Genomic DNA, 72,089 nt, shown 5'->3' on the forward strand with positions numbered 1-72,089 from the left:
GCCCCTTCTCCAAATTGGTAGCCGGCCTAGGACATGAGAGGGGACCGAGTCTTTCAGAGACCCTTAGGTCATTGATATTCGAGCTTACATGGATGAGATTGTCTCAACGTTGCTTTAGAAAATCTCGATAGTCGCGAAAGACGGTTTTCGATCCTTCCACTAATTCTGTAAGGAGGTGTCTTCCTCCACTTCTCTTGCTTTGGGTCGAAGCAGCTGGGTTGAGAGAAGTCTCATGTTGATCAATGTTATGATAATTAGCTCACTCATCATCAGGGATACCCATGTCGAAGAAAGGTGACCCTCCGTGTTGGGGGGCACCTAGATGATGGTTGATGTCTACAAGGGTAATGAGCTTGCGTGTTTGAGTATGCCTAGTTTCGTGGAACGTCTCAAAGAGCTTCTCATACTGCTACTGGAGGACCTCATTCTTCATTGTTATCTTGTTGTTCTGAGCTTCTAGCTCATCAACTTAGCTTGAAGAGCAACCCTCTTTCATTCATTCTTTCTTTGCCTCACACCAAGTGCAAGAGAGGTGTCATTATGTGTGGTGTGGTTTCCTTCGCTCCCCATGTTGGAGAGGGATGCCTGGTCAAAAGAGAGTGTACGAATGGTGGAAACCAGCTTGGCAAAGCTAAAGAAAGTGGGAATAAGTGTCGTTCCCACAAATGTTGATGCACAAAATCAGTGGGGACTTTGGTACAACAGAAAGTGTTAAGTTTGTGACCTTCACTAGATTGCTCCGGTTACTAGTGTGGATAAGTATGTAAATGGATAGAGACAGGAAAGCAAACACAAGATGTACGTGGTTCACCCAGATTGGCTACGTCCACGGAGTAGAGGAGTTCTCATTAATTGTGAAGGGTTAACACAAGTGCATATGTTCAAGCTCTCTTTTAGTGAGTACTAGTGAATGATTTAGTACAAATGACATTAGAAAATATTGTAAGAGAATGATTTCTATTTATAAAAGAGAGTTTCTAGTTTCATTCTGACATTGACACGTGTCGTGTTGTGATTGGCTTCTGATGTTGACATGTGTCGCGCTATGATTGGCTTCTGATGTTGACACGTGTCGCGCTATGATTGGCTTCTGATGTTGACACGTGTCGCGCTATGATTGGCTTCTGATGTCGACACATGTCGCGCTGTGATTGGCCTCCTGGTTAGAGGGAAACTCTTCTGGGTCATTGACGGTATAACGTTGACCAGTGCTCAATAGTTTCGGGATTGATCAAGTATGGTACAAACAGTAGTCTTTACAATTTTAAAATTATATGATTTAGTTACAATGTCTACAATAATTACGGTTGAGTAGGAATCTATAGCCTATTTAAACACCACTTTTATCTTAGTTCACCCAACCTCGAACTTGAGATAGTCTTTCTTTTTACACCTTACAAACCCTAAATCTAAGATGGAAACCAACAATCATGGCCACACGCATCGCGCATCCTCTTTCTCTAAACTTTGAGACGAAAAATTAGCTATCCAGCTTTCATAAACGTGAGTGTTATCATCATCAGGCTTCAGAAAGCTTCGAAACTTATCAATACAAATAAAGGCATAGAGACGAACTTGGAGAGCTGGAGCAGCAAGTGTATGATAAACAGCAACTGGGTTTAGGTCGGGTTCAATCTGACCCGTTAAGTTAATGGGTCATCCGAACTCAACCCATTAAGCTAACAGGTCATCCCTTTCAGCCATTAACAATTATTATTATTATTATTTTGCATAAAGTTTATTTTTTGTTGTTAAGACTTTACTGAAATTACTAAAACATTATCAACTAACAGGTGCTAACAGGTTGATCCAAAATGATCCGTTATTTAATGGGTTCACCCGTTAACGACCAAACCTATTAAGTATCAATCCAATACTAATATTAACATGTCGAATCAGATCAGATTAACGGATCGTGTCCAAAATGACAGGTCTAGCAGAAAGTATTCTTTTGGGCTTGTGGATGAAGCACATTGTACATATATTAAAAGAAAAATTAATAAAAATGACTTGAAAACTTTGAGTTTTAATGATAAGGACAAAATAAATGGTAAAATGAATAGTACCAGGATTGACTTTTTAGTATAAACATGTGATTTTTCATTAAAATGAACAATACCGGAGTTTTTCGTTAAAGTTTTTTATATTAAAACCGGGTTCTCCTTACATTGTTTTTCACTGTTCATAAACAGTGAAATGACGGTGATGCCCTTATTTGCTTCCCTGTTCTCCGTGTTTTCGTCCTTGCACAGTGGATTTACTTATTTGTCCACGCGTCGATCATCGTCGACTGCTCCGCTTCCACTACGTACATAGAGCTGGGCTTTTCATTTGCTTCCGGTTGTCCTCCATTTGCTGCACGAACTCCAGTTCTCTCACCTTATTTTGCACGAACCAGAACATATGCTGTCTATCCCGTTCCGATTCGAAGAAATTCTTAAGGACATACCCAGGAAAGCTTGGCTCCCGTTCTGATTTGAAGAAATTTTAAACCCAGAAAGCTTGGGTTTCTTGGTGAGTTCTCGGACATATTTGTTTTGGGTTTGGTTTTTGGTTTTCCTTTCTTTGTTCAAATTTTTGTGATTTTAATTTTAAAAATCTGGATATTTTTGTTCAATGGTTTTATCCATCTTATTAGCTTTCTCACCAGAGATCTCTGCTATCACTGTTCCACCAAACTCGAGCGTCCGCTCTTTCGAACCTGGTACGTCTTTCACTTTCTGTTTGTTTCCCGGAAATTTTAGGGCTCGAAAGTGAAAGTGGGTAGAGTTGTAGAAGTAAAAAAAAAAAAGTCTCAATCTTTATGTTGTCCTGTACACAAAGAATTTGAATTTTTATTGTGTTTCGGCATTCCCATACTGGAATTTTGTGATTTGGAAATTATAGAAGTTAGTACCCAGTTAAAATTTCAGATTGGGGTTTTGAACATTGTTCTAGGTTATGGATTAGAACAAAAAGTTACCTTCTAGAAAAGACGTGAAGATATGTAGTTTTCAGTGTATAAATTGGCTTTTAAACATTGTTCTGGGTTATGGGTTATTACAAAGATTCACCTTGAAGCAAAATTACAAAGATTCACCTTGAAGCAAAATTACATTTGATTTACAAGCGGAGATCTTTGAAAATGAGGTCTCAGCGGGCCATGATTCATCGTTATTTTAGAAGAATGGACGCGCTGACATATTTCTTAAACAATAATGCGTGACTTTTAAGTGGACAATTTCACTTTTTGTTTTCATGTCAAACCAACTTGCCTCTCATATATGGTTCCGTTGTTAACATATATGGTTGGGTTAATTACACTTTAGCAGATGCCTTTTTGGACTTAATATCAATTACTTGACGTTTATCATAGGCCCTATGTCCACTGAAGCTTTTTATTTTTTATATTGATGCTTTAGCAGTTCCCGTTGTCTACTCTATTGATGTATAAATTGTATCTATACTTTCAAAATACATGTTTTTCATGACAATGTATGATATTTATAAAATACTTTATGTTAGAGTCTAATTCTTTTTCCCTTCCCTTCACTGCAGTCCTGGCAAAAGTACCTGGAGACTTGCAGGATATGCAAACTCTGTACATAACTAAAACTGTTTACTATCAGGTCTTTCTTGGTTAGTGATTCTGGTATAGCTGATTAATGTGAATATCAATTGTGTGTTTTGTGCTCCCGGGTTTATGCTTAGAGCATTGTTTTTCTATATATAATTTTTTTCCTTCAGTTCTATGTGCATGTAGTTTATCCCTTTTTTGTCTCAAGTATTTGGTTGGTTTTATTTAACAATTTTTTTCGAATATAGAGAATCTTTGCACCAATATATTTTTCTTGGATTTCCTGATGATTTGAAAATGAAATGTTTGCCAACAGTGTCACATGGGTATCATGGATTGCTCAAAAAAGTCTCAAAGACGTGGAGAGATTCGTTACATAGCTCCGACTCTGCGAACTATGAAGCTAGAAAACAATGGTGCAGAAATTGCTGTTTGTTCTTGCTAAGGTTTGTAATCCGATGACTAATAAGTATGTTCCCATATTCGGCACTTCAAATATGTCTAGAAATAATGTTATTTTTACGTAAGTTAGGTTTTCCATTTTTCACTTCTTGCTATGTTATTTCTTTTTGAGCAAACGACTTTAATCACCCTTCCAAGTTTGGAAATTCTTGAGCTGTGCAAATTGTACATTAGAGGGGATCCGTTGATATATATTAGTTGGTTCTTACTATAATTCGTGCAAAATGTTTTCGTTATGTTGAAGTAAAAACCTTTTTAAAGAAACATATGAGACACCATAAGTAATCTGCACAAGATAAGTTTGACTTTCATATGCATTTGCTTTGTCAGCAGTCTGTTTAATATGCCGTTTCTTTAAATAATTACATCTGGAAAATAAATAAATAAATATTGGGAGTAGTTGTTTTTGTCAGGTGGCTTTAATTGATTTTGGTCATGATATATCAAACTGATAGGCGAACTTCAATATTTTTTACAAATTGAAGACTATTCGTGAAGAATAGATATCCCTACTAGTTTTCACGAAAATTGTTAGGATAAAAGGACAGTTACTCTGTCACATCCCGGCCCGGATTCTTACCACATCCTAGGCTTGACTTCACTGTAGCACGATATTGTCCACTTTGGGCCTCGACCATGCATTCACGGTTTTGTTTTTGAGAAAACACACGAGGATTTCCTAGTGGGTCACCCATCCTGATATTGCTCTCGCTCGAATTTGCTTAATTTCGAAGTTCCGATGGAATCCGAAGCTAGTGAGCATCCAAAAGGTCTCGTGCTAGGTAAAGATGAGAATATATATATAAGGCTTACATGATCCTCATCCTTGGACGATATAGGATCTTACAATCTACCCCCCTTAGGGGCTCGATGTCCTCGTCGGCACACTTCCGGTTAGGGATTGGCTATGATACCAAATTGTCACATTCCGGTTCGAGGCCATCACATCTCAGGCTCTACTCCGCCCGATATTGTCTGCTTTAGGCTCCGACCACGTCCTCACAGTTTTGTTTTTCTGAATTCACACGAGAATTTTCCAGTGGATCACCCATCTTGGGATTTCTTTCGCGTGAATTCGTTTAACTTCAGAGTTCCGATGAAACCCGAAGCCAGTGAGCTTCCAAAAGATCTCGTGCTAGATAAATATGGGAATATACATATAAGGCTTACATGATCCTCACCCTTGGACGTTGTGGGATCTGACATACTCTTCATGAGTAATCTTTAACTTGAACAAAATAAGGAATTTGTTATTTATTTATTCCTTTATATTACCTTTTATAGAGTTCTAGAGTTGATTACTATTGAAAACACACTTTTTTTTCTTTTTATACATCCCCGTTTAATTTAGAGTATTGTTTCCGATTAATTTATTTGATCGTATGACTAGAAATACAAAATTTTATATGAAAATTTGCACCCTCGACCTTTATTTTTAACACAAAAATAAGATCAGAAACTTAAAAACAAAATAATTTTCAAAGTAACATTACAATAAGGGTAATGATAGGGAGATTAAATTTGTAGACAAATTTTGTAAACTAAAGATGTGTCACCAATTGAAATGAGCACATTTATCAACATTTAAATAATAATCGAAACATCAACTTGTATATCATTTGATTTACAAAATTTTATCTATTAAATCTAGTCACCCTAGCATTACCCTACAATAAATTTATGCAATAGTTTATCAAGTGGTAGCAAACTGTTGATTAGTTGTATTACAATGACTTTTCAAACTTTTCTGACGCATCAGAACACGTCATCGTTACCAGCTACCGTAGACTTTTCCATTAGTATTTTATTATTGCCTTTGGGTTATCGAGTGTAGGTGTAGCCAGCAAACTGCATATATAAATAACTACTCCCACGGTACCATCCACATACCCGTAACCAGTTAAAGAGCAAGCGAGAGAGATGGCAGCTGCAGTGGAGGATTCCAGTAATGTTTCTGAAGCCTACCCAATGACAGGCGGAGATGGCCCCAACAGCTATGCCAAGAACTCGATACGCCAGGTTCTGCTCATGTAGCCTTTACTAATATATATTAGGAGATTCTCACGATGCTTTTTTTTCATGAGTTCAAGTAGTGAAGTTGCAAATTAAACTTTTCATTGATGATAATGTTTTTCCATTCCTTTTTGTGCTTTTGTAGAAAGTAGTTGTTGATGCTGCCAAAGAACTTCTAACCAAGACTATTAAACAAAATCTTGATCTGGACATCTGCTTACCTTGCGACACCTTCCATATTGCAGATTTGGGTTGCTCGGTTGGGCCTAATACTTTTTTATCGGTTGAAAACATACTTGAAGCTGTGAAATTCGAGTATCAAAGCCGAGGGCTAAGTTCCCAAATCCCCGAATTTCAAGCTTTTTTCAATGATCACACCCTAAATGATTTTAACATGCTCTTCAAATCCCTCCCTCGGAACAGGAACTACTATGCAGCGGGTGTGCCAGGTTCCTTCTACGGTCGCTTATTTCCTAAGGCTTCCATTCACTTTTTTCACTCGTCGTTAGCCGTTCATTGGCTCTCTAGAGTACCAAAAGATGTAACGGAGAAAACCAGTCGAGCTTGGAATAAAGGAAGAATCCACTACTCAAATTCCGGAGACGAAGTGATCAGGGCTTATCAAGCCCAATATTCTGAGGACATGGAGTGTTTCCTCCATGCCAGGGCGCTAGAGACTGTGCATCGAGGATTGGTAGTGCTTACCCTTTTAGGACGCCACAATGATGATTCTCACTCTCTAGGAAATGTGGCTGTTGACATTTTAGGATCTTGCCTCATGGACATGGCTAGGAAGGTAACCAATACTCATACATCACTACTATGTTTGATATTGTAGTTAAATTAACTACATCACAATAATATATCATACTTTGTTATGTAAACTCTAATTATTTATCTGTTATAATGGGAAGAACAAATTTAGTTAATTTGTGCTAACTAAACTGATATGTATCTTAATTCTATATAGATGGCTGTATAATTAAGATTGTGTTTTTATTTTGTTACATTGGGGGGCATTTGGGCTATAATATGGTGTTGTTCCTTCAAACAGGGAGTAGTTAGTGAAGAGAAGGTAGATTCATTTAACATCCCTTCATACTGCGTTTCTCCTCAAGAACTGGAAGTCATTGTAGAACGAAATGGATGCTTCAGCATAGAGGCTTTGGAAACCCTAGTTCATCATGTCCCGGAACATGGCGCTAAACGTAGTGCATCTACGATGAGAGCTGCCACAGAGGGACTCATCAAGCAACAATTTGGAGAAGAAATCTTAGATGAACTCTTCAGCTTGTATCAGCAAAAAATTGAAGAGCAAATCTCAATATTTGAGTCAAAGAAGTCGGTTATCTTTTTTGTTGTGCTTAAACGCAAGACGAATTGATTTGAACATGCATTGTTAGCGTTCACAAAATTATCCTGTTAAACTCCCTAATGTTAGTTTGGAAGTGTGTTTCCCTTTGTATAAGAACACAAATGTTGGCTACCTAAAATACGCAGGAGCGGGGAGCCATAACTAGAACTCCTAGCCTGTGTTGTATCGTTTCAGATTGGAGGTTTCATTTTATATTTACTTGGGTTTGATTACATGAACTGTGGTATCAGCCCAATACGTGGTTAGTTATTTACCCAACAAAAAAAATTAAGGTGGCTAATCCGAAGATAAAAAGTTAAGGCTTGTTTTAACGACAGTAGAATCAAATCTCAGACTGCCCTTCAAGTGTTGTTTACACACACGCCAACAAATTAATAAGTATTTTAGTGAGTACTTCTTAAGCAAGGAAAATTCACTGAGAAAATAATCAACCGTCGCAAAATATGAGCAGACCCCCTAACAAACAGTGAGAAAATTAAATCATCAATGACGATATGTCCTCACATATGTTTAGAGGAAATTCATTTTTCTTGTTAAAAAACTTTTGTTTCCTCCTATATTCTCATTTCCTCCACATTACCAACAAAAAAAGTAAAGAACTAGCCTAACCTGATAGGCAAGCAACACAAATCCTTATCTTACAAGAAAAATTGAAGACATAAAATACCAAAAATACCCGTACGCTACAATAATGCAGATTTGAAAGATTTGATGAAAGTTTCAAGTTCTTCCAACCCTTCCTTGGGAGATTTAGCTTCGGCAAACACCTTTACAATGGCACCACCAACAATAACACCAGCAGCTCCCACTCAGCTACTTTCTTCACATGTTCAGGCCTTGACAGCCCAAAGATAATGCCACAGGCTTGTTTGTTGCCTCTCTAATTTCCTTAGTAGGTTTGGAACTTGTTCATTCACCGATTCACATGCACCAGTAACACCGATGGAGCTTACAAGGTATACAAACCCTTCTGAAGCTTCAACAATGTCCTTCATTCTATTGGTTGGAGTAGTAGGTGTAGTTATGACACATAGGAAGTTGTAAGAAAAGGGATCACGAACAGTCTCCCTTGAAAGAACTCTGGAATTCCAGTAGCTATGAGAGAAACTCTCATTTCAGAATTGGTATTGTTTGTACCATACTTGACCAATCCTGAAACTACTGAGCACCAGTCAATGTTATACTGTCAAGGACTTAGAAGAGTTTCCCTCCAATTAGGAGGCCAATCACAGCGCGGCACGTGTCGACATCAGAAGCCAATCATAGCACGACACGTGTCAACATCAGAAGTCAATTACAACACGACACGGGTTAATATCAGAATGAAACTAGAAACTATCTTCTATAAATAGAGATCATTTTCTCACAATATTTCCTAATGTCATTTGTACTAAATCATTCACTAGTACTCACTAAAGGAGAGCTTGAACCTATGTACTTGTGTAAACCCTTCACAATTAATGAGAACTCCTCTACTCCGTGGACGTAGCCAATCTGGGTGAACCACATACATCTTGTGTTTGCTTCTCTGTCTCTATCCATTTACATACTTATCCACACTAGTGACTGGAGCAATCTAGCGAAGGTCACAAACTTAACACTTTTTGTTGTACCAAAGTCCTCACTGATTTTGTGCATCAACATTTGGCACCGTCTGTGGGAACGACACTTATTCCCACTCTCTTCAGCTTTGCCAAGTTGGTTTCCACCATTCGCACACTTTCTTTTGACCAGGCATCCTTCTCCAACATGGGGAGCGAAGGAAACCACAACACACAGAATGACATCCCTCTTGCACCTAGTGCGAAGCAAAGAAAGAACGAAGGAAAAATGGTTGCTCTTCAAGCTAAAATCGATGAGCTAAAAGCTCAGAACAACAAGATAGCAATGAAGAATGAGGTCATCCAGGAGCAGTGTGAGAAGCTCTTTGAGACGCTCCATGAAACTAGGCGTACTCAAACACGCGAGCTTGTTGCCCCTATGGACATCAACCATCATCTGCGTACCCCCCAACACGGAGGGTCACCTCCTTTTGACATGGGTATCCCTGATGAGGAGCGAGCTAATCATCAAAACATTGATCAACATGAGATTTCTCTCAACCCAGATGCTTCGACCCGAAGCAGGAGAAATGGAGGAAGACACCTCATTGCAGAAGAGTTGGAAGGATCGAAAGTCGTTTATCGTGACTGCCAAGACTTCCTAAAGCAACGTCGAGAGAATCCCTTCCACATATGCTCGAAGATCAATGACCCAAGGGTTTCTGAAAGACTCGGTCCCCTTCCACGACCCAGGCCCTCTACCAATCTAAGGAATGAACAACAGGTGCCAGAGGAACATGAAGGTACATGGGACTCTGAGGTATTCTGATAGACTCGCCTAGAAGTCAGTACGGCAAGTCCAAGAAAAAACCACACGCCCTTGCTCAAACTTTCCTACTTCCAAGAGGCGATAGAGACTTATGAAAGAAAATTCCAGTGGTACATGGCTCCACTCAGGACCTCTTTGTCCTACAGCTCCTTGAAGAAGTAAACAAGTTGAAGGCTGAACGTCAGGCCAATATACCTGACTGGAACCAACCCAGGCCTGGCCTTCTCACAAGGAGGATCCTCGACACCCCCCATTAAGCGAAGACAAAACAAAAGCTTGGTTTACAACTATATACTGGAAGGGATGACCCAATTGAACACCTTAACCTCTTTGAGTCCACCATGGCATATAAAATGCACACTGATGAAGAACGATGTCTTCTCTTCCCCTTCACCCTCTCTGGCGGAGCTCTAAACTGGTATTGTCGTCTTCCACCTGAGATAGTAGACTCATTTGAGGAACTAAGGAAACTGTTTGTTTCTTAACACATCTTCTAGACCGATCGCTTGCATTATACAGATGACTTGTACACAATTTGCCAGAAGCCGGACGAGTTACTACAAGAGTATGCCAATTGCTTCAACCATGAGTATTCTTGTTGTGCTGAGGCAGATGACAAGACCGCCCTCAAGGCCTTCACGGCAGGCCTACGTGATTGTTTCTTCAAGTACATGATCAATGCCAACGCTTGGAAGACTTACTCTGAGGTGATGGCACATGCTTACAACCATGCCTCCGCCGAAGCAAGGACATACCAAGGGAACCCCCATATAGTTAACCCCTATCAACAAGTTGGAAGTGGAAGTCAAATTATACCAAGTGAGGAGATATTGGCCATTCAGACACCCATTGCGTTCCTAGCATTGGAACACTTAGTCTACGCTGACCTACCCTTATACTCCAACTCAGAGCTTCAACATGCATACTTTGACACAAATTATGTGATACTAAGTGTTACAACCAATATGGTTCACATATCAAAAGCATGGATCCCTTCATGCATAGCAAAACATTCATAGCAAAACATTCATAAGCATCACTCATATCAATCAACATAAACATCATACATTCCAACACATTTATACATAAACATTATACATTCCAACACATTCATACATAAACATCATACATTCCAACACATTCATACATAAGCCAACTGTGCTTCGAAAGAGTTCACCATACTTTGTGTTTTCGACACTTACTACAATGTGCCTCGACACCTTGCCCTTATTCTCACCAACCAAGTGATGAAATGTGAAGAATGAACTCATCTTTATGCCACCAACCAGGTGATGAAATGTACAACCCGTACTCTCCTTCATGCCACCAACCAGGTGATGAAATGTATAACCCGTACTCTAATATCATTTGGCAACTTGCCACTCATGCCACTAACCAGGTGAAGAATGAACGCATCTTCATGCCACCAACCATGTGATGAAATGTACAACCTGTACTCTCCTTCATGTCACCAATCAAGTGATGAAATGTACAACCTCTACTCTAATATCATTTGGCAACTTGCCACTCATGCCACCAACTAGGTGAAGAAGGAACTCATCTTCGTGCCACCAACCAGGTGATGAAATGTACAACTCGTACTCTAATATCATTTGGCAACTTGCCACTCATGCCACCAACCAAGTGAAGAATGAACTCATCTTCATGCCATCAACCAGGTGATGAAATGTACAACCCGTACTCTCCTTGAGGCCACCAACCAGGTGATGAAATGTACAACCTGTACTCTAATATCATTTGGCAACTTGCCACTTATGCCACCAACCAGGTGAAGAATGAACTCATCTTCGTGCCACCAACCAGGTGATGAAATGTACAACCAGTACTCTAATATCATTTGGCAACTTGCCACTCATGCCACTAACCAAGTGAAGAAGGAACTCATCTTCATGCCACCAACCAGGTGATGAAATGTACAACTCATACTCTACTTCATGCTGCCAACCAGGTGATGTAATGTACAACCAGTAATCTAATATCATTTGGCAACTTGCCATTCATGCCACCAACCAGGTGAAGAAGGAACTCATCTTCGTACCACCAACCAAGTGATGAAAGTAACTCACCATTCATTCCACCTACTAGAAGACGAGTAGTACAACTTTTACATGTGAACTCCTAGCATTCACAAATAATCAAAAACCCTTAAGCTTGACAACTCAACTAGGGGAGCACTTATGCCCAACAAGAGTTATAGTCACCAACAAAGTCTTATTGCAAGCCAACAACAACTTTAGTGCATGGCATACGAAGATCAAGCTGTTTAGCCCTCTTGCATCTGCTTCAGACATTTCCCCTCTGTAACAATGCAAACACTATAACTCGTAGAAAGCTTCACACACTCTTGATCAAGACAGTGTGAAGCAAAACCAATTTATGGTGCCAACAAAAGCTTCATCGAAAGAGTTCAACCATAATTCTCAAAAGTTTCACACATTCTTGATCAAGACAGTGTGAAACAAAACCAATTTATGGTACCAACAAGAGCTTCATCAATAGAGGGTAACCACAATTCTCAAAAGCTTTACACATTCTTGATCAAGACAGTGTGAAGCAAAACCAATTTATGGTGCCAACAAGAGCTTCATCAAAGGAGTTCAACCACAATTCTCAAAATCTTCACACACTTTTTATCAAGACAGTATGAAGCAAAACAAATTTATGGTGCCAACAAGAGCTTCATCAATGGAGGGCAACCACAATTCTCAAAAGCTTCACACATTCTTGATCAAGACAGTGTGAAGCAAAACCAATTTATGGTGCCAACAAAAGCTTCATCAAAGGAGTTCAACCACAATTCTCAAAAGCTTCACACACTTTTGATCAAGACAGTGTGAAGCAAAACCAATTTATGGTGCCAACAAAAGCTTCATCAAAGGAGTTCAACCATAATTCTCAAAAGCTTCACACACTCTTGATCAAGATAGTGTGAAGCAAAACCAATTTATGGTGCCAACAAGAGCTTCATCAATGGAGGGCAACCATAATTCTCAAAAGCTTCACACACTCTTGATCAAGACAGTGTGAAGCAAAACCAATTTATGGTGCCAACAAGAGCTTCATCAATGGAGGGCAACCACAATTCTCAAAAGCTTCACACACTCTTGATCAAGACAGTGTGAAGCAAAACCAATTTATGGTGCCAATAAAAGCTTCATCAAAGAAGTTCAACCACAATTCTCAAAAGCTTCAAACACTCTTGATCAAGACAATGTGAAGCAAAACCAATTTATGGTGCCAACAAAAGCTTCATCAATGGAGGGCAACCACAATTCTCAAACTTTCGAAGCAAATTCAAGATTGTTCGAAGCAAATTCAATTTATATGGTTCATCCACACCTTCGACTACTACAAGGTGTGACTTGCATCACAATCTCTTACTCAACAGTGTGGAAGCAAAATTTGTATATGTTGTCTCTCCCACATTTTCAAATTTCTAGTTTCCCAAAAAAAAAAAAAAAAAAAAAGAAGGAAATTCAACAAAGCTTCATCAATGGATGACAACTACAAATTCTCAAAAACTTCACACTATCTTAATCAAGATAGTGTGAAGCAAAATCAATTCGTGGTACCCAACAAAGCTTCACCCACAAAAGCTTCACCAACAAAAGCTTCACCCACAAAAGCTTCCCCCACCACAAAAGCTTCATCTACAAAAGCTTAACCCATAAAAACTTCACCAACAAAAGCTTCACCCACAAAAGCTTCCCCTACAAAAGCTTCCCCTACAAAAGCTTCCCCCACCATAAAAGCTTCACCAACAAAAGCTTCACCCACCACAAAAACTTCACCTATAAAGCTTCAACACAAAAGCTTCACACTATCTTGATCAAGATAGTTGGAAGCAAAATCAATTCATGGTACCCAACAAAGCTTTAACCTCAAAGCTTCACTTATAAAGCTTCAACACCAAAGCTTCACCTACAAAGCTTTAATATATATATATATATATATATATATGTTTTTTTTCGAAAATTTGGAAATTCGAAAATTCGAAAAAAAAAATTTGGAAAAAAAAAATTGCCTAGGCCTCCTCTTCTTTGGGCCTAACAACTTTCATAACAAATATTTATGAAGAAGGAGTTTTGGGCTACCACTTAGAAAGGAAATGCCTTATTCGTCAACTCCCTCGACCAGAGACTTGGGGGACTCCTACCATATGCTACTGCACCTTGATACTCGGAAGTCTCACGACCACTCAGTGACTTGGATTTTTCAAGCCTCCAAACGAGAAGATTTCCTCACTCGGGAAATTAAGGGAGCACTACCTCAACCTACATGCTTCACTCACAAAGCTTCAACAAAAGGAAAAATTCAAATAACTTAGTGAAGAATGCCTTGGTGGATTTAACACAATACGTTGAAATGAAGCAAAGCTTGTTTATTGATATCTTCGATAAGTTACAAATATGTACATATACATGAATCAAAATAAACAAACAAGAGGGAGCCTTTACAAAGGTTGCTCAGGAGAAGTCTCAGCAGTCGGCAGAGCCCTAGAAAGAGGAGGCACCAAAGGGTGATTATTCGGAGCCTCAGTACTAGGCATAACCCCAGAAGAAGGAGGCACCGAAGGTTGATCATTTGGAGCTTCATTACACTGTACAGCCCCAGAAGACGAAGGTAATAAATGCCTTTGGAACAAACCCACAGACCTCTGATGATCAAGTAAAATCTGACCATCAGATTCTTGCAGCTGGTCGAGCTTCCTCTTCATGTTTGTAGCATAGTCATGTGCGAGCCTGTGCAAGTGTTTATTCTCATGCTTGAGCCCTCTGATCTCCTGTTTAAGACTTATCACTTCAGCCGCCAATGATTCAACTTGGCGGGTTCGAGCAAATAGGCGTTGGGCCATATTAGACACAGAACCTGCACACTGAACACTGAGAGCCAGAGAATCCTTAACAGCCAACTCGTTAGACCGTTTGGAAAGTAGTCTGTTTTCTTTGGGAGTGAGAAGGTTCCTGGCCACCACCACAGCGGTCATATCATTCTTCATCACAGAGTCCCCAACGGTAAGAGAAGCAGTAGGGGATAAGAAAGATGGGTGCCATATGTTGTCTTGAGAAGGTATGGCTGCCTCTTCACCAAAGTTCAAGTCAAAATGACGGTCTGATGGCCTAGACATTCTCAGAAATGATGAAGGAGAAATGAGGTGCAATAAATCTCTGAAGTAAGGGGAAAATTCCTACAAGCAATAACTCTCTGAATGTAATTCTTGCACACAATTGGTGCACTTATAAAAGAAAAGACAATAGGGCCGTTGGTTCAAAAATTGAAGAGGCACCACTCTCCGGATTCCAAAGAGGCACCACTCTCCGGATTTCGAAGAGGCACCACTTTCCACACGCAACATTAGCTCTTCGGGTACCACAGATAATTTTGCCAAAGATCTCTAACAAAGGTTAGACACATATATTTTGAAGGTCCAGCTACCCTACTATTACCCACAAGGGTAAAGGAACAACACCACTGCTTGATAACTAGAAAGTCCCAATGTGTGTCAACCTCCATGCTCTGTGGCAAGGCAGACTGGCAAAAATCCCCAACCTTTACTCACATTTGAGAAAACACTCCCAACAGGATTACTTTCTCAAAAATTGAAGAGACACTGCTCTCCGAATCTTAAGAGTCAGACTCCCAACAAGATTGCTTTCTCAAAAATCGAAGAGGCACCGCTTTCCGAATCTCGAGAGTCAAACTCCGAACATAATCACGTGCTCAAAAATCAAAGAGGCACCACCCTCTGAATCTCGAGAGCCAGACTCCAAATAAGATTACTTTCTCAAAAATCGAAGAGACACTGCTATCCGAATCTCAAGAGTCAGACTCCCAACAAAATTGCTTTCTCAAAAATCGAAGAGACACCGTTCTCTGAATCTCGATAGCCAGATCCCCAACAAGATTGCTTGTTCGAAAATCAAAGAGGCACCGCTCTTCGAACTTCGAGAGCCAGATTTCCTTGGATAAAGCTTGTCTGCAATCTTCACACGCAACATCAGCTTTCCAGATACCACATACCACTTTTTCAAAATGCTCTAACAATGTTAAAACATGTGAAGCTTGCAACTCCCACTACATTGCTATGACCAAGAAGGGTAAAGGAATAGCACTACTACTTGTTGTTAGGGAGACTCCTACATATGTCGACCTCCATCCTCCACAGCCAGGTAGACCTACAAATAAAAAAAAATGCTCAACTTTTCTTCACATCCGAGAAGGCACTCTTAACAGAATCTCTCGAAATACTCAGCTTCTTTTCCTTCCGATAATACCTCTGCAAACAAGCCACACCAAAGCAAGAGTATCTCATATCATTAGGGTTAAAAGCAAGAGTATCCCATATCATGTTTTTTTCCCTATCTTTTCCTTTGGCCTTGTTCTTACCTGTAAGACAATGAGAAAGAGAGCAATCAGTCAACACTTGGAATCAAGCTTCCAGTCAGGAACTGACTGCCTAGAACCCCTTGCCTGATTACTTACCTGTCATTGCTCTCGAGTACTTATCTTCAACATGTGGAGACAAGCGTAACAGAACACGTGCCGATACATCCACTACTTTGTCAACAGCAAAAGTATCTCATATCATCAGGGTCGAACGTACTCTAGATTTGATGGATTTGTTTTCACCCTCAAATTCTTGAGTCGGCCTTATACTCTGGAGGAAACCAGAAAACCCTCAAGCCTAGTTCAAGAATAAGCTTGTGGAAAGTTACTTCTTCAAAAGCAAAAGTATCTCATATCATCTCTTCTCCATTTGCTTCTCCTTATCCTTGTTGCTGTTTATGATACAAGGAGAATGAGAACAATCAACCGGAAGCTGGAGTTGAACCTCCGATCCAGGTTGCTTGCTTGGAAGTCTAATTGCTTACCTTGTCTGTTACCTCATTCGGCAAATCTCCTAACTCGGCGACTTGGGGGACTTCTACTATAGGGTTTGTATCGCACTTGACCAAGCCCAAAACTATAAGTAAGCTTCAAGTGAAATTGATACATTACCTTGTGTATCTTCATTGGTTAAAGATACCACCTCTGGATGGAGGAAAAGTACTTCCAGAAAAGATGTCACATCTACATATGAGACAGATAAGGTAAGTGAAAATGATACCACATTTCGGTACTTAGAAGTTTCGTGATTACTCAATGGCTTGGATCTTGCAAGTCCCCAACCGAGGAGCTTCCCTCACTCGGGAACTTAGGGGAGCACTGTTTGTACCATACTTGACCAATCCTGAAACTATTGAGCACCGATCAACGTTATACTGTCAAGGACCTAGAAGAGTTTCCCTCCAATTAGGAGGCCAATCACAGCGCGACACATGTCGACTTCAGAAGCCAATCATAGCACGACACGTGTCAACATCAGAAGTCAATCACAACACGACACGTGTCAATATCATAATGAAACTAGAAACTCTCTTCTATAAATAGAGATCGTTTTCTCACAATATTTCCTAATGTCATTTGTACTAAATCATTCACTAGTACTCACTAAAGGAGAGCTTGAACCTATGTACTTGTGTAAACCCTTCACAATTAATGAGAACTCCTTTACTCCGTGGACGTAGCCAATCTGGGTGAACCACGTACATCTTATGTTTACTTCCCTGTCTCTATCCATTTACATATTTATCCACACTAGTGACCGGAGCAAACTAGCGAAGGTCACAAACTTAACACTTTTTGTTGTACCAAAGTCCTCATTGATTTTGTGCATCAACATGTATTGATTCAAAAAAAAAAAATATTCCATTACAAAGCAAATGAACAGATTATAAAGACTTGTTTCAAGAAAATGAAAAGACAAGCAACAATAAATCCTCATTGATGAGGAAAGACCCTCTAAATGACTAGGGATTTTTCTAAACTGTTCGCATCATCAAGCAGTTTTTGTATGCCTACGTCAGTCTCCTTGAAAAGAACTCGTCCTCGAGTGATCAGGACATAACGAAATGTCATCAGGATGGAAAGGATGCAGATCAGCAACATTGAAAGTACTAGAAATCCCCATGGACGTCGGCAAATCCACCACATAGGCATTGTCATTGATTTTGTGCACAATCTTGTACAGGCCAAACTTACGAGGTTGGAGCTTACTGTATTGACCAACATGAAAATGCACTTTTCGAAGGGACACCATGATTGAATCACCAACTTGAAAAATCTTGGAGCGTTGGTGTTTATCAGTAGCAGCCTTGTTTTTGGCATTCGTTCGAGCAAATTTCTCGGCAACTTCGTTCTTCACTGCTTAACCTTTTCAGCCATATGTTCAGCTGTAACACTCACTCCTGGGCCACGAGGAAGCCTTATAAGATCCACCATATGACAATTGAAAACGGTGACTTGCCGGTTGCGGTATGTACCCCACTATTGTAAGCAAATTCAACTTGAGCAAGCACCAAATCCCATTGCTTGGGTTTATCGCCACAGACACAACGAATCATATTACCCAAAGTCCGATTGGTCACCTCAATTTGCCTATCCGTTTGAGGGTAAGCCGTTCTACTCCGATTCAATGTCATTCCAAAGATCTTCCACAAAGTCATCTAGAAGTAACTAAGAAACTTGGAATCCCGATCAGAAGTAATTGACTGAGGAACGCCATGAAGACGTACCACCTCTCGAAAGAACAATTGAGCAATATGAGATGCATCAGATATCTTACGACAAGCAACAAAGTGTGCCATTTTCGAATATCGGTCGACCACCACAAATACTGAATCGACTCCACGTTGAGTTCAGGGAAGACCCAACATGAAATCCATAGATAAATCCAATCAAATATCAATAGGGACAGGTAATGGCATGTACAAACCCGTGTTTTGGGACTAACCTTTGGAAGATTGACAAACAAAGCACTTGCAAACTATGTTGCCAACGTCCTTCTTGAGTTGTGGCCAGTAGTATCGCTCCGCCAAGCTTGCAATGGTTTTATCATGCCCAAGATGACAGCTTAAACCACCACCATGCAGGTCTCGAATGAGGTTCTCTCGCAATGAACATCGTGGAATGCACAAGTTATGCCTCTTGAAAAGAAACCCATCAATAACGTGAAAGTCAAAAGGAAAATGGGAGCAGAGACACTTTGCCTAAATGTCTTTAAAGTCGTCATCCTCCTCATAAAGCTCCTTCAAGAAATCAAACCCCACACAATCTCATGACTCAAAGTCACCAATAATTAGGCTCTCATGCTCAACGTATCAGCTACGCGATTAAACGTATCGGATTGGTGCTTGATGACAAAAGGAAATTTTTGGAGATAAGTCACCCATCTCATATACATCTTGTCAACACTTTTCTAATTAGTGACCCACTTCAGTGCTTGATGGTCATTGTATAGGAAAAATTCATTCTGAACAAGGTAGTGCTCCCATTGGCGTAAAGGACGAATGACAGCATAAAACTCTTGAGCATATGTACTCCATTTTTGCCTTGCTTCGCTGAGCTTCTCGCTGAAAAATGCAATGGGACGTTTTTCTTGAGATAAAACAACTTCAATACCCACTCCGCTTGCATCACATTCAACTTCAAAAACCTTATCAAAGTTGGGTAAGTTAAGGACGAGAGCAGAGCATAATTTTTCTTTAATTAAAGCAAAACTACTGTCCTATTTATCACCCCAAATAAAGTTGCCCTTCTTCAAACATTCTGTCATTGGCGCCACAATGGTGCTAAAGTTCCTTACGAACCGTCGATAAAATGTTGCAAGGCCATGGAAACTTCGCAGTTCAGACACATTTTTGGGAGCTGGCCAATCCTGAATGGCTCTTACCTTCTCTTCGTCTACATGGATGCCATCTGAGCTCACGACATACCCCAGGAATAATAGGCGATCTGTGAAGAAACTGCATTTCTTGAAGTTAATGTACATTTTGTTTTCCTAAAGTACGCGAAATACTTGTCTCAAATGCTCGAAATGGTCTTGCTCAGATTTGCTATAAATCAAAATATCATCAAAGTATACGACAACAAATAATCCGATAAATGGACGAAGCACCTAGTTCATTAGTCGCATGAATATGCTAGGAGCATTGGAAAGACCGAACAGCATCACCAACCATTCATATAAGCCATATTTACTCTTGAATGCAGTCTTCCATTCGTCTCTTGGGAGGATCCGAATTTGATGATACCCACTTCGTAAATCAATCTTAGAAAATATTATGGAGCCGACTAACTCATCCAACATGTCGTCCAATCAGGGAATGGGAAAACAATATTTGATAGTGATCTTGTTGATGGATCGGCTATCAACACACATCCTCCATGTCTTGTCTTTCTTGGGCACAAGAAGAACCGGCACTGCACATGGGCTAAGGCTTTCACGAATGAAACCCATTTTTAACAACTTCTTAATTTTCTCCTGTAGAATCTCACTTTCTTTCGGACTCATCCTGTAGTGTGGCAGATTTGGCAAGCTTGCCCTTGGAATGAAGTCGATTTGATGTTGTATATTCCGCATAGGAGGTAACTCATTTGGTATATCATCACTCACCAATTCCTTAAAATCTCATAGGATTGCTTGAACCTTGTCCGGATCCTGCAACCTTTAGTCTTGTGCCATTAGGAGGCCTTTCATAACCAAAGCACAAACTACTTTGATCTATTTTGCTTCGGCTGTAACATTGCGCTCGGATGTGATCAAGGTAAGGAACTTATTCGGATTATCAACTTTTATGGCAGCTTCAGTTGATTTTCCATTAGGGAACATAGTGATGCGATGCGATTCCTAAGTGAACTTATATACATTATCGCGACCCTTGTGCATGACATCTCTATCCCAAAGCCATGGTCTACCGAGCAATACATGAGTCACGTCCATGTCCACTACATCACAAACAACTTCCTCCTTGTAAAACTTCCCAATGGAGATGGGAACCTTACAAGTTTCAATCACCTTTTCCGTCGAGCCCTTCTTAATCCACCCAACTGAATATGGGTACGAATATTTCTCAGTTTGAAGATGAAAGTGCTCCACGACCTTTCTCGCAACGAATTTTTCACAACTACCTCCATCTATTACCAACTAACAAATTTTGCCCCGAATAGTGCACTTAGAGCGAAAGATTTGATGACGTTGATTGTCATCGCTGCGTTTGGAACAAAGCACTCACTGTAAGACTAACACCAACTCCTCTCCTTCTTCCTCAGCCATATCCTCGTCACAATCGTCCTCTGTGTCTTCATCTTCATCTCCTTCAACTAAATTCACTGTCTTACCGCCCCTACAGGTGCTTGTGGGATGCCCATGGCTGCCATATTTGTAACACATATTTCCGCGAGGCTTGGCATACGGATTAGTTTGCTCCCAGAAGTTGTTGTTTTGAAAACGAGGGGTGTTATGAGGACGGGGACTATTCTTCGCTCCTGGTAATCAACTTTATTTTCAACCTTCTTTTCTGGATCCTTGGAAATCTGTTGCTGCTACACCATTCCTTTGTTTCTTGAGAAATTGTTGAAAGCTTGAGATTAGGGCTTGGTTCGGTTTTTTGCCAAAACCGAAACCAAACCGAAATTTCGGTTCGATTCGGTTCAGTCCATTTTTTTTTCATTTTTTTTTGTTCGGTTTTTTTCGATTCGGTTTCGGTTTTTTTTCGGTTCTTCATTGTTGCCTTGAATGGTTGTGGATATGATGTATCGGTCAGATCCATATCGTCTACAACTAGAGCAGAAATTTCCTGCACAACACATAAAGTTAAAGACTTTGAAGTAAACAAATTTACCACAAAATATATGGAATTCGCCATTAATGCCACCAGAAACATGCAAACACACACCACGGATCACCAAAAAAACCCAAAAGCTTCATGAAACGAAATCCCTAAAAGATCACCCAAAACATTCACAGGTCGGTAGCACATGATGCAAGTGCGATGCAGATTGAAAACTTCCGAATTTAACCCAAATTACACAAAACCTTCCGACTTTAATCGAACCCAGTTGATTCACATCACTGTGATCTGAGCTAAAACTGGAAATACCCTAACAAAAACCTTGAATTTGAAGAACCCAAGCTCATACCAAAATCCAGATCAGAGAGAGAGAAAGAGAGAGAGAGAGAGAGAGATTGAGGAAGCAAAGGCAGAGAGAAAGCAGTAGAGGGGGGAGAGAGAGAGAGAGAGAGAGATTGAGGAAGCAAAGGCAGAGAGAAAACAATAGAGGGGGGGAGAGAGAGAGTGTTTGAGAAAAGGTGAAAGTTGAAATTGGAGTGAGACGGCTAGGGTTTGTAGAGTTAAGAAATTTTATATGGCATTAAATATTAGAAACTATAAATAAGTTGCAGGTACAATTATAACAACACAAAGCTTGCAGTCAAGTTGGCTTGAAGCAACTACACCCAACTCTAGGTCAGGGGTTCAAACCTTAATGCCAGTATGTTTTTTATTATTTATATATGATTTTTTTTTCGGTTATTTATATATGATTTTTTTTTATGGTTCGATTCGGTCCGGTTCGGTTTTCGAACCTTAAAAATCAAAACCGAACCAACCAAATTCAGTTCAGTTCAGTTAGGTTTGGTAGTTTCGGTTTGATTTTTTCAGCTTCGATTCGGTTTGGTTTTTGGTTTTTTTCGGTTTTCGATTTTCGATTTTCGATTTTTTGAACCCACCCTTACTTGAGATGACTCTCCCCACTGCTTTCTAAAACCATAGCTTTGGTTGCTGCGATTTTTCTCCAGTAATTCGGCACTAATAGCCAACTCTTCTGCTTCTGAGAGGGAGTTAACATGCTGTAATCCAATTTTGTCACGAATAGAAGATCTTAATCCAAACAAATACCGTGCAGTTTGTTGTGCAAGGGACTCTGTGAGACGATTTCTTGTAGCAAGGTTGAAAAACTCCTACGAATACTCATGCACAGTTCGACTTCCTTGTACGCAACCATGGTATTTTTCAAACAACACCTGCTAATAATTCCGGGGAAGGAATCCAGCCAGAAGCATGCTCTGCATTTTGCGCCAAGTTTGGGCACGATTCTTTCCTTTCTGCACCCTGGACTCTTGTTGCTCATCCCCCCAAACGGCAGTGCTCCCCTTTAGCCTCCATGCCATAACTTTAACTTGTCTCGCTTCAGCTATCTCTGCATATTCGAAGAACTTCTCGCACTCTACAAGCCAATCTAAGAACTCTTCGATCGATAAATTTCCACTAAAAGTGGAAATTTGATTTTTTTTTTTTTTTTGTTTCTTCTCGTGGGTTTTCAAGGATGGCAGGGATAACGTCATCTTCAGAATCTGAATCACCATTAGGGAAAACTCTGACTTGTTCGTGTGCTGCAACTAGTTTGTGAGCATGAACAACACGTTGAGCGCCGCCTACTGCCAGGCCTGCAATCATTTCTCTAATTTCAGCAAGAGAATTTTGCATTGTATGATTGATGCGACCCTTCATAGCCACAAGCTCTCGACTCACGTCTGCGAAACTTGTGATATTAGGATTGGTTCTTGCTTCGTCTTCATCCATCGAATTAGAAAACCGGGCTCCAATGCCAACTGACACAGCGGAAGTTGTAAGAAAAGGGATCACGAACGGTCTCCCTTGAAAGAACTCTAGAATTCCAGTAGCTGTGAGAGAAACTCTCGTTTCAGAATTGGTATTGATTAAAACAAATTGTCCATTACAAAGCAAATGAATAGATTATAAAGACTTGTTTCAAGAAAATGAAAAGACAAGCAACAATAAATCCTCATTGATCAGGAAAGACCCTCTAAATGACTAGGGATTTTTCTAAACTGTTCGCATCATCAAGCAGTTTTTGTATGCCTACGTCAAGTTATTAGTGCCAATTCGATCTTATTTTTCACAGCTTCGTTTCTCAAACTTTTTGTTGCTTCAAATGGAGCGTCTGGAACCACAAGCCCATGCACCCCAACGTCCATACATGAACTTGTCAACACCATGCTTAAGAATCGGGTTGAGGTACGAAAATAGAACAATGGGACAAGCAACTGTGGCACCACCTCCTTCAACATTGACATAATTGCGTTGAAATTCGTCCCCCTTGCAAAGGAACGACTGAACGAGTAGCTGAAGCCTCAATAACTGGACCATCGGGTACTGGATCCGAGTATGGCACACCTAATTCAATCATGTTTGATCCACACGAATCGAGCATCACACCTACGAATCGAGCATCTTCAAAGCCTGAGCCGTGGTTGAAAGATCAGGATCACCGGCGGTGATGTAGGGAATGAATGCCACTTTGCCTTGGTCCTTGAGTTTTCTAAATGTGTGTGAGATGTCGGTGGTAGGGGTAAGTAATGGTGAGAGTAGCCATTGGGGTTACAAGTCTTTTTTGGGTTGAGAGGGTACATGTATGAGGATGAGAACGGAGATGGAATGCGTTTTGAGGATTCTTAAGTTGGAAGCCAGTAACAGCAGTAGTTTACTGAGTGAAGTAGCCATTGATTGAATAGCTCGTTTGAATGCGCTTTTCAAAGAGTTAAAAAGCTTCAAAAAATTGATTATATAGCTCGTTTGAATGTACTTTACAAAGAGTTAAAAACACTTCTTTATGAAGTAAAAAACACTTCAGTTTCGACAAAAATTGTTTGTTGACAAAATTTAAAAAACAAAAATACTTTGGATTGAAAGTAGAGCCACTTGACATTGTCCTTGGTTGAAAAGTGACTCTTCCAGTATTATTTCTGCTCTTCAATGGACTGATTTTGGTCTTCCTTGGCCTCTTTGTGCGCAATGATTCATTTGTTTGGACTGTATTCGGAAGATGACTTTCTAAACCTCTCACATATCTTGCGAAGGAAATGTTGATGCAGATAAGTTTGCTAATATGGGCTTGTCTTCTCCAACTTTGGTATGACATAATTCTCCTCTGTTGGTGGCTCAGCTTTGTTTTCAGAGTATGTTGTCTTTCATGGTTTATGCTTCTCAATTAATGTGCATCTTGCCATACAGGTTTGTCTCACTTTCTTTTTTTTCTTAATCATGTGATGTTGTTTGATCTGTTTTGCAAGTTCAAACCTTTAGGTTTTTGCTATAAAGGGGTTAGGTTCCATGGCACCCCTCTTTTCCTTGGATCTTTATTGTTTTTCCTTTATAGAAGGGTAAAGTTTATGTCCCCTTCTTTTTTTATGTATGTTTAAAATCATTTTTTCTTGTATTATGAGGAATTAAGTTTATGTGTTTATGTCATCCATGACTAGTGTAACTTCTTTTATTTTATCGATAAAATTTCCTTCCATTGAACTTTATTTGAATAGTTTTAAGTAATAATCATATCACCCACATAAACAATTACTTTTGTGCATCAGTGAATGCGTCATGTGTGTATTTCCTAGTTGCCATGGAGACGAGAGAGAACAAGGCCACATAACGAATGCCACAAGCTACTCCCCTGGTTCCACGTGCAATCCGCGACATCCCTACGCACTCAAATCTGATCCGAAATCCCGCCTCCTTATCATCCAAAAAGAAATAAAAAAAATCAAACTCATTTCTTCCACAAACTATTACTCAAAACAGAAATTTCCTAAATTAAATTGCAAATACATGCAAAAAAAATGTATAAAATATCTCAGAAGTGTTATCTTGTATATGCTTATAATTTTTATATTTGATGTCAATATTTTAAAGACGAGTAATCATTAGTACAATAATATATTTACGTTGTCCCCTGAACTATGCTATATAATTAACATTTCATAATAATATGATCTGAAATAATTACAAGAGGTGCAAAATACAATTATAATATAGTACAAATGATACATTTTTTTTGTTGACTAAAGCGATCTAAAATTAAATTTTAATCGTTGAATAGGTCAAAATCAATTATCCACAACGTATTGATCAATATCAATTAAATACTGACAACAAATATAAACCACAAACTAAAAAATATCAGTTCAGCAACTATGAACTGAAAAGAAATAGCTTGCCAAATTTGAGGGGAAAAGACAAAAAAATAATAATATCAGAAATGGGAAAGTAGTGGTAGTGTAACGGTGTTAAATTCTTCACCCGCTTTGTTGTTTTTGGAGGCAAACTGCTTTGTACGTAAATTGTGCCACCACCTTTTTACAATTCACCTTCTGCCGACTTCACGATACTCTCTCACAAAGAACCCAGTTTCAAAGCAGAGCATCACAGATTCGTCGATCGCTTTCTGGGTTTTGCTCATCATACGCTCGATTTCAATCTGGTAATTATTACAGATCATTCAAATAATGGCATTGGTACAATTCATTTACCAGCAATATTGGTTAGTTTCTGATCGATTTCTTGAAATTTTTTTTATGCTCTGTTCTACTTGTTCTTCAACGACTTTGCCGTACTTTTGATAATTTCTGCGCTGAAATAGGTTATAAATCACATTTGATTTGGATTTTGAGTGTTATGCTGTAAAATTTTAATGGGTTTTGGTTATTTTGACTTTTTGGTAATGGGGTAATTAATCACTCACGATTTACCAGGTAAAAATGCAAGCGTCAACCCATGGTTCAGTAAATGGGAAGTTGGGGTTTGACGTGCAAAACCAAAAAAGGGTATTGGGTTTTGGAGAATTGAGGAACCGAACAAGTACAGGGCGGAGGAATCTATGCATTGCAGAGAGGAGAACTTGCTGTGGTGGATTGAGCCTCCGTTCTGCGGCGCAGGTGACGGGAGCCAAGCTTGCAGGTCCTAGAATGGGGTCTGATGGGATTTCCATGGCCACTTTGAAAGCCAGATCAGTCCAGGCTCAGGCTTCTGGTTTGTCAATCATGCTTATTCGTTTTCTCTTTTATGTGCATTGTTTTTACTTTTGATCACCATTTTAGAGTATATGCTACCTTTTAGGCCAACTCTAACTCATGGCCTAAAACCTGTAATTCCTTTTCTATTACCCCTAAGACATCTTCAACCTTTGGCCTAAAACCTAAAATTTTTAACCCAGAAAATTTAGATTTTAACCCAGAAATAACTTTTCTATTCCAACCATCCTGGTCTAAAATTTTAACCCCAGATTATTAAAGAATAAATTTAGACTAATTTTTTTTCTTAAAGTAACTTTTTAAAAATAAAAAAAATTATGTAGACTATCCTAATTTAGTTTTATGAACATTTTAATCTAAAAATATTTAGATTCTAACAAATACTGAAAAATCACTAACCGACACCATGACACTCATTAAAAACTATGAAAAAATATGAAACAAATAAAAGATTTTTTTAATTACTTTAGCCGTTAGATTTAAATTTGGACTGTTAAATTTTTTTTTTACCGCTGAATCTCATCAAATTAGATCTTAACCGTTGGATTTAATTAATTTATAAATATAAAACGAAATAAAATATAAATATATGGTGGGCCAGCCCCACTAATCCTGGGCTAAATTTAGCTTCCTTTTGAGTTTTAGGTTTTAGGCCACATTTTAGCCTTGGGTTGGGTTGGGTTTTGGGGGGAGAATAGAAGTGAAAATTTGAGTTTTAGCCTAGGGTTGGAGAAGGCCTAATCCATTCCAACCCAAGTTCTAATTTGGACCTAAAACCTAAAACCTGAAAAAATGTCAGATTTAGGCTAGGATTTAGATCAAGATTAGTGGTGGAGCCCCCACCCACATAGGTGTGTCTTCCACTTGTCTGCTAATAAAATTGAGCCCAATGACTCTTTTGGTTGATTAACGGTTCACATTCAAATAGGATGTTGGTTATCCAACGGTTCACATTTAATTTAGTTAATATTTTTGTTTTATATTTATAAATTTATTAAATCCAACGATTGAGATCGAATATGATCAAATCTAACGGTAAAAAAAGATCTAATGGCCCAAATTTAAATTGAATGGTTAAAATAATTATAAAAAATTATTTAACTCAAAATTCACCCAAAAACTCTATAAATACCTATATATTTGTTGAAACATCCACACAAAACTCACTTTTCTCCTACAATTTTTCCAATTTTTCTTTCTACCATCTTCCAAAACCATGTGTTTGCTCACGTGTCTTGTGTTTATACATCTCTATCATGTGTTTCATATTCTTCTATAGTGTTTCATGAGTTTCATGTGTTGGTTTCGTGATTTTTCAATGTTTATCGGAATTTAAATATTTTTAGGTTAAAACGTTCATAAAATTAATTTAGGATAGTCTACATAATTTTTTTTAAAGTTAATTAAAAACCAATTAGCCTAAATTCATTCTTCAATAATCTGGAAATAAAATTTTAGGCCAGAAGGGTTGGAGCAGCTATTTTTGGGTTAAAACCTAAATTTTATGGGCTAAAAATTTTAGATTTTAGGCCAAGTGTTGGAGATTGTCTGATAATAACTTTTGATCACTTTTTTTATTTTCAAGCGAGATCTCAGAATTGGTATTGTTGCCTCTGTCATTAGTAACTGCTTAGACCATCTCCAATGGTTGGGCTAAAAACCAAATATTTTAGCCCAGAAAATTTAGCTTTTAGCCCAGAAACAGTTTTTCTACTCCAACCGTTCTGGCCTAACATTTTAGTTGGGATTATTAAAGAATGAACTTAGACTATTTTTTTTTGTTAAATTAAATTTAAAAAAAATAATAAATATGTAAACTATCGTAAATTAATTTTATGAACATTTAATCTAAAAAAATTTAAATTCCGATAAATATTGAAAAATCACTAAATTTTCCACAAAGCAAGCCTTCAACTTTCACCAATCTTTCAACCCTGGGTGAATTTTGAGTTAAATATTTTTTTTTAATTATTTTAGCCATTGGATTTAAATTTGGGCCGTTAGATTTTTTTTTTACCATTAGATTTGATTATATTCGATCTCAATCGTTGGATTCAATAATATATAAATATAAAAACAAAAAAAAATGAATCTAGGCCATTGGATTAACCAACGGCCTGTAGATCATGACCGTTGGATGGAACTAGCCGTTGGAGGTGCTATGGAACATGGCCGATAGGCCCACATGGGCGGGGCACTCACTGTCTGAGGCGTCGCGCGTCACGTGAGTTGGGCGAGTGGGTGGGCTGCGTTTGGCGCATAAACGCTCCTTTTCACTCTGTTCGATGGAGCCCACTCCAATTTCTGGGTTAAATTTTGGGGAGAATCTGGCCTTGGTTTAGCAGTTAGCATTTAGCCCAAATTTTCTCCTTGGGTTGGATTGGGTTTGGAGCGTAATTTGGCTTTTAGCCCACCATTGGAGTTGGTCTTAGTAATGTATATAACTTTCTTGGTTAGCTTAAACTGTAGCCTCATTTTATTGTTTGACTGGTAGGAGGAGGATATCATTCATTAGAACTGTTACATTCTTTACAAAAGGATGCGTAGGCTGTAACAGCCGTTTTTTTTGACAATTTTGGCAACTTGGGTTAATATATTTACGTGGGATTGGTCTACTAAAGTTTTATCGAAAAAACTGAGTACTAAATCTGTAGTTCTATTGCTTATGCTCATTTGACGAAAAATTCATTTTCCACATCATAGAACTGTCTCTATGTAACTAATATTTTTAGTCAATCTGGATGCTTCTTTGATGATGTTTAATTAGGATTTTTAGCATTATCCCTGGAATGTATCAGTTTTCTAGGGGTCAATAACCAGATCCAATACCTAACCCGGGCATTATGCTTTGAAATTTGATTTATATTGTTCTTACTAGTATTATAAAATGCAGATGGGGACGTTGAGAATCTTATACCCTCCAAGCCTCAGGGGAAGTCTTCTGGAACAGTATTGCCGTATGTTGGTGTTGCTTGTCTTGGAGCTATTTTGTTTGGTTATCATCTGGGGTACGGTTTAACTTGATTACTCAAAGACATGTTCCTTGATTTGTTCTGGATTTCTCTATACTTAATGAGTCATTTAGGTTTTATCAAGTAAAGATATTGTTTTTCAGTCGGTCACAGGATGTGCTAGTCCTGAGAGGTCTTGTTATATCTTTTTCTACAGTAGTTCCGCAAATCAGCGTATAACTTGATAGTGTCTGAGGCCTAGTGTGGCATCTGTCTGTATTTTCTGCAGGGTGGTAAATGGTGCTCTTGAGTACCTTTCAATTGATCTTGGTATTGCGGAAAATGCAGTATTACAAGGCAAGTCCACTATTTGGTCGTTTAAATATGTGAATAACAGCTTGAATCAAGTAATGGTACAGTTTCCTTGTTTGTCATCTTATCTTAGTGTGTCACGAAACAAATTTGCACCATTTTCCTATTGCTTGAGGACTACATTTCAAAATTAAGAAAGGAATATATTATCTAGTACTATCATCATTTTGTAAATGAATTGTTTTAGCTATGCTATAGACTCGGTGCATTAACTTAAGTGCAACAATATAATGTCGCCTCAACTACAGATTTCGGGATTGTTTTGCTTATGCTATTTTCTCCCATGATTGTTTAGTTCATTGTTATACCAATATACATCTCTTTTGCAGGGTGGGTGGTTAGCACACTTCTAGCAGGTGCCACAGTTGGATCTTTAACTGGTGGATCATTGGCTGACAAGTTCGGCAGAACTAAGGCTTTTCAACTAAATGCAATTCCGCTAGCAATTGGGGCATTTTTGTGGTCTGTCTACTGCCAACGAGTATAAGGTTGTGATCAGTGATATGAATATTGGAAATTAATAAATAGACTTGTTAAATATTTCAGTGCCACAGCCCAGAGTGTGCAAACGATGATAGTTGGCCGCTTACTTGCTGGCATTGGAATTGGCATCACATCTGCTATTGTTCCACTTTATATATCTGAGGTACTATTTTTGTTTATATATTCCCACCCTCAATCTGTTGGCATTTGGCCTTGTAAATGTACCACTTACCAACCATATTTTCTAATGTTCAGATCTCTCCAACTGAAATTCGTGGTACCCTTGGATCTATAAATCAGCTTTTTATATGTATTGGGATTCTTGTAGCAATGGTGGCTGGATTACCATTAGCAGCAAATCCCTTATGGTATTTCATCATTGCATCTTTTCTTTTCTTTTAAGCGGTTTTGTTTATGTGTGGGCACAGACGTATGTGGATGTGTTGTTTGTGTGGGCATGCGTGCATGTTCACGCTAAAGCACATGTATTCGTAAACGTCGCTCTGTCCGAATGAAATTTGACATTATCAAGAAAGAGAGGAAGTACAAATCTTAGGTAATAACGGGCTCCGATTTGGATACTTATCCTCTGTTATAAATGAAGAGTACATAGATTGTTCACTTTTGAGTCTGATATATAATTTTCTGGTAAAGAGCCCCTCTGCTGAAGCCAGAAACCAGTAGAGAAATAGAAAATTCTTCTTATTCAAATGGGCTAAAATAAAAGTCTAACTTGTTGGATTTTTTAAATTTGGTTGGCAACTCTGATCTTATGTTTCCGGGGCTAATCTAACCTCCTCGCTAGATTGATCCATCAATTTTCTAGACACAATCTTAGTTACTTTACTCCATTTTCAGAATCTTGTGATCTCAGAAGGATATTCTCCTGGCAGAGGACGAATATCTTCAGTGTATACTAAATCATTGTGCCTTCAACTGGCAAAAAGTGAATATATAAAACCCTGTTTATGAACTTTGGTAGTACTGTTCTTTGACGGGGAGCAGTAGTATAAGTCTTCTTGATCTTTAAATGTCAGTTATCTCTCTCTCTCTCTCTCTTTTTACTCTATTATTTATTTTATCAGGTGGAGAACGATGTTTGGTATTGCAGTAGTACCATCTGTTCTTTTGGCATTAGGAATGGTTGTTTCACCAGAAAGTCCAAGATGGCTTTTCCAGGTTTTCAACACAGTTTGATCAAACATCTGCACAGATGTTAGATCTGCTTTTTCATTGCATTCTCTTTAGCTGTTAGTTTGATTTGATTTTCCTTTCATGATTATTTTCGATGAAAATGCTAAGCGCTATTTTTTTTTTTTTTTGCAGCAAGGAAAATTTTCTGAAGCTGAAAAGGCTATAAAAACGCTATTTGGAAAGGAAAGAGTTACCGAGGTTATGGATGACTTGAGATCAGCAGCCCAAGGTTCTGTTGAACCTGAAGCGGGCTGGTTTGATTTGTTTAGTAGCCGCTATTGGAAAGGTTTGCCTAAATTTCACAGGAGTGATGCTTGAAATGTGATGCGTTATTTTTCTCTGCTGACATGTCTTTATGCAGTTGTTAGTGTGGGCGTGTCACTTTTCTTCTTACAACAGATGGCTGGGATAAATGCTGCGGTCTATTATTCTACTTCTGTCTTCCGCAGTGCTGGCATTACATCTGACGTTGCAGCAAGTGCTCTGGTTGGATTAGCAAATGTCTTTGGTTTGGCTCTTACTATCTTTATTCTTGAAGTTTGGAAAAAGAAATATATATTTGCCATGGTATGTTCTCTAGAACCAAAAATTGTCTCATTTCAGGCACAGCTATTGCATCCTCATTGATGGACAAACAGGGCAGGAAGAGTCTTCTACTCGGAAGCTTCGGTGGGATGGTAGGGTTATTTTCATTATCAATCTCTCTCTTTGCTTGACGTAAATGAATAGTACATTGTGGATTGGCCAGCCAGACCATTTTAGCAATTTGAGACTAGTGGCTGCAAGAAAGCTATGAATGTATCCGGGGCTTGTAGGGTTCTGTACTCGGATAAGTAGAAGGATTGCAATTAGATCACATTGATTGCATCACTTTTAAATGATTATAGGTATTTTGTCTGCAGTCTGCACTAACCCAAGTGCACTACGTGTGTGCCCTACAGTTTCAGGTTCATTGTCTGCATACATAGCAAGCAATGAGATCACACTGTTATGTCATGAGGCCTTGAAATTTTATTTACTCGGAAAATTCGAGGGAAAATGGGACACGCGGTTTTTCCTCTATGTCCTGTAAACTGAACTTAAGTGGCTTCGTCAGTAGGTGGTGTTTGCAACAAAATAATTTTCATGGTCCAAATATATTCAGAAAACACTTTTACTATGCTGCTTTAACTGAATTATGATGAATCATTTTACGTTCTTTGTTTCTTTCTTATGTATACCGAGAACTCTTTCTTTTTTATTTGTTAAGGCTGCTTCGATGTTGCTGCTTTCGTTGTCCTTTACATGGAAAGCCCTGGCTCCATATTCTGCCCCCCTTTCTGTCACTGGAACTTTTCTGTAAGTTAGAGGCTTCCACTAATAGATAGATCTCCGCACTCTTTTCCCGTTTCAAATTTAATTTCCTATCTAACCATGGTTTTCATTTTGTATTACCAGCTATGTATTGTCCTTTGCACTTGGCGCTGGCCCTGTGCCTGCTCTTCTTCTACCAGAGATTTTTGCTTCAAGAATCAGAGCAAAAGCAGTTTCTTTGTCTTTGGGCATGCACTGGGTAAGTGGTTGTAGACACTGAAATTTCACTTGATACTATTTTGTATACGTATTCTTGTTTCATTGGACACAGAATTTTCGTGTATACATTGGTGTTAGGAAATATGTTATTACAATAGACGCTCCAAGCACCCCCGGACGATCCTCGCAAAGTGGGGAGCCTTGTTGGCTTCAGGTTGCCCTTTTTTTAGTGGTATTAGGAAAGTCTTATTTGTTTGTTTATTTCAACAGCTTATTGGTAATAGTTGATTCCCTATGGACTAAGATTTTCGATTAATTACCTCATCATGGCTTTTATTTATAATTCAGATGGAGAAAGCAAGACAAATTATTGGATAATTAAATTGTCCAAACCAAAAGAACTTGATTGCAAAAGGATATTGATTTCGCTTTTAAATGACTGTTACTGTCTGGACCTGCATTCGGAATGCATATTTCTGTGCCTATCTGTGTGTAGATAGATACTAGGTACACATCTGCATGTGTGTAAACCTTTGCGTGTTTTCTGCGGAATGAAAATGAATGAAGAAACTGATATCATGCAACCGAAAGAAAAAAAGATGCGTATCATGCTCACATTGATTATTTTGTTTGCGCAAGAATACGTTGGATGTGCTTTTTATTCTTCATTGATTCACCTCTCTTGTCTCATATATTAACTGAGTGTTTATATGTTTCATCAGATTTCAAACTTCGTCATAGGCCTCTATTTCTTGAGCTTTGTAACTAAGTTTGGAATCGGCAGAGTGTATTTTGGATTCGCTGGCGTCTGTCTTCTGGCTGTCTTGTACATAGCTGGTAATATCGTTGAAACGAAAGGGCGTTCACTGGAGGAAATAGAGCGCGCTCTTAGCGTTGTCACTTGATTATGATATGATTCAAACTGGATAAGAAAAAACACTGACACCATCGCCTCCTTCTCATGCTATGCGGACTAGTTCATTCCCACCTCTCGAAGTCTTGTATTTAGAGACTGAACCTTGATTGTAACCAGATAAAATGTTGCGTCCGTGGATTTCCATAGCTGTAATGCACTACCACCTCGGTGATGAGGGCTATGTGAAATTGTGAATAATATATGTTAGTTTCTACCAGGAATTTTGACACTCTTGTTCGTAATTGTCAAATTTTTAGATCCTTCTTAATTTTTGTCCTTTGATCTTATTGAATTTATTCGATCCAACAGTTGAAAATTGAGAGAGTGCGTGGGAAGTAAAAAGAGGTTTGTGGAGAGTCTTACCCCATACCTTAAAACATGTAAAGAAATGTTTGTCTTGGTATCGGATGAGGAGAGGCCGTTTGGTATTTTTATTTTTTGACCAAAAATTGCTTCCCTTCAAAGTTAAACAATAAAAAAGAGTTGGGTATTTGTTTATTTTAAAAACAATGACCTCCAGTTTAAAAGCAACATGTTTTCATAAAAAGGGTAGCAGAGGCTTCAACGAATATTTTCAATTCCTATAATACACCCATTAATTTTTTTAAATGACATTATGTAACCTTCTACACACATTTTACCCCTTGGTAAACGAAATGACCGCCATGATCTACCATTACAATCCCTAATCTAACACCACCGCTACCATCACCACCATCGTAACCACACCACCGCCATTGCCACTACTATCGTTGCCACTACCGCCGCCGCCATCGTTTTTTTACCACCTCCACCGCCATTGTTACCACCACCGCCACCGTTGCTGCCATTGCCACCACCACCATAACCACAATTGCCACCACGACGACCACCACTACAACTCCCAGTACCGTTGTCGTCGCCCTTACCACCATTGTTACCTTAACCTTTACACCCTAACCACCACACCCCACTATTGACAGCACCACCGTACCCCCACCTTTGTCGCTGCATCACCACTGCCACCGCCACCACCATTACCACCGATGTCATCGCCAAATTTGCTACCACTCTAACTACCATATCCATTTTTGTCATTATATACAATTACATCATTTTTAAAAATACAGTTTACCAAACGTTCAGCTGCTTTATTTTACCAATGATTATTCTTAAAGCACAACAGAAACAATTTTTTTAATAAAAAAAAAAACGCAATAATCCCAAACGGACCCTTAGTATGGAATGACGAGGGATAAGTTTTTTTATGTGATTCAGTGTGCAAGTTATCATTAATTTTTTTCATTCAAGATTCACTAAATCTAATAAATTATTCAATCTAAGATAATCCTAGACGACAAAGGTGTAGATGTTCATACAATGAATACTACGTTGAGGACATACTTTAAACTTAGAACGACCGGACCAAGTGACCGTCCGGTTAAAGACACATCAAGGGGGTCTAGGGGGTGATTGATGGGCCAAAATACGGGGCGGGTGTGTATTGGGTGAACTAGTTTTGTATCAGGACCGTTGAGTGATCCAATCTTCCAGACCTGCAAATTTGTTATATTTTGATTGCTAATAACAATTTGAAAACAAGTCACTTAATATTAGGGTCTAGTTGTATTATTATTCACTTGTAAGTGAGGGATATGTTCGAATTTTATGAATGACGAGCATGATTTCAATTTATTTGCTTAATGTAAATATATGGTTGTATACAAATGTTATTTTAAAAAAAATCCAACATAAATAAATAACAAAACAAAAAGGCATATTTGTCAGTTGCCCCCCCCCCCCCCCCCCCGAACTTGTATAGAGATATCAATTTCTATCACCATAAGAATATAAAGGTTTTGAGTGAGTAGAAGGATTCCTTGTGCAACCAACCATTTCTTCTTCAGGTATCACTCTAATGCTTTTATGGTAGTGATTAGGTCCTTCAGTTAAGTATATGGAGTTAATTCCTACATTTGGTATCAGAGCCAACTTAACTGCTGCTAATCCTATTTGTGTTTCTCGTACAACGTTGTTGTGAGATCATGCATCTCATGTTATTTTAAATGTTTCCTTGATTTTATATGCATACATAACTGGTGATGAAAACTTATTGAATGTCAACGTTCTTGTCCAAAGAAAGAATGTATGAATTGTTGAAGTTTTGATCAGTGTATAACATCATGTTGATCAGGCCATATACTTGTCCAAAGACTTGATATACTTGCATGAAAAGATCCTGTAATGATGGGTGTACAATAAAGAATGAATGGTTGCTTATAGATTTACCTAAAGGTACGATATAAGCATGCGTTTAAAAGATTTTAATGTTTCCATGTCTTCTTTAGTGAATACCTCATCTATGAACTTGTCCTCCATTGAACCTTTGAGTGGAGGGAATTTCAAGAAATGGAAGCAAGACATTGAGATAGTGCTAGGACTAATGGATCTCAATTTGGCATTAAGAGAGGATGAACTAGCACTACTGGATGAAAACTCAACTGCTGATCAAAGTTTGAGAAATGGGAGAAAGCCAACAGAATGTACTTGATGGTAATGAAAAGAACGATGGGTGAGACAGTCAGGGGTGGAATCATAGCCTGTGACAAAGCGACTTTCTAGATGCAGTGAGCGCCAAGTTCAGGGAGTCCGAGAAGGCAGAAATGGGTGATTTGATGACTACATTCACCACTCTCAAACTTGATGAGAATAAGTTTGTAAGGGAGCATATTCTCAAGCTGGTAGAGATTAGTGCAAAGCTAAAAGATTTGGAAGTTCCAATTGATGATGCCTTCATTGTTCACATGGCGCTCAATTCTCTACCACCAAAATTTGATCAGTTGAATACATCCTACAACACAGAGAAGGAGAAGCGGACATTGGATGAGTTGATCTCCATTTGTGCTCAAGAGGAAGCAAGAATCAGGAGGAATGAGATTTATGGCACCGTAAACTTGGTGCAGGCTAACAAAGGAAAAAGGGCTACATATTATCATGGTCAGGTCTCTAAGCTTGACCCTAATTACACTACTAGCCATGTATGCATCCTCCTCAAAGGGACCCATGACACATAAGGACATGGACAATATTAAGTGCTACTTTTGCAAGAAACTTGGTCACGTGAAGAAGGACTATGAGAAAAGAAAATTTTGGAAAAATAAGAAGGGTAAAACTTTTGTAAAAATTTTCGTTTGTTTTGAAACTAATCTTGTTGAAATCCCTCCAAATTCTTGGTGATTTGACACTGGTTGTTCGGTTCATATCACCAATTCATTGTAGGGGTTTACAAGAAGAAATACTACAAGAAGTGAAGATTTTCAAGTTTTATGTGGGCAATGGGAATAAAGTTGAAGTGGAAGCAATAGGCGACCTCAAACTTGGGCTTTCTAGTGGTTTTATTTTGGAATTATGTAATCTTCTTTATGTACCTTCTATAAGAATGAGTTTAATTTCTGCTTCTCAACTTGTGAAATCTGGCTTTGCTTTTGTTGGTGACAATGAAAATCTTAATATTTTCTTGAAAAATAATCGATCAAATGTGCTTGGAATTTGTCTCTTAATGAGTGATCTTTGGCAAGTGTTTTGTATTGTTTTAAATGAGATGTATTGTATGAATGTCAAGGCTTCAATGCCAAGAAAGAGATTGTTTTTAAATGAGAGTTCTTCTGTGCTTTGGTATAGAAGACTTGGCCACACTCTAGGGCTAGAATGGACCATCTGGTTAAAGATGAGATTTTGCCAAAATTGAATTTCAATGACTTAGTGAATTGTATTGATTGTTGCAAAGGGAAATTGACAAATCTGAAAAAGAAAGGTTCGATTAGAAGTCAAAAGTTTTTAGAGATCATCCATACGGATGTATGTGGACCTTTTCCCACTAAAACTCTTTGTGGAAATGTTTACTTTGTGACTTTTATCGATGACTATTCACGGTACACATGCCTCTATTTAATCTCTAAGAAATCTTCAATCATGGATTGTTTTAAAAATTTTAAAACTGAAGTAGAGAACCAATTTGTCCATTAAAGTGTTAAGGTCAAATAGAGGAGGGAAATACTATGGCAGGTATGTTGAGACATGTCAAGCTAAAGGGCCATTAGCATTGGTCTTGGAAAAATGTGGAATAATTGCTCAGTATACGAATCCGGGCACACCACAGCAAAATGGTGTGGTGGAAAGGAGAAACATGACTCTTAAAGAAATGGTTCGAAGCATGATGTCACGAACAAAGCTTCCTTAATTTATGTGGGGGGAAGCCCTTAAAATGGCAAATTATATTTTGAACCGTGTTCCCACAAAGGCAGTATTGAAGACTCCATATGAATTATGGACGGGACGCAAATCGAGTCTCAACCATTTGCATGCCTGGGGTTGTGCAGCTGAAGCTAGGATGTATAATCCCATGGAGAAGAAATTAGACTCGAGAACATTTACGTGTTATTTAGTGGGATTCCCTGAAAGATCCAAGAGATTTAGGTTTTACACTCCAAGCCTTCCTCACAAAATTATCGAAACTGGTCTAGCTAAGTTTATAGAGGATAATGATGAGATTCAAGAGTCAGACACTGTTAGAGGGAGCTCATGGTTTGAGGAAATAGGTGATGTGTTGCTAGAGAAAAGAATTGAGATTTTGTTTAATAATGAAGCACTGGATGACGTGCATGTGCATGGCAATCTAGAAACCACAGATCAGCCACAATCAATGATTGAGTTCCAACTTGATGATTTTGTTCAACCAACATATGAAAATGTCAAGACCGAAACGGCCGAATCCTCATCACAAACTGGAAACCAACCAATTGAGAGTCAAGCCACTGTTGAGAAAAGATTGTTGCCACCGAGAACAAAAAGGTCAGCTATACCTGATGATTGCTTGGTGTATCTCTAGAAGATTGAGATAAATGAAGTCATAATTGATGATCCAATGACTTATGATCATGCCATGCAATCTGAGCAATCAGAATTATGGAAGAATGCAATGTTGGAAGAAATGAATTCCATGCAAGTTGATGGGGTTTGGACTTTGGTTAATGCACTTGAAGATTGGCAGCAAATGGATCTTTAAGACAGAAAGATTCATCTGACAAGATTGAAAGATATAAGGCACGACTAGTAGCAAAAGGTTTTACACAAGCTGAAGGAATCAATTATGCAGAAACTTTTTCTCCAGTGTCAACTAAAGACAGTTTCATAATCATCCTTGCATTGGTTGCACATTATGACTTGGAGCTTCACCAAATGGATGTGAAAACGGCATTTCTTAATGGAGATTTGGAGGAGAACATCTATATGGAACAACCACTTGGTTTCATAAAAGAAGGGCAAGAGAAAATGGTGTGTAAGTTGAACAAATCTATATATGGATTGAAGCAAGTATCCTGACAGTGGTTCTTAAAGTTTGACGAGAAGATGACTGCTTTTGGATTTACTAAAAACAAGATTGATGATTGCATATTACTTGAAAGTGTGTGGTTCAAGGTACATTTTCCTTATCTTATATGTAGATGACATTCTCCTTGCTAGTAACTGTATCAATTTGTTGATTCAGACAAAAGCCTTGCTGTCTAAAACCTTTAAGATGAAAGATATGGGAAATGCTCATTTGTTCTCGGGATAGAAATCACAAGAGATAGATAAAAAAAGTTTACTTGGAATTTCTCAGAAGTCGTACATTGATAAGGTACTACAACGGTTCAACATGCAAAATTGCTCAAGTGGTGAAGTGCCTATGGGAAAGGGAGATAGACTGAACAAGTCACAATGTCCTAAAAATGACTTGGAAAAACTCAGTATGACATCAAAGCGTTATGCATCATTGATTGGAAGTATAATGTATGCTCAGGTTTGCACAAGGCCTAACCTAGCCTTTGCAATAAGTGTATTAAAGAGATACCAATCGAATCCAGAAGAACAACATTGGATTGCAGCGAAGAAAATGTTGAGGTATTTACAGAGGACCAAGTCATTCATGCTGACATACAAAAGAGTACAAGACTTGGAACTCAAGGGATATGTTGATTCAGACTTTGCAGGTTGCGTGGATGATAAAAAATCAACGAGTGGGTACATATTCTTTCTTACTGGTGCAGCTGTTTCATGGAGAAGTGCCAAACAAAAGGCATTAGCTACTTCAACTATGGAAGTTGAGTTCATAGCCCTATTTGAAGCAACTAAGAAGGGAATGTGGCTGAAAAATCTCATATCATTTATGAGAATAGTGAACACTATTTCAAGACCTCTAACTGTGTATTGCGACAACAAAGCAGCATTATTCTTTTCCAGAAACAATAAAAAGTCTGAAGCCACTCGTTTGATGGATGTCAAATACCTATCAGGGAAGGAACATGTAAAGAAATGAGAGATCTCTGTAGAACACATTGATACAAAGCTGATGTTGGCAGATCCTTTAACTATGTCGCTGGTTGTGGGAGTGTTTAAAGAACGAGCATGGGAGTGATGACAACTTGGGTTCCACTAAAGTGTGAGAGTAACAACCTGATATGTATTTTACTTTTATTCAATTTACTTGCTTTAAGTTTGTCATTGCTAAATGTATGAGGTTTTAATTTATGACTTGCAATAAAATGTCTTATCTCTGTTCCAAAGAACATTTGATTGAGTTTTGTTATGCAGGAAAATGGAAAAAAAAAATCCAATGATTGAAGATGGCAAACCACTTTCAACCAATAAAGGTAAACAGGGTAAATGGGAATGAAATGGGGTATGCATCAAGAACCGTGTTTAGAATGTGCATAATGTATGTCTTCGTATACAGTATGAATTTGTGGATTGTAGTTTCAAGGTGAATGCAACATTATTGTATGCATTATTTCCTGAGATTCAAACTCCAAATGATTATTGGTCAATGTGTATAAGATGCTAGTTGCATAGAACTCAAGTGGTCACTGATGAATGAAGTTATGTAGTACATGAAATTTCGAAACCACAACTAGTCAGCGTCCATGCGAGAGAATGTAGGAATCTTATGTGGACTTAACTACTTGTGATAAATGTGAAATTACATGTGGATAATACAACTTCAATAAGACTTTGATACGTGGATAACTAACATCCTATAATTATGGAAACACATTCGAAATGTTTGGGATGCAACTGCCCTCCAGTACTAACCTTTTTTTCTGCTAAACTTGATACAACGGGACAATAACCAACTCACCCACTATAGATAGGAGTTGGCAGCCGTTGTTTCTTTATATATAGGAGTTCCCTGCTCACCAAGAAATTATTCTGCAAACATAGGGTTCTATCACCATAAGAATATAAAAGGTCTTGAGTGAGTAGAAGGATTCCTTGTGCAACCAACCATGTCTGTCTTCTTCAGATATCACTCTAATGCTTTCATGGTAGTGATTAGGTCATTCAATTAAGTATATGGAGTTAATTCCTACACAAATACCTCAAACATAAAAACTCTGAATAGTCTTTTAGTACTACGGTCTAGTAGTATTCTTCTTCACTTGTAAGTGAGAGGTCTCAGGTTCAATTATCGCCAAAGACTAATTTAAACCATATTATTGCTAGCTCATTGTGAGGCTTAAAAAATGAGAATTTATCAAATATAACAAAAAATTAACCTTTAATTTCACAAATGTCAGTTTTTATAAAAACTTTCAAATATATCTAAAATTCCACTTAAATAGACGCAAATACTCTCAGTTTATATGAATAACTAATTGTTAGCTAAAAAACTTATTGTGCTATAATCAAGTGATGCTCTGAATAATATTTTCTTTTTTTTTTCTTTTCCAAAACGAAGAACAAAGGTTTCTCTCAATTTTTTATTTTAATAAAATAATCAAAGAAACCTTGTGATCCTTAAATCTTTCTTCATATATGTAATATAGCACGAAAAAATAAATACAAAAAGGACTTTTTCATAATTCCAAGCTGCCCTTCAAGTACCGATATTACATACTAGCTTTTTACAGTATTAAGAAAAGCATAAATGTTGAGCAAGACAAAAATTAAGGAAATTAACCAACAAAATTCTCATGCTAATTAATTAGTTTTTACCACAAAGAAAAATAAAGTTGACAGAAACCTTTGTTCTTCGTTTGGAAAAGAAACGAAAAAAAAAAAAGAAGAAAATATTATTGAGAGCAACACTTGATTATTGTACAAGAAATTTTTTTAATTAGTATAAATGATATCATTTGTTTTAAAAAAACAAAAAACTAGTTATTCATATAAACTGAGGGTATTTATGACTATATAAGTTGAATTTGGATGTATTTGAAAGTTTTTATAAAAAAAACCAACATTTTTGAAAGAGAAGTGTTATTAGCATTCCAAAAATCTCATTCTACACTCCTCACAATTGTATTTTTCTTTTTCCAATATAGAAAATTTGGGATGTAGAATAAAATTTTTGAAATGCTAATAACATTTTTTTTTTGAAATTACAGACTAATTTTGGGCTATATTTGATATGTACCCAAAAAGACTCTAAATAAGTCGGGTGGTTCAAGTACTCGGATTACCCGGAAAATGGAATAAGCATCCGCGTATTACGGGAAGGGCGTACGAAACCCAAAGAAATTAAGGAAGCGGAAGAAAAGCGGGGATGGGAATGGAAGGAGACAAGGAAGACGAGAGAAAGGAAGCAGCAATCGCATCCACGCCGTGTCTGCAGCCCAATTACAAGCCCAAATCCCTCACCCAAACCCAGCTATCCAAGTTCCAGGTACTCTCGCCACCACCGCCACTTTGGTCTCTGTTTTGTTTGTGCATTTTTTGTTCTGTTATTTGAAGCTCTGATGGAACAATCAGTTTAATTGGGTCCTTGTAGCTGCTGCTAGTTCTATCATCTTTTCACCATTTTAGTTTGTCTTGATTGTTAGGCTGCCTCTGAGCTTTCATTGGGTTGGGTAATTGTTGATTTAACCGCTCCTGAATATGTTATAATCTTCATTAAAAGATGAGTTTTTGCTCACCACTCTTTAGTGGTGGTGGTATACTCACCACCCATTGATTGCCGTCGATGAGTTTGAATCTCAATATTTTTGTAGTAGAATGATTAAATCAGACACGTCTAAAGGAAATCAGTGGGTGCTGACCACCTCTGAACTAGGAAAGGTTCTTGGGTGCTGGCAGCTGTGCCAAGTCACCATTCGCTCACCCAAGACCGACACAAGGGATAAACCCTCCCTTCATTCGGGTCCCCCGTGTCTGTCTTGGGTGGGAAGATTGGTAAGGGGGCACAAGCCTTAACTAGGAGAGATTTTTCGGTGTGCCTGGAACATTACCATGTGGTCTTACTATTCCACTCAAATTATATCACATGTATTCGTTTTTACTTAACATACCCTAGAACTCATACATGTGAAATAGTACACAATGTGGCTGAGTGTTCGTGGTACAAGTAAAATTATATCCTGAATTAGCGCGCACAATTAGACAGGACCCATTTACAACCTCACAAGTTAGGAAGCTGCAAGTATTTATGTGTCTGCTAAAAGTTCATGATATTTTCTGGTCTCTGGTTTCCTATCTTGTCACCTGAGGTTTTGGACTGCTTATTAAAAGATCCTCAGCCTTTGGGGTAGTAACAATAGACACTGGAGGGAACTTACGATGCTGAAGGGGCATTAATTACTATCTCCACTTATCCGATGTTCTTTCGTTTATCTTTGTTTAGCGCTTGAATTGCTTCTAGATACTTAAACTCATGAACATTATAGGAGCTGCACCGGAGGAGGTTACAGATCAAATCAAAATCAAAATCAAAGATTGGAAAGAAACCAAAAGGTTCCTTGGTTTCCTCAGTCATGTTTGTTATCTCTCCTGTACAAGTGTATTTTTTGTGTCTAATTTTAGAGGTATTACAGGTAGTAAAGGAAAATCTCACAGCATAGACCTGGCTGCTAGAGATACTGCAAACCAAGATTCAGTCATAACATTTGAAACTTCAACTGTCTGTGACTCTGAGAACCACAAGAATGAAACCAGTTCTGTTGTACAGCATGAGGATATAGCAGTCCGGGCTCCAAAGAAGAGCCACAAGTTACATTGGGGGTATGATATGCATGCTTAGTAATATCCATATATATAACAAAAGTAGCAATAAATGTTATCATTCACCAAAGATATTATTTCGTATATTGGAATTTTTATCTAATGCTACTGTGCTGCTAGGCTCGACACAAAGGAAAGGTGGGAAAGGAAAGCAAACATGTAGAGGATCCGTGGCAACATTTCGCAAATGCCTCTTGAATTTTTCTATTAATTTCGAAGATGTGCCCGAAGGTGCTTGACTTGGGTGATCATGTTGGATTCATTTTCGCACTATAAAAGGTGCAAAAAATAACAGGGGCAATATCCTTTGTATACTTTGTCTCAAGCATTTTTGCTAGATTTTTTATGGCAAAACAATCTGTTCTTTCGCCACTAGTCTTGAGAGATTGTGTTATATCTTTTGCAGATTAACATTAATTTTATGGATATCTGCAGAGAACTGTATGTGCTGCAGTAAAGCTTATTCGGTGTCAATTATGTTGGATTGTGTTGGTATGGATAAAGCTTATTTGGTGTCATTTATCTTGTGTCATGACCAAATTCTATTCTTATGGAATTCGGGCTCTCATCGAATTTGGTTTGATTTTGTGTGCATTCGTTGTTGCTTGGTAGTGGGCTCTATCTAACACCAAAACCCCCAAATGGGAAATGTTTCTCTGCAATTTTTGGCTATGGTCACTCTCTATCTAGGCTCTCTCCCTTTAACTCGTCTCTGTATTTTTTTTGTCTCAGTTTCCTGATGCAAGTTTTTATTTTGGTCTTGTACTGCAATTTTTTGGGATTACAGATAGAATTTTGATTCTTGGGATGCTAAACTTTGGTTTGTATTCTGATTAGAATTGGTTGTGGGTTGTTGGAATTTTAATTAAATTGAAAATACTGTTGAAGTGCAGTGAAAACACTTTGATGTTGCTATTTTTTGGAAGAAGTGAACCCTTTAGTTGCGTTGTTGCTACAATAAGCTTTATTGTTTTGTTTTCTTTTTTCTGATTTGGCATTTCATGACATTGGTAACTTTTGGAGAAATTGAGGATAATTCTCAATGTTTTGCAAATGGTGATTAAATCTTTTCTTGTGAATTCGGCCCTAGGGTGCAAGGGAGAATACTTTTAACCAACTGAGCTACGAGTCCCTTGCCTTTTCATTTGATTTCTAATTTTCCAGTCCTGGTCAGAAACGTTTGAGCTTGAGTTTTTAATTATCCCATTAATCAATTGAAGTCAACTTTGCTTTGCCTACTCTTTGTTTTGCTGCCTTATCATATCATTTGGCACTTGTTTTGCTGCCTTATTTGTTTCGGTCTGCCAACCTGGCCTTGAAGTTTTCTGTCGTTCGTTCGGAAGGATCTTTAGTTGGGAGAGAAAATCCTGACGTAAATGATAGTTCGGTCGTTTTTTTTCTTCTGTAATATTTCCCCTTTCTAGGACTAATATGTATTCCTTATGATTTTACGTCTGAATACCACAACTTTTGTACAAATTCGACATCGCTTTGTCCAAAACAAAAAACAAAAAAAAAAAAGAATTTAGATCGAGACTAGCTAAATCTAATGTTCCAGATTTGACATCTTAAGTTACTAAAGACACATCACTGCAAGTAGTTCTAAATTGCTTCAAGCAGAATCGATCAATTAGTTTATCTTGTTTGACAAGTTTAAAATGGGATTTACAACGGAGAAGGGATTATGCATAAAATTTGGAGATGTCAAAGTTCCATTTCTAAGTTGCACCATAATAGTAACGAAGATTTCTGGCGTGACTCAGTATGGGACTCCTATGCTCTAGACCTCGACAAAACTCATTGATCGATTCGAATTTGGGACCTTGGCCCCCAGGATCAGGCCCCAGAACCCCGGCTTCCATAACTCGGACTTGGGAACCATAGTCTGGAGAATGACATATATGAAACGGTGACGGTGAACTCATTTCATGTAAGTTGTATTCCACGGTATTAGATTTAATGATTATTAGGTATGCAACACTAAAATCCCATTGACAAATTATATTTCCCAGCAAGTCATATCACTTTACAAATCCATTTAGTTGATAGATGTTTTCCATTGAAGGTGAAACAGAAATTTCTGTCTGCTTTGGAATTCATCCTCCAGAGAAGTGAAAAAAAGAAGCCAAAACTCAAATCAATTGACGGAAGATGAGAACGTTACTTTTTTTTTTTTTTATACTCCTAATGAAACTGATGCAATTAAATACACAATGAAACTGCCATTTGAAACGTAATTACAGTGTGGCTGCATGCAAAACACGCACAGATGGGAAAAAAGACAAGAAAAAGAGGGGGGGAAACGTGAACATTTAAAGCACTCACTACAACCCAAAGAAACTGAAATGTTGTAAAGAGAAACTGTAATTTTCTGCATGGAGTAAGTCCGCGTGGCATGGCTGCATGTCCACTGTTTTTATCATGTTATATCTCGAGATAATACTATTGATTCGTAGGTATTTGAATCTGAGAACTTAAGCAATTAAACAGCTACATACCCAGTCTAAAGTATAGCGACATATTTGGGTAAGGGATATCAATTTCTCGATAAAAGAGTTACTCTAAAAACTCCACAAAGAAATATATCTTTTTCATCAAAACCCTAACAGCTAGGTGAGCTGTGTGTCTATAAGAGAGCAATCACTTTCACTCCCTTCTCTGCTCAAAGAAGCTCAGATTACGCTATCTTCTCTCCATAGCTGCTTTATACGCATTAAGCTCATCCAGACTCTCTCTCTCTCTGTGACAAACAGAAAATGAATAAGAAGACAATGAACTCAGAAAGAAAAATGACGAATGCTGAGGGACTCCATAGTCGTCATGGAGTTTTGACAAGGCGAATGGCAAGAGAGCTTCGCCTGAAGAAAAAGGAGGTGAGGGAAGATAAGATGGAGGAGGAGTTGAAGAAAAAAGATGAGGAAGAGGACGAGAAAAAGGAAAAGACCCAGGAGGGGGTGGAGGCCAAGGAGCCGACTGTCACCGAATCACCTGATCAAAATGCTGATGGGGTGAATTCTGCTGCTGCTGCTGAAGATGTGCCTGTCAGACCACAGCCACCGCCAGCAGTAGAAACTAGTGAAGAAGACATGGCATCGGTACTTAATTTGAGTCAGTATGGGTGGACTCCCTGGAGAAGCAAGGAGGAGCAGTATTTGTGGTTTGACGGGGACTTTTCTAGTGGGCTTGAGAATCCATACGGTGATTTTTTTGACAATCCATCTTTTCCTTCTGTAAATAATGATGATGCGGGGGATGATCTAGGGCACAATAATGCATGGGACGGAAGCTTTTGGAATTTTGGAGATAATTCTTCCCCGAAACCCTGGCCGTAAGAGGCTAAACATATGTTGTGCTGGTGGTTTATTATTAATGTTTTTGATTTATTACCTTGTTGTCAAATGACTATTAATTATTCAATTACTTGTTTCAGTATTTTCTTAGTGTTAGTGTTGCATCATCCTCCTATATGCTGCTGTTTATCTACAAGAAAATGTTAATACCCGGCCAATAGGTCTACGATACCTAAATCATCCATTAATCAAAACTGTAATAGCATAACATACTAAATATTCCCGAATACATTAATTTGGTCTTCCAACAATCAAATTTTAAACAACCTTACCACGGAAGCAACTTACGTGCGTTGCAAGTTACATTTCTCAATACAACGCTTTGCAAGTTAGCTATGCTAATTGCACCATTTACACGCGGTCACCACATTGAGTAAAAAATTTGAATATCATAGATTCATAGTAGACCAAACCAAAATACACCATTTCATTGTGTAATATGTGTGTGATGATGCAATGGTTTTAATTTTTATTTATAATTAAGTACTTGATTACTTTATAATCATACAATAATTAAGAAACTCATATTTTTGTTAGCACCTGACTTCATACAGAATTAGTTACATTTTAGACATCAAGTTTAAGTATAGAAATTTAATATTTATTAATGAGATTTCTAACTTGAAAATAGAAAACATTTCGCCTCCAACCGGTGGTCCTTTAGATCATTACTGATACCATCAAGAGGGCCATCAAGCTCATGTATAAACCCATAACAATGCTGCAAAACAGGTAATTTTGGCAATCCAAGCAGCACAAATATCACTTCTCCATGCCACTTAGTATATACTACGGTCTAGTGATACTCATCTTCACTTGCAAATGAGGGTTCTTAGGTTCAATTATTGCCAAAGACGAATTTGAACCACGTTATTGCTAGCTATTGTGAGGCTAAGTGCACCCCCTCCCCTTAGTGTAGATAATATCGTTTGTTAAAAAAAAAATATCACTTCTCCATGCCTCCAGATACTAATCATACTATATATATATATATATATATATACCGCCATGCTAGCACATATCTGGCTTTTATTATCTTTTTTGGCATTACCAAAAGTAATCAAATTAAAGAAGCCCTAAGTGCTTTAACAACAATAACTTGCTAGAAATGGAAGTTGTCATATATGTTGCACTGTATTCAAAATCTCTCAGCTAGTAGCTACATATATAGACTTTACCACACCGAGATTAGGGCACGTACGGTATGATTAGTTAAACTAAATTATCATATCGTGAATTATTTCGTCACTGATACTTCACGTGAAAAAAGAACATGCATAGAAACCGAAGACTGAACAATGTGCATAAAGGCCTATAAATATAATGCTCGCTTTCGCCTAAGTCTATCTCCTCATCCACTTCATTTCCGCCACTGAAGATTTCTAGCAAAGCTCGCTCCATTAAGTCATCGTCTCTACTTCCTACCAATCCTTAATCTTCATTCCTTTTATCGCTCATCATTCAGATCTTTCACTCTTGACCTGTGGTTAGACGATTGCAGTTTGTTGCTTTTGTTCCTCATGGTATATGTAGGTAAGCTTCATATTTTCAATCACTTCTACAATAACATATTTGCCAAACACCTATATGGGAATTTGGCCCAAAGCTGATTTCAATTTACCAAACATTTAACAGGTTTGCTCCAAATCTGATTATTTTACCTCACAGTAGCAAACTGGGTCATAGTCTCTGACGTTCTCACCTCATGCCGTTCACATCTGGAAAAGCTTGCTCTCTGAAAGTCACTCATCCCTCAAATCTTTCACCCTTGGTCTGTGGTCGGATTTAGTTTGTTGCTCGTGATATTTGTAGGTAAGTTGAATGTTTCATGGAACTTTTTTTATACAAACTAATTAGATTTTCTTCATAGTACTCATATCATTAATTATTATCATTTTTGTGACAAAAAAGGGTCAAGAATCCAAAAACGAAACAAAGAACCAAGCTCAACGCCAGACCAACATAATAAATTTCGTACCTAGCTAATTTTACCAAATTTATAAATATGTTGTGAAACATATATCTCAATAGCTGATATGATTCATTATGTCCATAACATTACGGAAATGCTAGCCATGTTTCACCCTCTAAATAAATTAATTAGGCTGCTGTATCTACTTACAGAATATTAGAAACTAATGATTTAATAACAACGAGGCCATTCAGAATACGAGCTAAACAATCATCACTATGTATATATAGTTTATTTTTGTGTTTATTTTTGTTTTTGTTGCAGAAATTTTCAGTAAGACCTTTTGATCATCGGGATGAAGCTTTATTTCAAATGATGTGCATATTAAGAATGATGGCATCCATCTTCTATCGAATCGATGATTTACCAGATTACTTGATCGTATATATCATCAAGTTTTATGTGTTTTTTTTTTTTAGGTCTGAAACATTTTATAAATACTTTGATTATGCATGTGCTTCATTGTTTTGTCGCAAATGCATTACAGGTCAGTCAGCAGAAGGAAACACATTTGGGCGAGGAAGTGCAAAGAGGAAGATCAACGCAGCTCATCAAGACGAATGGCAAGAGAGCTTCAAATGAAAGAGGAGAATGGAAAGAGAGCTTCAAGCAAGGCCGGAAACAAAAATAGCTCAGAAAGAAGGATGATGTTGAATGCTAATGGTTTCCATAGTGGCCATGCAGTTTTGACAAGGCGAGTCGTGTATATAAGAGAGGAACCTTTTCACTCCCTTTTGTGCTCAAAGAAGCTCAAATTAAGCTATCTTCTTCTCTATATAGCTGCTACATGCCCAGCAAGCTCATCCAGACTCAATCACTTTGTCGCTGTCTCTCTCTCTCTCTGTGACAAAAAAACAAAATGAATATAAGGAGACCGTGAGCTCATCAAGCAAAGGAGGAAACAAAAATAGCTCAGAAAGAAAGATGATGATGATGAAGGCCGACGGATTCCATAGTGGGCATGGAGTTTTGACCCGGCAAATGGCAAGTGAGCTTCAAATGAAGAAGGAGGTAAGGGAAGATAAGGTAGAGGAGGAGGAGGTGAAGAAAAAAGAAAGAAGAAGAGGAAGAGAGAAAGGAGGAGTCCCATCAGGGGCTGGAGGGCCAAGGAGCCGAGTTTCACTGAGTCACCTGATCAAAATGTTGGTGGGGTGAATGCTGCTGATGTGCTCAAGATGTGCCTCGGGGACCCAAGCCACCGCGAGCAGCCGATATTAATGAAGTAGATATGGAATGAGTACTTCGATTGAGTAAGTGGGGTGGACTCCCTGGAGAGCAAGGAGGAGCAGGATTTGGGGTTTGGCGGGGAATTTCTAGTGGGCTTAGAAAGTTCTACCTAGTGGTTCAAATAATCTTCTGTCACTTCCTCTAATTGTTTTTAGTTTGAACGCTTACAATTTAATATGGTATCAGAGCAGATTATAATTTAAAATTAAGTCTTAATCCTATAATACTTCCTATTATTTCTTTCGACATTTGTGCATATCATTCCAAGAACAAGAATTAATTATATATCACTTAAAATGATTACAGAACTGTGGCAAGATACTTTAGTATCGTCAACCAAACTTTCAGCAGCAGCCCATTATCCTCTTATTAGTTTAGTTTACAAAAATTGGATTAACAGCTTGACAAGAATCATAAACATGCCGGATTAAGTAATGAGGAAGATAGCATATTAGTGTTGACTTTTTGTGTATACACCTGTAATTTTGGGATTCTTAGTTTAATATGATTTTATGTAAATTATTTCTCTCCTTATTGATATGATTGTAATAGCTTATAAACCCCTCCGTGAGAGATGAATAAGATACACAATTATTCCAAAAGAGCATTCTCTTCTTGGCACCAGAGCCTAGGTTAGAAAAAAGAAAAAAGTCGCATTGTGCGCAGAACCAAGAACCACCAGTTGCACAGCCAGTTGTGCAGCGCACCGTCACACCAGCGAGCGACGCCGTCGTTGCTGATCCGAGTTCGCCAGTTGCGCAGCCAATTATGCAGCGCACCGTCACACCAGCGAGCGACGCTGTCGTTAGGCCTGTCAATTCCTGACACGACCCGATAACCCGACACGACACGACACGAAATTAACAGGTGTTCGGGTCGACACGATAACGAAACGGGTCGTTATCGGGTAACCCGATAAGCACCTGTTAAGATAACGGGTTTGTTCGGGTATACACGTGGGTAACACGATACACGATAAGCAGAATATTAATTTAATAATTTATAACCCTAAAAAAATACTATAATAATTATATATATATTAATTTAACAATTTTATACCCCTAAAAACTATAATAATTATATATATATATATATATATATTAAATTAACTATAATAATTATACCCAAAATATTAACTATAATAATTATATATATATATATTAAATTTTATACCCCTAAAAATTATAATAATTATACATACAAAATAAATAGATTTAAATCTACTTAATAAATAAATACATATACACACACACACACCATTGAACTTCATGGGATACGAATTATACGAAACTAATTTCAACGATCCAACCGTCAAACATGTTTGTATATACTTCGAGATCGCATACATCAAAAATTGCAAAAAACAAACATTTAGAGATCAAGTAACGGGACAAAACTTTTCGACGGTTATAAACGAAAAATCACGATTTAACGGTCATTTTAACTCCGATTTTGATGATTTTTTACAAACACACTCCTTGACCCTATATGAATACAATGATTTAATTCGATCTTCAATTTAAAATATTTACACTAGTGGATACCACAAAATCTTATGTTATACTTAATAAAAGTATGAATAAACTCTTAAGTATTAGTGAATCTATTGTTTTGATGGGATACTCATTCTACAAAACTAGTTTCAATGATCCAACCGTCCAACATGTTTGTATATACTTCGAGATCGCATACGCCAAAAATTGCAAAAAACAAACATTCAGAGATCAAGTAACGGGATAAAAGTTTTCGACGGTTATAAACGAAAAATCACGATTTAACGGTCATTTTAACTCCGATTTTGATGATTTTTGACAACTACACTCCTTGACCCTATATGAATACAAGTAATGAATTCGATCTTCAATTTAAAATATTTACACTAGTGGATACCACAAAATCTTATGTTATACTTAATAAAAGTATGAATAAACTATTAAGTATTAGTGAATCTATTGTTTTGATGGGATACTCATTCTACGAAACTAGTTTCAAAGATCCAACCGTCAAACATGTTTGTATATACTTCGAGATCGCATACGTCAAAAATTGAAAAAACAAACATTCAGAGATCAAGTAATGGGACAAAACTTTTCGACGGTTATAAACGAAAAATCACGATTTAACGGTCATTTTAACTCCGATTTTGATGATTTTTTACAACCACACTCCTTGACCCTATATGAATACAATGATTGAACTCGATCTTCAATTTAAAATATTTACACTAGTGGATACCACAAAATCTTATGTTATACTTAATAAAAGTATGAATAAACTCTTAAGTATTACTGAATCTATTGTTTTGATGGCATACTCATTCTACAAAACTAGTTTCAATGATCCAACCGTCAAACATGTTTGTATATACTTCGAGATCGCATACGTCAAAAATTACAAAAAACAAACATTCAGAGATCAGTTAACGGGACAAAACTTTTCGACGGTTATAAAAAGAAAAATCACGATTTAACGGTCATTTTAACTCTGATTTTGATGATTTGTTGCAGCTACACTCCTTAACCTTATATGAATACAATGATTGAATTCGATCTTCAATTTAAAATATTTACACTAGTGGATACCACAAAATCTTATATTATACTTAATAAAAGTATGAATAAACTATTAAGTATTAGTGAATCTATTGTTTTGATGGGATACTCATTCTACGAAACTAGTTTCAATGATCCAACCGTCAAACATGTTTATATATACTTTGAGATCGCATACGCCAAAAAGTAAAAAAAACAAACATTCAGAGATCAAGTAACGGGACAAAAGTTTTCGACGGTTATAAACGAAAAATCACGATTTAACGGTCATTTTAACTCCGATTTTGATGAGTTTTTACAACTACACTCCTTGACCCTATATGAATACAATGATTGAATTCGATCTTCAATTTAAAATATTTACACTAGTGGATACCACAAAATCTTATGTTATACTTAATAAAAGTATGAATAAACTCTTAAGTATTAGTGAATTTATTGTTTTGATGGGATACTCATTCTACGAAACTAGTTTCAATGATCCAACCGTCAAACATGTTTGTATATATTTCGAGATCGCATACGCCAAAAATTGCAAAAAAACAAACATTTAGAGAGCAAGTAACGGGACAAAACTTTTCGACGGTTATAAAAAGAAAAATCACGATTTAAAGGTCATTTTAACTCTAATTTTGATGATTTTTTGCAGCTACACTCCTTGACCTTATATGAATACAATGATTGAATTCGATCTTCAATTTAAAATATTTACACTAGTGGATACCACAAAATCTTATATTATACTTAATAAAAGTATGAATAAACTATTAAGTATTAGTGAATATATTGTTTTGATGAGATACTCTTTCTGCGAAACTAGTTTCAAAGATCAAACCGTCAAACATGTTTGTATATACTTCGAGATCGCATACGTCAAAAATTACAAAAAACAAACATTCAGAGATCAAGTAACGGGACAAAAGTTTTCGACGGTTATAAACGAAAAATCACGATTTAACGGTCATTTTAACTCCGATTTTGATGATTTTTTACAACCACACTCCTTGATCATATATGAATACAACGATTGAATTCGATCTTCAATTTAAAATATTTACACTAGTGGATACCACAAAATCTTATGTTATACTTAATAAAAGTATGAATAAACTATTAAGTATTAGTGAATATATTATTTTGATGGGATACTCATTCTGCGAAACTAGTTTCAAAGATCCAACCGTCAAACATGTTTGTATATACTTCGAGATCGCATACATCAAAAATTACGAAAAACAAACATTCACAGATCAAGTAACGGGACAAAGGTTTTCGACGGTTATAAACGAAAAATCACGATTTAACGGTCATTTTAACTCCGATTTTGATGATTTTTTACAACCACACTCCTTGATCATATATGAATACAACGATTGATTTCGATCTTCAATTTAAAATATTTACACTAGTGGATACCACAAAATCTTATATTATACTTAATAAAAGTATGAATAAACAATTAAGTATTAGTGAATATATTGTTTTGATGAGATACTCATTCTACGAAACTAGTTTCAATGATCCAACCGTCAAACATGTTTATATATACTTCGAGATCGCATATGCCAAAAAGTGAAAAAAACAAACATTCAGAGATCAAGTAACGGGACAAAAGTTTTCGACGGTTATAAACGAAAAATCACGATTTAACGGTCATTTTAACTCCGATTTTGATGAGTTTTTACAACTACACTCCTTGACCCTATATGAATACAATGATTGAATTCGATCTTCAATTTAAAATATTTACACTAGTGGATACCACAAAATCTGATGTTATACTTAATAAAAGTATGAATAAACTCTTAAGTATTAGTGAATCTATTGTTTTGATGGGATACTCATTCTACGAAACTAGTTTCAATGATCCAACCATACAAAATGTTTGTATATATTTCGAGATCGCATACGCCAAAAATTGCAAAAAACAAACATTTAGAGAGCAAGTAACGGGACAAAACTTTTCGACAGTTATAAACGAAAAATCACGATTTAACGGTTAATTTAACTCCGATTTTGATGATTTTTTACAACTACACTCCTTGACCTTATATGAATACAATGATTGAATTCGATCTTCAATTTAAAATATTTACACTAGTGGATACCACAAAATCTTATGTTTATACTTAATAAAAGTATGGTATAGTACTATTGTTTTATTTTTTTTCATAATTATTTTGGTAAACTTCTCATAATTTGAATGATTTTTAATGTTTGGTTTTTCTATGCTTAGTTTATGCAGAAGAGAGTTATGACGTGGAAAACCTTACTGAAAACATCATCAACATAACTCTTGAAGGCAATAGATCAAGCCAAAGTTCCAATGCAATTTCATGATGATCGATGTAAATCAAGGATTTTGTAAATTGAGGTTTAAACTTTTGAGAAAGATTTCACAACCTTGAAAACAAAAACTGTTTCATTTTGCATATCCTTGCACATTTAAAATTTGTAATAGATTAGTAGTGTATGTATTATTTTTTTATTAGGCTCTTATTTTCGAGTGTAGATGTAGTACTTAAACGACAAATGTATTTTAATGTTTTGAAGTAATATTTATGTGGTAATGTGTGGTATGTGCAAATTTAAGAAAAAATATATATTTTTCTTAACGGGTCATAACGGGTCATAACGGGTCGGGTCACTTTACCCGTTGGGTAAAGTGACACGACCTGTTAAGGACCCGTTAAGATAACGGGTGTGACACGACACGACCCGTTAAGATAACAGGTGTTACACGAAAACGACACGAACACGACTGACACGACCCGTTTGCCAGGCCTAGCTGTCGTTGCTGATTCGAGTTCACTAAGCCGATCCCTGCAGTCACCCACTACCATTTGTTGCTGCATCGCATACCTACAAACCGAGATCCTAATCTAGAAACCTTGTCGTTGCAAATCCCGGTTGACAACCACGATTTCTTCTGCACCAGAAACCGACCTGTCTCTTCCTCGCGTCTACGCATTTGACTCATCGTACCATCTGCAGCCCAACCTGTGTTCTGCTAAACTGATTTGATATGGTCCCTGCATTTATTTTTTGATTGCGTGTTTTGAAGGAAGTCCCCACGTGCATTTATTTTGCTTTGCGTGTTATGAAGGAATTCCCAGGAGTAAGGAAAGAAAAAAGAAAAAAAGAAAAAAAGAAAAAAAAAGAAAAAAAAAGGGGAAAAAAGAAAAAAGAAAAAAAAAAGGTTGTCCTTTTTTGTGTTACTGTTTGTTTTTGTTCCAGGGATCTCACATTGTTAACCTAGTTGGTATGGAATCTTGGCCCTATTAATCACCTCAGACGTTACACTCAACTCACGCATATCAATGACATGCTGGACTCGTCATCCCCGCTGTAATGAGTCGTGTGCATTGATTGCCAAAGCTAAGGTAGCTTCTGAACATACAAACAACGATGGTAAAGCTTTAAAGGTTTCTGTATCTGTTACGAATAATACATGGATAATTGATTCCGGTGCTACTGAACATATGACTTATGATTCTAGACAGGTACAAACCCTAAAACCATCCACCAAAACTGTTGTAAATGTTGCCAATGGTAATCCTACCCCCATTATTGGGGAAGGCGCTGTCTCCCTTTCAGATACCCTTAATCTTGATACCGTGCTTGTTGTTCATTCTCTTGATTATAATTTATTATATGTTGCTCAAATAACCGTCGCCCTACATTGTCTTGTTATTTTTTGGCCTTCTTTTTGTGTTTTTAAAGATATTCAGACTCGTAAGACAATTGGTTATGGTATTAGAAAAGGGAGGCTTTACTACTTAGAGCTGATATCGAACAGTACCCAGATGTTGAATCAAGCTCTTACTATGGAAGGGTCTCAGGGAAAGCGGAATAAAGCTTCGGAGATTTGGTTGTGGCTTCGTCGACTTGGACATGCTGCTTTCGGTTATTTACAGAGGTTGTTTCCTAGCCTATTTGTTAAGAATGACGTTTCTAGTTTTAAATGTGGTGTTTGTGAACTAGCTAAAAGTCATTGTACTTCGTTTCCGTCTAGTTTGACAAAAAGTTTTGTTCCATTTATGATAATTCATTCTGATATTTGGGGACCATCTAAAACTACTACATTTGGTGGTGCTTATTGGTTCGTTACTTTTGTTGATGATTGCACACGTATGACTTAGGTTTGTTTGATGAAGTTAAAGAGTGAAGTTACTTCCTTGTTCCAGCAATTTCACAAAATGGTGCAAGTGCAGTATAAGTCACAAATACATATTCTCAGGAGTGATAATGGTGGCGAGTATATGAACTCTGAACTTCATGCCTTTCTTGATCATCATGGTATTGTTCATCAAACTACATGTCCATACACTCCACAACAAAATGGGGTTGCAGAGCGCAAGAACCATCACCTTCTGGAGGTTGTCCGTGCTTCCTTACTCGAGGGGCATCTCCCGTTATCCTATTGGGGAAAAGCTCTCACCTCGGCTGCGTATCTCATTAATCGCATTCCATCCCGATCAGTTGATTTTTAGACACCTCTTCAGGCTCTCTCCTCACATGTTGATGCTCCTGCAGTTCCAAATCTTCCACCTCACATGTTTAGCTGTGTGGCTTTCGTTCATCTCCTTAAACAACAGAAAAGTAAGCTTGAACCTCGAGCTTTACGGTGCATGTTTGTAAGGTATGCCTCTAATCAGAAAGGATATCGCTGATATCATCCGCCGACGAAAAAGTTGTTTGTCACTGTGGATGTTGCATTTCATGAAAACGATATGTACTTTGCCCATTCCGAGTCTGCACTTCAGGGGGAGAATCAGATAGAAGTTCAAACTCTTGATTATACTATTCCTGATGTGAATCATTTGGGTTTAAGTGGTGATGTATTGGAAACAAGTGGTGATGATTCACAAGAAACTAATGATGTGAATCATTTGGGTTTAAGTGGTGATGTATTGGAAATAAGTGGTGATGATTCACAAGAAAATAATGATGTGAATGACTTGGAATTAAGTGGTAATGCCTTGGAGTTAAATGGTGATCATTCACATGAAAACAATGTTGATGAGCCAACACCGCCGGTAAATTCATTGTCTTCCTCACCATTGGACAACTCGCTGCCAGCCTCCTCACCATTGGATAACTTATTGTCGCCAGCTACCTCACAGTCGGTCTCACCACCCTTGAGCCCCAATAACCATAATCAATCGTCTTCCATCCCGGATGCACCACCACCACATCATCTCCCTAACCGTGTCAACCGAGGTATTCCTAAACTTACTTACAAAGCTGATCCTAAATGCAAAACTAGGTACCCGGTGAATAGACCCAACCAAGAATCTAATGTGTTATACCCGTTAGGTAATTATGTGTCTACTAGCCACCTATCAGAATCAAGTAAGTCATTTGTGTTTCAATTATCTACTGTATCTATTCCTAACAGTGTGCATGAGGCTTTAGCTGATCCACGTTGGCAAGCAGCAATGAATGAAGAATTAAAGTTGTTAAAGAAGAAGCTACCTGGGAAATCACGGACTTGCCAGCTGGCAAGAAACCTGTGGGATGCAAATGGGTCTATACTGTCAAGTACAAAGCTAATGGGACAGTGGATCGTTTCAAGGCAAGACTGGTAGCAAAAGGGTACACTCAAAAATATGGAATCAATTATACAGATACATTTGGCCCTGTGGCCAAGATCAACACAATTCGTGTTTTGTTATCTTTGGCTGCAAATATTAATTGGCCCTTACAACAGTTTGATGTGACGAATGCCTTCTTGCATGGAGATTTGACATAAGAGATTTATATGGATCTTCCACCAGGATGTAGTGCTCCGGATAAATACAAACGAAAGGTATGTAGGTTGAATAAATCGTTGTATGGTTTGAAGCAGTCCCCTCAAGTATGGTTTGGAAGATTCACAAAATCTATAAGAGCATTTGGTTACACACAAAGTAATTCCAATCGTACTCTGTTTTTGGAAAGAAAAAATGGGAAGCTTACTGCACTCATTGTGTATGTAAATGATATGGTTGTAATAGGGAATGATCCGGCAGAACGTGCAGCCTTTCAAGGATACTTGTCTACAGAATTTGAGATGAAAGACCTTGGATCCTTAAAATATTTTCTAAGGATTGAGGTGTCGAGAAGCAATTCTGGAATTTACTTGTCTCAGAGGAAGTATATTATGGATTTGCTACATGAAACCAGCATGTCAGCTTGTCAGCTAGTAGCTACACCATTAGAGGAAGGATTGAAGCTTAGTGTTGATCCTAATCAAGTATCAGTTGACAAAGGAAGATATCAAAGGTTAGTAGGCCGTTTAATGTACTTGGCACACACAAGACCAGACCTTGCATATGCCTTGAGTGAGTCAATACATGCATGATCTTGGAGAACACCATATGAATGCAGTGATGAGGATTTTGAGATATTTGAAGGGAAGCCCAGGCAAGGGAATTTTGTTTAAAAGGAATAATCATCTTAGAGTTGAAGGTTATACTGAGGCAGATTGGGCAGGATCAGTGGATGACAGGCACTCAACATCAGGTTACTTTACATTTGTTGGGGGTAACTTGGTTACATGGAGGAGTAAGAAACAAAATGTGGTTGCCCGGTCTAGTGTAGAAGCTGAATACAGAGGTATGGCCTTAGGGATCTGTGAAATTTTATGGCTTAAGCTTCTGCTAAGGGATTTGGGTATAAAACATGATCAGCCTATGAACTTGTTTTGTGATAATAAAGCTGCTCGTGACATTGCACATAATCCAGTACAACACGATAGAACAAAACATGTTGAAGTTGACCGGTTCTTCATCAAAGAGAAATTGGAAGGGAAGATAATTGAGGTACCGACAATAAGAACGGAAGATCAGTTGACAGATATCCTCACAAAGGCTGTTTCAAGTCATAAGTTCTCAAGTTTCCTACACAAGTTGGGCATGTGTGACATATATGCACCAACTTGAGGGGGAGTGTTGACTTTTTGTGTATATACCTGTAATTTTGGGATTCTTAGTTTAATATGATTTTATGTAAATTATTTCTTTCCTTATTGATATGATTGTAATAGCTTATAAACCCCTCCGTAAGAGATAAATAAGATGCACAATTATTCCAAAAGAGCATTCTCTTCTATTAGTACTAAATAACTTTGAAGAGATGTTTAATTAATTGAAAAAACTTGTTACTTTGTGCTTCAAGCAAACCATCATGCATATGCAAATGGTAGAATACCCTGAAGGAAAAATTTATACATGTATATTAATTAGTCAACATAAACAGATAGTAGCTAATTCAATATTTTATAGTGAATTGTTGGATGATAACCAAACCCCACTTGTAGAATAAGAAGTAAATTGAGAACCTAAAAACCGGTCGCCGTTCAAAAGAAAGAGTATAAAAGAGAGAGAGAGAGAGAGAGAGAGAGAGAGAGAGAGAGAGAGAGAGAGAGAGAGAGGATCCTAGCCAGATCCTCTTTGTGAGGATCCTAGCCAGATCCTCTTTGTGAGGATCCAGAGATCTTCCAATCACATCTGTTTATTGTACATTATGTGGCTAGTTTTTATCAGATACTGTTTATATTCAATTTTAAATAAAAAAAATTTACAATAATTTCTGACTACACAATGTATAATGAACGAATTTGATTTGAAGATCTCCGGAATCCTTATGAAGGGATCCGACAAGGATCCTCACTCAGAAGGCTGCTTAATTTAGGCAGTGCTTTCTGGGTGATGTGTGTCATACTGTTTGGTGACTTCCACTATTTATAGTGAATTGTTGGACCACGACCAAGCCCATTTTAATTTGTCAACTCCAACCCAACGTGTTCGACCTTTCAAAATACAAAGAGAATAACATTTGCCTACAGGTTTTCGGTCTCAGCCCCTGTTAATATTTGGTGGATTTTAACTTTTAATTATAAATTTATAATTTGGATTAGCAACAAATTGCTGGTCCTCTCTCTAGGCTTCTCGTTTGTTTGTTATATGGGGCTAGGTGGCATAAACCGCTGGACAAAACCAAGTATCATTGGTGTTTCATGGGACGTCAATTCAAAAACAAGCATAGGTTATTTTAAAAAAAAATTATCTGATTACGTTGCTTGGTGTTGAAGGAATGGTTTGTCAACACCCATAGATTACACAAGTTAAAAGTTGCTTCAAGTTCTTGGACAACTTAATTTCCAACTGATATAAATTCCGAAAGGGTCTTTACTGATTACTTACAGCTAATATGTTATTAATCTCCTGCTTAATTAACTTTGAAGCACGATGTAGAAAGTCCACTAAGAACATGCATTACCTTCCCCACAAAGCCTATTTGCAAGAGCGTTCAGCTTGACTTTGTTATTAGCAGTTTGATGAGCTAGTCAGGAAACTCCTTCCTCGATCGATCTCTTTTTTCCTATTTGCCCAATGACAATGACGAGTCACGAGCAACCCCAAATTCAATCAACTTTCTGGCCCTTTCGAACCCTAATCCAGTTAAACCATGTCCTTCATTTCCTATTCTTTGGTATAGGTTTGTCACTAGGTATCATAGTTACCTTATATTTCCAGAGCTTCTCACTCACTACTTTTCAAGCCTCCCTAAATTCCATTAACAATATCTTTCCTTTACAATCATCATCACCTCAAGCTCAATTGTTGCCACCGCCATTACCAAAACTGCTCCCACCGCCGCCTCCACCACCAACACCAAAACTGCTCCCACCGCTACCTCCTCCACCATCACCAAAACTGCTCCCCTCGCCGCCTCCACGACCACCACCATTTCTAATACCACCTTTCTCCAAGAATGGGACATCTAACTATACAAGTGTTTCACTGACAGAACAAAACCTCATCGTACACAATATGAGTGACGAGGAGTTGTTTCGGAGAGCATCAATGGTTCCTAGAATTCAAGATTTGCCTTACAAGCTTGTTCCGAAAGTTGCTTTCATGTTCTTGACAAAGGGACCTCTACCTTTGTCTCCCTTGTGGGAGAAGTTTTTCAAGGGACATGAAGGACTATACTCCATTTTTGTGCACGCACACCCTGATTTCAATGAATCAATGCCTAAAGATTCTGTCTTCCACGGTAGAAGAATTCATAGCCAGGTTAGCTCCTTTCATTATTTCTCATACAATAATATTGGGGAGCGCTTGGGCTAAGTACGCAATGAGCTAACATTAACTTTAGTTTCAAACTCGCCGTTTATGTGAGTTGAACTTAAAATCCCCCAATTGGTGAGAAAACTTAAACCACCGTAGTGGTAAAGATTCTATTTCTATAACTGAAGTTTTTTAACATGTTTGATCAAATTAATATGCAATACAAATCATTTATGCAATTACTTCTCATTGATCTAACATCGATATTATTTTTGAACTGCAGTATTCATATATCCAAGTCCTGTCAACATGTCATGCTCGTGTTTGATAGTAATGTATATTACAGACATTTTTCATTTTAGATATTGGTATCAGACACGTTTCTAGCTAGTGTTTTATTTTTCAAAAAATCACTCGGATTAAATTACTAGACATTCACATATCATAAAAATGCAGAATTCTGTGTTATTTTCTTTTTAAAAAAGATAAGATCTTCATAAATTATTGTTGTTTAGAGTGTGGATAGTGTCATATATTTGTCTCTGAGTGAAGCAAAAACCCAAACCTGCACACTTCATGTCATTTTCAAGTCATAATGTGTCATCTTGTTGAACATTACAATTAACCCAAACTCGCCACTATGAACTCATATATTCTAGACTATTGTGGTGAAGATTAAGTTTCCGTATTCTGAAGTCTGACCAAAAAAGAAGAAAGAAATTAAACAATCTTTGCTATATATACATCACATTGGATTATCCAAAGTAACAATCATTTGAGACCAATATTATTCATTTGGTTGCAGTCGATCTATTGGGGAACATCAACAATGTTAGATGCCGAGAGACGCCTCTTAGCAAATGGACTTCTTGACATTTCTAACCAAAGATTTGTGCTGCTTTCTGAATCCTGCATCCCTTTATTTAACTTCACAACAGCATATGACTACCTCATCAACTCAAACCAAAGCTTCCTGAACTCATTTGATGACCCTAGAAAGCCAGGCCGGGGCCAATACAACCCTCAAATGTACCCCATGATAAACACCACAAATTGGAGAAAGGGGTCTCAATGGTTCGAAGTGCACCGTGAGCTTGTCGTCCACATCGTTTCTGATCGTAAATATTATCCGATCTTTCAACAGTACTGCAACCCTCCCTGTTACATTGATGAGCACTATATTCCAACACTTGTGAACTTGTTGTACACTGAGTTGAGTTCAAAGAGGAGCGTCACTTGGGTGGATTGGTCAAGAGGTGGTCCTCATCCTAGAAAATTTGGATGGATTGATATTTCGAATGAGCTTCTGAATCGGATTCGATTCGAATCAAAATGCACGTATAATGGCAATACAACTTCAGTGTGTTTCTTGTTTGCTAGAAAATTCTTACCTAACACATTGGAGCCTTTGTTGAGGGTTGCCCCTTTGCTACTTGGTTTTGATCCATAATTTGTTGTATAATATTTCATGTATGGTGTAGTTAAATTTCAATGATATTTTAATCCCATTTATACATTGTTCCCTTTATTTGATTATGAACATAAACATATAAATGATATTTGACAAAAAATATTATAGTATTGTTTCATCATTTTAGCTTTAGTGTTATTTTATTTACCTCGCACCTTTTGTTGATTACAACTCACATAAAAATTTCATATTAATTACTCATATACTCTAAATAAAATGACCATTTAAACCCTAAAAATTAAACATTAAAAAAAATTATCACAAATGGTCCTAAAATTAACTTAGTTTTTTATTTTGATCCCTCAATTTCAAAATCAGTCAAAAGTCCCTATAATTGGTTGTTGCAAATAAATTTGATTAGTCCTTCACTATTTTCATCGATTATTTTCCTAGTACGTTGATATGACAGACATGTGAGTTCTACAATGCCACGTGAATAATAAAAATAATTTTAAAAAAAAAGTGTTTTTAAAATAATTAAAACCATTAAAAACAATTTAATAATAATAATAATAATAAGATTAAAAAAATAAAGACAACATTTCGGCTTGGTTTGGTACTGAGGTGATTCTGAAAAAAGCTGGTATAAAAAAAAGCTAGAAGTTTTTTTGTGTTTGGTAAACATTCAGCTTCAGCTTTTTTTCACAGTTTTGGATGAAAAAAAGCCAAAAACAAGAAGCTGCAAAACCCAGCTTTGAAAAACCGGCTTTTTTCACATCTGTTTTACATAAAAGTTTACCAAACATTATAATATTGCTTTTTTTTTTTCAAAAGCATTTTTACAAAAAAGTTTACCAAACACTCTACAGCTTTATTTCACAGTCGCTTATTCTCACAGCACAGCAGAAGCAGCTTTTTTTCAAAGCACAGCAATACCAAATCAGCCCTTCATCTTCCCCACCATCTAGAATCTAGATCCCTCTTCTTCCTCATCCGTTCTCATGTACACCCCTCTTCTTCCTCACCATTTAAGTATTGCATCATCAAATTTTTGTAGCACAAGCGATAGACATTTACAATTTTGGTATTTGTAGAAGGTTTATTTTTAGCTGTGAGTATCTAAAATTCGATTTTGATTCTACTTTACTTCTTGTCACTCAAAATTAACCACCTTATTATCTTAAACATAAAATTTGTTCTATTTTATCATGCTTTCGTTTCTTCTGACAAATAGGTGTTAAAGTTGTCGATATGAATGGGTAAAAATGTAATATTATAGGCTTATTTTTAGATACACTCCCTGGAACTCCATTTGGATTTCACTTTGTCCCTGGAACTTGATTTCGATTCCTCTTTACCCCATGAAACTCAAAAGTCGTCATTTTATCTCCAGTATGAATTGTTGAATGTTAACACATAGTAGAGATGAATTTGATTATAAATCTCCACCATGCGACAAAATCTAATAGTCATAAAATAATGTTTAAAAGAAGAAATTATGGATTGTGATTTTTTTGGCTTGTTGTGCTTGAGTTGCAAAGAATTGAAAAAAAATAAAAAATAAAATAGATTAGTTTGGTGCATTCAAATCATACCCACATAATAAAATTTGCTCCAATTCCATGGATAGCAAATCAATCTTAGAGAAAGAGTGAGAGGGAGAGGCTGGGTTAATAGTAGGGGTGGGCACAAGCAGGGCTCGAAATTGAAGGAACCAGACCGACCCATTTGTAAATAACACAAGGCAGGGCGGGGTGGGTTTTGGATTTTTCAAAATAAGATTTGGACCTAATTAACCCGGCCCTTTTGAAACTGGCCAGTTCCTATAGGTCATCACCTTCTGGTCCCTCCCTCATTTCTACAACTCTCCCTCCTTCATCGCTTACCTCTTCAACTCCTTCCCCACCCAGATCGCCTCCGCCAACAACGTGTCCGATGTCGACCCCATCCCCACTGGCACTCCGGTCATCATCCCCGTCAACTGCTCTTTTTCCAACAATAATTATAGAGGCCAATTCCGGCACCTCCACCCAAAATTATAGAAGCCACATTTTTTAGGTCAACTGGACGACTCAAACGGGGAGATCTGGTCGAATACCATCTTCAACCCGGACAATGAGTGCCAGAAGCCAAACCTGCGATTGAAAATTTCACAACTTTTCATAAATTTTGTAAATCAAAATTAAGAAATTGGAAGAAATTGGAAGAAATTGGAAGAAATGAAGGAAATGATTACCTCGGTGTCGAGATCAGATGAGGAGACAAAGGAGTTGGTGGGGGAGGAGGGCAGCGGCATCATATCATTTCTCGATGGGGTGTGGGTGTGGTGTGTCTGTGCCCAGGAAGGAGAGTTGCAGAGATGGGGGGAAAAGAAACAAAGAAAAGGAATGAGGGAGAAGGTTCGAGAGATTAGGGGAGGGGGAAAACACGGGGAAGTAAGGTGTGTGTGTGTGTAGTGTTCGAGAGTGAGACTCATAAGGAACAATAGGAAGTGGGCTTAGGAGATAGTACCCAACACGGGGGTATTTTTGCAAACGGGCCGGTTCGAGTACCTGTTTTTCTATACTTTTGGAATCGGCCCAAACCTAAAATCTCAAAGCCTCGCCCCACCCCATTTCTCTTTTTTAAAATTAGGAACCGGCCCATACCCACCCCAAACTTTGATTACCCGCCCCCACCCGCGATTCCTCCCCCACCCGTGATTCCTGTACCTGTTTGCCCACCCCTAGTTGATAAAGAGCAAGAGAGGAAGGGATTCTTGCTGGCAAGATCGGACAATAGTAGTAGGACAAATGAAGCCAAAAAGTCGTTCTCTTACTTTTGGGTTTTGGTTTACCATTTTACTGTAGTCCTTTTTTTTTTTCCACATATGCAATTTTTGATCCACATCCTCATATTTGACGGCTTTTGGAAGAATTTAACAAAATTAAGACAATATGGAGCGAATTTTGAGCTTTATGAAGTAAAATGACGATTTTTATGTTTCAGATGACAAAATAAGATCAAAATCAAGTTGCAGGGGCAAAGTGGAACCAAAATCAAGCGAATTTGACAAAAGAAATGAAAATATAGTAAGGTTGAGCAAACTTTGAGTTTCAGGAAATAAAATGACGACTTTTAAATTACAGTAGATAAAATGAGATCAAAATCAATTTTCAAAGATATAAATAAAAATAAACTTTTTTCAAGGATTGGAATGTAATCTCCAACTTTACAAAACGGTGGTAGGGGTAGGGCTACATGAAGCACGATAGTCCGCCCCTTGAGCATATCAAGTGATAGCACAATAAAGCGTACTTAGTTCATCCACGCATAGCTAAGCTTATGATATAGCATATGCCGTAACAAAACAGACAAACGAATCTCGGAACCAGTTGTTCGCCTCCAGCGCAGCCTACCTGCCTCTGTCGCTCTGTCTGTCCCCTCTCTCTCTCTCTCCGCCCTTTTTATTCGCTGTTCAAATCTCCGGCGGCGACCCATCGCCGGAAAAATTGTGTCGTGCCGATGGAGGACTCCTACCTGAACCCGTTCTTGGAGGAGACGACGTTTTATAACCGCATTGTGCTCGGCACCATCGTCCCCAATAGAGTGTGGGACCCACTCCCCCACTTCTTCCAGACGTGGCTGCGCAACTACGTCGGCGGGACCTTGATCTACCTAGTCTCCGGCTTCCTTTGGTGCCTGTACATTTACTACCTGAAACGCAACGTTTATCTCCCCAAAGGTACACCAATCACCAATCACCAATGTCCAATGCTCTCTCTATAGTGGTGTTGACTTTTAGGGGTGTATATATTTTAAGAGAGTTTAATTCTTTTAATGAATCTAAATTATTCAATTAGAATTTTAAGTAATCATATTTCAGTAGTATTCAATTAAAATTTGAATTTAAAGAATTCGGAAAATTTGAGGAATTAGAGGGATTTTGTACTGTATTTTAAGTATTCACAAATCTCACATATTTCTATGAGATTTCGAGAGAATTGAATCAAAATTTTACATATAATCTCTACAAATCAGTTAAACTCTAAAAAATTCCATGAATTTATAAATCCATTAAAATTTTTCAAATTGCCAATTGAATACACCCTTTATTTTTCGTTATCTTCTGTGGAAAAAAAAAGGTGTGGTTTGGCTGTGGGATGAATTATATGAGTCTGTCGTTTGGTGGGTAGTGTTGGTTATTGAGTGTGAATATCACTCCTCTCATTGATTTATGAAAAATTTCGGAACAACAACAACAACAAAGCCTTTTCTCACTAAGTGGGGTCGGCTATATGAATCCTAGAACACCATTGCACTCGGTTTTGTGTCATGTCCTCCGTTAAATCCAAGTACTTTAAGTCTTTTCTTAGGGTCTCTTCCAAAGTTTTCCTAGGTCTTCCTCTACCCATTCGGCCCTGAACCTCTATCCCGTAGTCACATCTTCGAACCGGAGTGTCAGTAGGCCTTCTTTGCACATATCCAAACCCCTTTTGTGTACGTGTTGGTGCTTCACCGCCCAACATTCTGTGCCATACAGCATCGCCGGCCTTATTGTCGTCCTATAAAATTTTCCCTTGAGCTTTAGTGGCCTACGACGGTCACACAACACGCCGGATGCACTCTTCCACTTCATCCATCCAGCTTGTATTCTATGGTTGAGATCTCCATCTAATTCTCCGCTCTTTTGCAAGATATAGATCCTAGGTAGCGAAAACGGTCGCTCTTTGGTATTTCCTGATCTCCGATCCTCACCCCTAACTCATTTTGGCCTCCATTTGCACTGAACTTGCACTCCATATATTCTGTCTTTGATCGGCTTAGGCGAAGACCTTTAGATTCCAACACTTCTCTCCAAAGGTTAAGCTTCGCATTTACCCCTCCTGAGTTTCATCTATCAACACTATATCGTTTGCGAAAAGCATACACCAAGGAATATCATCTTGAATATGTCATGTTAACTCATCCATTACCAACGCAAAAAGGTATGACTTAAGGATTGTTGATGCACAAAATCAGTGAGGACTTTGGTACAACAGAAAGTATTAAGTTTGTGATCTTCGCTAGATTGCTCTGGTCATTAGTGTGGATAAGTATGTAAATGGATAGAGATAGGAAAGCAAACACAAGATGTACGTGGTTCACCCAGATTGGCTACGTCCACGGAGTAGAGGAGTTCTCATTAATTGTGAAGGGTTTACGCAAGTACATAGGTTCAAGCTCTCCTTTAGTGAGTACAAGTGAATGATTTAGTACAAATGACATATGTTCAAGCTATCGTCTTCACTTACCTTATCTGTCTCATAGGTAGATGTGGCATCTTCTCTGGAAGTACGCTTCCTCCATCCAGGGGTGGTATCTTTAACTGGTGGAGATGCACAAGGTAATGTATCAATTTCACTTGAAGCTTACTTGTAGTTTCAGGCTTGATCAAGCGCGATACAAACCATGTAGTGGGAGTCCCCCAAGTCGCCGAGCTAGGGGATTTGCTGAAAGAGGTGACAGACAAGGTAAGCAATCAGAGCTCCAAGCAATCAGTCCCAGATCAGAAGTTTGATTTCGAGTTCCGGCTGATTGTTCTCATTCTCCCTATCTTGCAGGCAGCATGAAGGATAAAGAGAAGAAAAGGAGAATAGATGATATGAGATACTTTTGCTTTTGAAGAAGTAACTTTCCACAGGCTTATTCTTGAACTGGGCTGGAGGATTGTCTGGTTTCCTCCAGAGTATAAGGCCGACTGAAGAATTTGAGGGTCAAAACAAGTCCATCAAATCTAGAGTACGTTCGACCCTGCTGATATGGGATACTTTTGCTGTTGACAAAGTAGTGGATGTATCGGCACGTGTTCTGTTACGCTTGTCTCCACATGCTTCCTTGTATCCTTCTCACTTTCCCTATCTGTTCCTCAGGCAGATGTGGTATCTTCCCTGGAAGCATAAGATGTTGAAGATGAGTACTCGAGAGCAATGACAGGTAAGTAATCAGGTAAGGGGTTCCAGGTGGTCAGTTCCTGACTGGAAGCTTGATTCCAAGTGCTGACTGATTGCTCTCTTTCTCCTTGTCTTGCAGGTAAGAACAAGGCCAAAGGAAAAGACAGGGAAAAAACATGATATGGGATACTCTTGCTTTTAACCCTGATGATATGAGATATTCTTGCTCTGGTGTAGCTTGTTTGCAGAGGTATTATCGGGGGGAAAGAAAGCTGAGTATTTCGAGAGGCTTCGTTGGGAGTGCCCTCTCATATATGAGGAAGGGTTGAGCATTTTTGTAGGTCTGCCTGTCCGTTGAGGATGGAGGTCGACATATATAGGAGTTTCCCTAACAACAAGTAGTAATGCTATTCCTTTACCCTGCTTGGTCATAGCACGGTAGTGGGAGCTGCCAGCTTCACGTGTGTCAGAGCACTTTGAAAAAGTGGTCTGTGGTATCGAGAAAGCTGATGTTGCGTGTGAAGATTACAGACAAGCTTTATCCAAGGAGATTTGGCTCTCGAAGTTGAGAAAGCAGTGCCTCTTCAGTTTTCGTACAAGCAATCCTGTCGGGGATCTGGCTCTCGAGATTCGGAGGACAGTGCCTCTTCGATTTTTGAGAGAGCAATCCTGTTAGGAGTCTGGCTCTAGAGATTCGGAGAGCGGTGTCTTTTCGATTTTTGAGAAAGTAATCATGTTGGGAGTCTGGCTCTCGAGATTCGGAGGACGGTGCCTCTTTGATTTTGGAGCAAGCAATCTTGGTGGGAGTGTTTTCTCGAATGTAAGTAAAGGTTGGGCATGTTTGCTAGTCTACCTTGCCACGGAGCACAGAGGTTGACACACAGGGACTTTCCAATTATCCAGCAACAGTGCTGTTCCTTTACCCTTGTGGGTAATAATATGGTAGGTAGACCTTCAAAAGTTATGTGTCTAAACTTTGTTAGTGCTGTTTCTTTGCTATTCTTTTACCCTTCTTGGTCATAGCGATGTAGTGGGAGCTGCAAGCTTCCCGTGTCTAAACTTTGTCAGAGATCTTTAGCAAAGTTATCTGTGGTACCCATGAGCTGATGGTGCGTGTGGAAAGTGGATGATTGAACAGTAAGATTCACGTGCTTTCTACTTCACCAGAAATCTTTAACAGAATGCCCGTAATTTCAGCAAAGCTGAGTGTGCATGTGACAGGTGCTGACAAGGCTGAAAAAAGCAGGTGCCTCTTCGATTTCTGAGATCGGCCCTCGTGGTCTCTGAGCAGCCCAGCTTTTGAGAAAGCAAGTGCCTCTTCGATTTCTGAGATCGGCCTTCGTGGTCTTTGAGCAGCCCAACTTTTGAGAAAGCAAACGCCTCTTCGATTTCTGAGATCGGCCCTCGTAGTCTCTGAGCAGCCCAGCTTTTGAGAAAGCAAACGCCTCTTCGATTTCTGGGCAGACACCTCTTCGATTTCTGAAGCTCCGTCGAGTGCAGATTTTTATAGAGGCTGACATTAAGTTCCAAAGCACACTTGAATCCTCACCAGTAGAAGCTCCCTTCTTGCACTTCTAAGATCTTGATTTGTCCGACCTCTTCTCTCTTCAACACTTTTGAAAATGTCTGGCCCATCCGACCGTCGTTTTGACTTGAACCTTGTTGAAGAGGCAACCACGCATTCTCCAGATAACATATGGCGCCCATCCTTCTTATCCCCTACTGGTCCTCTTACCGTTGGGGATTCCGTGATGAAGAATGATATGACTGCTACGGTGGTGGCCAGGAACCTTCTCATTCCCAAAGATAACAGACTACTTTCCAAACGGTCTGATGAGTTGGCTGTTAAGGATTATCTGGCTTTAAGTGTTCAGTGTGCAGGTTCAGTGTCTAATATGGCCCAGCGCCTATTTGCTCGAACCCGTCAAGTTGAATCATTGGCGGCTGAAGTGATGAGTCTCAAACAGGAGATTAGAGGGCTCAAGCATGAGAATAAATAGTTGCATCGGCTCGCACATGACTATGCTACAAACATGAAGAGGAAGCTTGACCAGATGAAGGAATCTGATGGTCAGGTTTTACTTGATCATCAGCGGTTTGTGGGTTTGTTCCAAAGGCATTTATTGCCTTCGTCTTCTGGGGCTGTACCGCGTAATGAAGCTCCAAATGATCAACCTTCGATGCCTCCTCCTTCTAAGGTTCTGTCCAGTACTGAGGCTCCGAATGATCCCCCTCCGGTGCCTTCTCTTTCTGGGGCTCTACTGACTGCTGAGACTTCTTCTAAGCAACCTTTGTGAAGGCTCCCTCTTGTTTGTTTATTTTGACTCATGTATATGTACATATTTGTAACTTATCGGAGATATCAATAAATAAGCTTTACTTCATTTCAATGTCATGTCCTCCGTTAGATCCAAATACTCTAAGTCTTTTCTTAGAGTCTCTTCCAAAGTTTTCCTAGGTCTTCCTCTACCCCTCCGGCCCTGAACCTCTATCCCGTAGTCGCATCTTTTAACCGGAGCGTCAGTAGGCCTTCTTTGCACATGTCCAAACCACCGTAACCGATTTTCTCTCAATTTTCCTACAATTTCGGCTACTCCTACTTTACCTCGGATATCCTCATTCCTAATCTTATCCTTTCTCGTGTGCCCACACATCC

At 38.1% G+C, this 72,089-nt stretch overlaps 5 protein-coding genes and 1 pseudogene across 10 annotated transcripts in view; 5 read left to right on the forward strand and 1 right to left on the reverse strand.

Moving 5' to 3' along the window:
* The first annotated feature begins 2,221 nt into the window (after positions 1-2,221).
* Positions 2,222-7,618, forward strand: LOC103429375 (loganic acid O-methyltransferase-like). 4 transcript variants are annotated; one of them, XM_029108547.2, is made up of 7 exons: positions 2,222-2,514; positions 2,639-2,704; positions 3,538-3,618; positions 3,873-4,002; positions 5,853-6,037; positions 6,177-6,827; positions 7,086-7,618. In XM_029108547.2, exons 5-7 carry the CDS (start codon positions 5,939-5,941, stop codon positions 7,413-7,415), a joined length of 1,080 nt encoding a protein of 359 aa, XP_028964380.2. In that variant the 5' UTR covers positions 2,222-2,514; positions 2,639-2,704; positions 3,538-3,618; positions 3,873-4,002; positions 5,853-5,938; the 3' UTR covers positions 7,416-7,618. The 4 variants fall into 4 exon arrangements, with proteins under 4 accessions (XP_028964380.2, XP_008365749.3, XP_028964382.2 ...); XM_029108548.2 differs by having other exon boundaries at positions 2,340-2,514; positions 2,651-2,704; XM_008367527.4 differs by lacking the exon at positions 3,538-3,618.
* A 471-nt stretch (positions 7,619-8,089) lies between these two features.
* Positions 8,090-25,937, reverse strand: LOC103411802 (tryptophan synthase alpha chain-like; annotated as a pseudogene).
* LOC103421939 (plastidic glucose transporter 4) lies at positions 25,626-34,163 on the forward strand. Of its 3 annotated transcripts, none has more exons than XM_029108550.2 (14): positions 25,626-25,958; positions 26,230-26,506; positions 29,402-29,516; positions 29,749-29,816; positions 30,161-30,293; positions 30,378-30,477; positions 30,570-30,682; positions 31,400-31,493; positions 31,641-31,794; positions 31,870-32,016; positions 32,112-32,185; positions 32,758-32,846; positions 32,946-33,060; positions 33,743-34,163. In XM_029108550.2, the coding sequence occupies exons 2-14, from the start codon at positions 26,236-26,238 to the stop codon at positions 33,923-33,925; spliced, it is 1,656 nt and encodes a 551-aa protein (XP_028964383.2). In that variant the 5' UTR covers positions 25,626-25,958; positions 26,230-26,235; the 3' UTR covers positions 33,926-34,163. The 3 variants fall into 3 exon arrangements, 2 of the variants coding, with proteins under 2 accessions (XP_028964383.2, XP_070660954.1); XR_011571081.1 differs by having other exon boundaries at positions 25,650-25,958; positions 32,946-33,234; XM_070804853.1 differs by having other exon boundaries at positions 25,794-26,018.
* A 2,060-nt stretch (positions 34,164-36,223) lies between these two features.
* LOC139187905 (uncharacterized) lies at positions 36,224-36,989 on the forward strand. The gene is made up of 2 exons (XM_070804524.1): positions 36,224-36,458; positions 36,544-36,989. Exons 1-2 carry the CDS (start codon positions 36,224-36,226, stop codon positions 36,987-36,989), a joined length of 681 nt encoding a protein of 226 aa, XP_070660625.1.
* Positions 36,990-42,341: 5,352 nt separating this feature from the next.
* On the forward strand, positions 42,342-44,468 carry LOC103444139 (uncharacterized). Its single transcript, XM_029108552.2, has 4 exons — positions 42,342-42,619; positions 43,617-43,683; positions 43,764-43,950; positions 44,071-44,468. Exons 1-4 carry the CDS (start codon positions 42,500-42,502, stop codon positions 44,111-44,113), a joined length of 417 nt encoding a protein of 138 aa, XP_028964385.2. The 5' UTR covers positions 42,342-42,499; the 3' UTR covers positions 44,114-44,468.
* Positions 44,469-66,691: 22,223 nt separating this feature from the next.
* The window catches only part of LOC103444140 (delta(7)-sterol-C5(6)-desaturase-like), an 11,061-nt gene continuing 5,663 nt past the window's right edge, over positions 66,692-72,089 (forward strand). Inside the window, exon 1 of the mRNA XM_008383051.4 lies at positions 66,692-67,245. Within this exon, the coding sequence (XP_008381273.2) occupies positions 67,026-67,245 (220 nt within the window). The 5' untranslated portion in view covers positions 66,692-67,025. The remainder of the gene's footprint in view (positions 67,246-72,089) is intronic.

Source organism: Malus domestica, chromosome 09 (genome assembly GCF_042453785.1).
Source record: "Malus domestica chromosome 09, GDT2T_hap1".
NCBI lineage: Eukaryota > Viridiplantae > Streptophyta > Magnoliopsida > Rosales > Rosaceae > Malus > Malus domestica.

Coding starts and splice junctions, on each gene's coding strand:
- LOC103421939 (XM_029108550.2), top strand. CDS start 26,236: ATGCAAGCGTCAACCCATGGTTCAGTAAATGGGAAGTTGGGGTTTGAC. Junction 31,795..31,869: donor TAGTAGCCGCTATTGGAAAG/GTTTGCCTAAAT, acceptor GTCTTTATGCAG/TTGTTAGTGTGGGCGTGTCA. Junction 32,017..32,111: donor TGGATTAGCAAATGTCTTTG/GTTTGGCTCTTA, acceptor GTCTCATTTCAG/GCACAGCTATTGCATCCTCA.
- LOC139187905 (XM_070804524.1), top strand. CDS start 36,224: ATGCGTTTAAAAGATTTTAATGTTTCCATGTCTTCTTTAGTGAATACC. Junction 36,459..36,543: donor TGGGAGAAAGCCAACAGAAT/GTACTTGATGGT, acceptor TTCTAGATGCAG/TGAGCGCCAAGTTCAGGGAG.
- LOC103429375 (XM_029108547.2), top strand. CDS start 5,939: ATGGCAGCTGCAGTGGAGGATTCCAGTAATGTTTCTGAAGCCTACCCA. Junction 6,038..6,176: donor CCAAGAACTCGATACGCCAG/GTTCTGCTCATG, acceptor GTGCTTTTGTAG/AAAGTAGTTGTTGATGCTGC. Junction 6,828..7,085: donor TCATGGACATGGCTAGGAAG/GTAACCAATACT, acceptor TCCTTCAAACAG/GGAGTAGTTAGTGAAGAGAA.
- LOC103444139 (XM_029108552.2), top strand. CDS start 42,500: ATGGGAATGGAAGGAGACAAGGAAGACGAGAGAAAGGAAGCAGCAATC. Junction 43,684..43,763: donor GATTGGAAAGAAACCAAAAG/GTTCCTTGGTTT, acceptor GAGGTATTACAG/GTAGTAAAGGAAAATCTCAC. Junction 43,951..44,070: donor AGCCACAAGTTACATTGGGG/GTATGATATGCA, acceptor CTGTGCTGCTAG/GCTCGACACAAAGGAAAGGT.